General features: G+C 44.5%; 1 protein-coding gene and 2 long non-coding RNA genes across 3 annotated transcripts; 2 read left to right on the top strand and 1 right to left on the bottom strand.

Moving 5' to 3' along the window:
* Positions 1-35,684: 35,684 nt before the first annotated feature.
* On the top strand, positions 35,685-43,139 carry LOC119253528 (E3 ubiquitin-protein ligase TRIM38-like). The gene is made up of 6 exons (XM_037521042.1): positions 35,685-36,086; positions 37,972-38,067; positions 39,951-40,181; positions 41,117-41,139; positions 41,241-41,353; positions 42,555-43,139. The coding sequence occupies exons 1-6, from the start codon at positions 35,685-35,687 to the stop codon at positions 43,079-43,081; spliced, it is 1,392 nt and encodes a 463-aa protein (XP_037376939.1). The 3' UTR covers positions 43,082-43,139.
* Positions 43,140-45,717: 2,578 nt separating this feature from the next.
* Positions 45,718-56,152, bottom strand: LOC119251738 (uncharacterized). Its single transcript, XR_005126590.2, has 4 exons — positions 55,994-56,152; positions 55,375-55,554; positions 53,827-53,974; positions 45,718-46,035 (listed from the first exon to the last, which is right to left on the bottom strand). It is a non-coding gene; the product is annotated as an uncharacterized LOC119251738 (long non-coding RNA).
* A 56-nt stretch (positions 56,153-56,208) lies between these two features.
* Positions 56,209-62,419, top strand: LOC119251739 (uncharacterized). Its single transcript, XR_005126592.2, has 4 exons — positions 56,209-56,363; positions 56,509-56,687; positions 60,644-60,828; positions 61,931-62,419. It is a non-coding gene; the product is annotated as an uncharacterized LOC119251739 (long non-coding RNA).
* The last annotated feature ends 9,670 nt before the right edge of the window (positions 62,420-72,089 follow it).

Here is a 72,089-nt window from a genome sequence, read left to right as displayed (position 1 = left end):
CTTCTCACTGAGTGCCACCTGCTGTTCTCATGACAATTTGCCAGAACTGTTCAGGCATAAAATATCAGGAAACTCTGATACGTGTTACAACATGAATGAGCCAGGGAGACCCTAGAGTCAGAGACCAAAGGACAATAATTTCATGATTGTTTTTAACACAGTCAGCTTAAAAACAGAGTGGAGTTGTGGGCTCCACAGTTTAAAGCTGATGCCAGTAATGACTGTGTGAGATGGGGAGCAGGTACATTTGTGATTTGTTTAATACTCTCCTCTACGCCCCCATCATACACACACAGAAAAGCATGTTCAGCTATGAAGACACTCTTCACAGGAGTCCTGTGAGGTGGAGGAATGTCTGAAGTTTACTGCTTCTGAGTCAATCAGGAGGCAGGCCCTTAGTGTGAGAGAGGCTGTCATAATTCTCTCCATACAGTCACCAGAATAATTTCCTTCTTCTTCGTTAAAGATACAAGAGAACAAAGTACAGATGCTAGATAATTTCATTGTGTACCTAGGGCAAAGGTGAAACACTTGGTAAACCCAACCCACTAAACAAAATCACCTTTGTTCCCCTGCCCACCTGGTACCAACCAGGTACACAGATGTGCAAATCTCCATTTCTGAGGGAGTGTGTGTGTTCATTTTAAGATTTATTTTTTATTTATACAAGAACTGGGACACAGGCCAGCGATGTGGGAGGGGGAAAAGATTCACCAGAGACAGAGAGGGGAGCAAAACAGGCAAACTGACTGAAAGCACTGCTGAGGGGAGCAGCGGGTGTGACAGGAGAGGTCTGCTGTGCCATGTGGGAATCTCCCTGGCTGGCCAGGAATGGAACCCGCACTGCAGAGGCTGCAGACAGCTTCACAGCACTGCACTCAACCTGCTGCACCACCAGGGAGGCCCTGTCAAGGGAAGGCTTTTGATGAATATCACCTGAAAGGCTGGTAGGTGACTCCCCTGTACTCAGAGAGGAGGTCTGGGGAGCAGAATCTGATCATAGTTACCAACAAGAAGCATCTACACAGCCAAAGTCCACTATTCATTCGTGAGTTTACGACCAGAAGAAACCAACCCACCAACATGGGACTTGCTTAAATTAGGCAGAACTGCAGTTTCCATGGCTACACTTTCAGCTCACACAGTGTGGCAGTGACTGAGATATTGTGGTCAAGTTCACTGATCAGAATGAACTGGAACATTTGTGGAGGAGGAGAGAACAGCTTCAACTCTGGCATTGATGTGGTTTCCCTTCATGTCTGTAACAATGGAGGTTCTCCCCGCTACCCAAGACCCTAAAATGAGGGACGTGTGACTGTCCTTTGAGTGTGAACTTTAACACCCACACACAAGGGATTAGTGCAGAGGCTGGAAGACACCCCTGAGAGAGGAGGATGACTAAATAGTCTGGAGCACTAACTGCCAACTGAGGGGTGACCTCAATCTTTTGCTCAAGGCTGGGATCTCTTCCCAGGAGAGGGGCAGGTATGGAAAGTCTCAGAGACCCCCAGTGCACATGAGCTGTGCAGCTCTGTCCTCATCACCAGCCTCAGGACTGGCAGGGACTTGAGCTCACCGGCAGGGACCCTGTTGTCACTGCTCGCAAAAAAATGGCTAGAGGAACATGGTGGAGGCAGTCTGGGGGGCAAATGCGAGCCCTGCATGGTGGTGAACGAACATGTAAAAGTGGTATGTTTGAGGTCTTCAAGTCATGAAGTTATTTAACATTTCAGTCTTGAAACTGAGGTGCTTATAATGTGAAACCCAGTCTAGGATGTTCTATGTGAGAAAGATCAAAATTCTGTCTCTATGGCTGAGGTGCTGGGCATCCTAACCCATCACTATTATAAGGCTTAAAAGACACAGAGAATTTCTCACAGACACTAGGGACAAAAAAATATGGCATATTCTTTGGCTGTCATCTATTTCTCTTGGGCTGGTGAGAGTAAACCATTAAGTACATGCTCTGTCCAACCACGCCCTCAGTGAATGCTCTAGGATGGAAAAGACTCAAGTTCTTACCTCCCATTCTCTTGTTTCCTCTGTTTTTTATATATATAAATTTTATTTTTAATTTCCCCAAACAATTGCAAACCCCTTATTTTGACCCCAATACCTTCCCTCCCTGTCCCCACCCCCCATAGAGTGTCTCTGGTTCATAGTTGTTTGTTGATTTTGATTTTCACTTTCTTATAGTTATTCATTTTCCTGGTTCCTTATTTAAGATTTCTAGATTCCTGATATGAGTGAGACCATCCGGTCTTTTTCTTTTCCTTTCTGGCTTATTTCACTGATGATGATCCCTTCCAGTGCCATCCATGTTGCTGCAAATTGCACATGTTTATCTTTTTTGAATGCTGAGTAATATTCCATGGTGTATATGTACCACATCTTCTTGATCCAGTCATCTATTTTTGGGCATTTGGGTTGTTTCCAAAGCTTAGCTATTGTAAACAGTGCTGCTATAAACATAGGGGTGCAGGTGCTCTTTGGAATTGATGTTTCTGTGTCCTTTGGGTAAATACCTAGGAGTGGAATTGCTGGATCATATGGAAGCTCTATCTTCAGTAGGTCCAGAAATCTCCACACAGCTCTCTATAGTGGTTGGACCAGTTTGCATTCCCACCAACAGTGCAGGAGAGTTCCTTTTTCTCCACACCCTCGCCAAACTTTGTTGTTGTTGCTAGTTTTTTTTTAATATGCACCATTCTCACTGGTCTAAGATGGTATCTCATTGTAGTTTTGATTTCCATTTCCCTGATAACAAGTGATGTTGAACATTTTTTCATATGCCTGTTGGCCATTTGCATATCCTCTTCAGAGAAGTTTCTTTTTAGCTCTTCCGCCCATTTTTTGACTGGATTATTTTCTTTGTTTTTGTTGAGTCTCATCAGCTCTTTGTAGATTTTTGTGATCAGTCCTTTATCATTAGTGTTGTGTGCAAAAATATTCTTCCAGTTGGTGGGGTTTCTCTTTGTTTTTGTTATTGTCTCTTTTGCTGTGCAAAAGCTCTTTAATTTGATGTAGTCCCAGCTGTTGATCTTTGCCTTCACTATCACTGCTTTGGGTGATGTGTCTGTAAAGATGTCTTTGAGGTGCATGTCATGTAGTGTTTCACCTATATTTCCTTCTATGTATTTTATGTTTTCAGGTCTTATGTCTAGATCTTTAATCCATTTTGAGTTGGTTTTTGTGCATGGTGTGAGGTAGAAGTCAAGCTTCATTCTTTTGCATGTAGCGACCCAGTTTTCCCAGCACCATTTATGGAACAAAGTTCTTTGCTCCAATGCATGTTCTTTGCTCCTTTGTCAAAGATTAGTTGACCATAAATCTGTGGGTTTATTTAAGGTCAGCTTCAGACTCTTTTTTAATTTTTAAAATTTTTTATTTATTTTTGCATACAAAAACTGGGGCACAGGCCAGAGTTGCAGGGGGAGGGGCGGTGAGATGATTCACCAGAGACATAGTGGGGAGCAGAGCAGGCAGATCTACTGAAATACATTGCTGTGGGGAGCAGCGGCAAGACAAGAGAGATCTGCCTTGTCATGTGGGTAGCCTACTCTGGCTGGCAGGGGATCGAACTTGTGCTGCAGAGGCTGCAGATAGCTTCATAGTGATGTGCTTAATAGTGCTCCCTAACACCACCAGGGAGGCCCCAACTTCTGACTCTTATACTGGTCTTTCTGTTTCCTCAGTTTTGTCACAGCTTCCTGGAGATTTTTCTCATCAAAATTGGGAGAAGAAAAAAAAACATATTTAAGATGACAGATTCATCAGGTCTCTGAGAGGAATATCTGCCTTCCAAGAGACTAGAATGACATGAAATATTGTTGAATACTTACACTTTCAGTGTAAGTGTCCCGAAGACTGTGTGCAGTGATACAGATGTCCCCTTATTCCCAGGGCACGTGGCAGGATGGCTGCCATCACGTCTGCTCTCCGATGCCCAAGGTCTATGACTATCAGCTTCGTGAGCCTCATCTGCTGACCCTCAGGCGGAGCTATATGGACCTCAACAGCCTCGTCAGGAAACTTTGCACACAGAACAAGACAGTAACCATCTAAAAGAAGACTTTCTCCGCCTCCTATATATGGAAAGTTGTCTTTGTCCATCAGGACTCTCTTCTAGGAAGCTCCCAGGATTCACTCCCAAATTCGCTGGGCCCAAATCCACAGGAAGGAATTCCAGGGAGTTCTCTTTTGCTGGTTGGTTTAGCCTAGCCCACTGCAGGAGAAATTAAATCTGTGCCTATTTGAGAATCTGTCACATGGCCTTGCACATCACGATTTCTCCAGTTTTATACACATGTGAAAATAAAACTGGCCGATGTGCTTTGGAGAAGTGTATTCTACAGCAGGGGGCATCACAGCAAGAGTGAACAGGGACTAGAATCTCACCACCTTATGAAAGTCCATATGGACCATGGAGATATATTTTGGGGAACTACTATGAATTAATTTTCAGAAGAGTGAGGTTGAACGTTTTATTTCCAGATCACAGTCCTGGGAGTCAGCTTAAATAAGCTTAGATCTGGGAGTTCAGCCTAAGAGAAGGTGCAGCTACAGGAGTCCAGGCCCTCACTCACCTCGAGCACAGACACATATCATTGGCAAGGACATGGTTGTGTCCTCTGTCCTGGGGGTCCATGCACAGCAACAACAAATGAGCTGCCCAATGTTCTCACAGAATAGGCGGAGCCTCTCTCCTTGTTTCTCACACAAATTCTGATGGTCTAACCCCTTGCGGGCTGCAATGACTTCTTCTTCTAAATGCTGGGTTCTTGACTCACTCAAAGGACAGTTGGACGGTAATCTCCTCCGACATGGTCTCTTCCTCAGTGATTGTTCCCCTGACGTCCCTAGTTGCTCCTCTGATGGCCCTGGTCTTTCCCTTGATGTCTTGGCTGTGGGGGCTGAGGCCCTGGCTCTTCCTGAAATGTTCCAAATCGTGGTTAGAGGCAGAGATGAAGTAGACACAATTCTTCACAGTGAAGGACACACCTGGGCCTTTTTTGCCTCCACAATTACTGTTTAATTGATTATATTTATTTGTAACAATTGCATACTAAGAAATGTCTTAATAATGAGGGCTTCTAAAAGATAAAATATTCATAGGGGAGACATAAGCTCATTTCAGAAATACACTGAACCATAATGTAAAGTCTTGTGTAAAAGATAACAGTAGATAAATCAACTCTGAAATCTGAACACAAGTTTCATCAATTCCTGCTTTTCCCTTCCACGTGTCTTTATTGGATCAAACCAGAGATACTCTTTTTTAAATTGCTGGTGATATTCACTAGTTGGGACAGGGGAGAGGAATCACTTACAGGTTCATAATCCCTTATCTGAAACCCTTGGGGTCAAATATAAAAATTCAGAATATTGTTGAGGTTAAAATGACAGATGCTCTAAATTATATGCCCACCCCCAGCAGGGTCTTCCATAGCCTTGAATTTATATGTTCATGGTTTAGTACCAAGTAGGACTAATAAAGATGCTAAGTAGAGTCAGATGAGTGCAATTCAGGGGGGACCACAATGGAGGGCAACTCCAAGGTGTTTGCATGATCCCTGCCTCCTCATTTTCCCAAGCGTGTAAAATTCCCTCCATTTGCTATGGGCATAACCTGAGAATTTGCCTTTGAGAAATGGCAAAAATAAGGGGTCATATTTCCTTATGTAGAATCCCATATTACAGTTGACTTAATTTAAACACTATCTCCTCAGCTCAGCTCACTAAAGAAATAACTGGCCTTGTGGAAGGCCCGTGTGCCATGGGATTAGTGGTGGATTCCAGAAGCTCAGCCAGCTCTCAGGTGACAAGAAGCAGGTCCTAAGTCCTAAATTCACAAAAAAAGGAATTCCACCAACAACAGGAAGATTGGGAGATTATTCCCCACATAGTCCCCAGATGATACATAAACCCAGCAAGTCCCATAACTGCTCTTTGTGACCCCACCTGAGCTGTGCCCAGATTTCCAACACAAGATTCTCATAGAAAATGTGTATGTTTAGGGCCTCTCTGAAGATCAAAGGGTTTAAGAAGCAACCACTGCAGCACGAGTTCAATCCCCGGCCAGGGAGATACCCACATGGTACAGCAGACCTCTCCTGGCTCGCCCGCTGCTCCACTCAGCAGTGTACTTTGGTCAATTTGCCTGTTCTGTTCCCCACTCTGTCTCTGGTGAATCTTCTCACCACCCCCCACATCTCTGGCCTGTACCTCCATTCCTGTATATATAAATAAATAATGAAAAAAATTTCTTAAGGAAAAAAATAAGAAAATGTGTGTATTTAGCTTTAAGCCACTAAAGTGTTCTACCACAACATATAAATGAATAAGTCAGCAAATAATATCTGCTTAGGGCTAATTTAGCACAGAAATGAGTGAGGGGGAAACATTGAGCTTTTTAGAGCCTTAGAAATCTATAATCGTGGATGAGAGATTTGAAATGTCAGTTGGGTCAAGGTCCTAAAACTATTTGCATCATATAACTTTCTTGCATTGTTCTCAGACTTCCTGAAATATGAAGAGTAAACTTTATGGCCCAGTTACTGTACTAAGCTCCTTACAAATGCTGTGGCACTTAATTTTATGACAACTGGAAAATGGAAACTGGAATCAAGGAACAATGCCCTTGGGGGCACAGTAAATCAATGGGTGAGTAGGCATCTGAAGAGTCCTCAGAGGTCCCCAGGATCCCGTGTCCCCGAGAAAGCACTGGAGCATCCTGAACCCTCCAATGAAACAAATAAACAAACTGTCTGTCAGCCTTTTCAGGGGTAGGTGGTGAACATGGTTTACACCAAAGTTAACTTCCATGCCCAGCATTGAAGGATTCTTGGATGGCCATACCTTTGTGGTGGGTCTTCAATACCTTCCTCATATCACAGTAGCGCTCAGAAACATTGCAGACAGTGTGAGACTCCAAGACAAGGTTTCTGGGACTTTCAGTTGCTTAGCTGACCACCTAGACTAAGGAGAGGAGGGAGACTTCTTCAGTGGGACATTCCATGAAGCTCTATATACTCAAAACTCTCTCCTCTGAATAGAGATAGTGCTTACCTGGTCCTGGTGTCTTTCGTGTCCTACAGAGACACAAGGACAAAAGGTGAGTTAGGGAATATTCCATGTTTCATGGGAGTGGGCATGAAGGGTGTTTTTTATTAAAACACCATCCAAGAAGTAAAGACTGAACCCCACCTTGACACTGATGGATTCCCAGGTCAGATGAGTCCCTTCCCCTAACCTCAGATCCAGAGCATGGCAGTAAGTTGATCCTGAGAGCCGTACCCTGCACGCTGTCACTGTGATCACAGCAGCATGTGGGCTGCTTGAGGAAGAGGCTGGGAGACCATGTACTTCCCCTGAAAGACTTGCTTTCAGGGACCTATTTCCTTCACCATTGTCTGCATTAGAGATCACTTAGCACACAGATCTTTCCTTAGTAAGGAATCAATGGACAGCTGATGAGACTGAGCCACTGTGGTGGTGGCAGATGTCCCACGCAGTTGAGTAAATCAGGTGACATGGTCAACCTTTAGTGAGACTGAGTTGCAACTAAAATAAACAGCTCCCACAATTAACATTTATTCAATAGCTCACTCATGCAGTGGGAAAAGGTCTGGTAAGATCTCTTGGAGCAAGTGACATATCAAACAAGGGAGGAAGTTCTCATAGATGTGGCTGCCCAGCTTTACCAACCACCAGTCATCTGGCAGAGTCTCTCAGGAGAGAGTTTGACAATCAAGGTTCTGTGCACCTGGGACTGAGGGGAATGGGAGCAAAATATTCCCTAGGGTTCCATTTGGAAAAAGCCACCCCATATATCCTGATGGAGTATTTTTACTCAGACCACATAAATCTCCCCTATAGCCTGGGGAAGGACAAACCAAAGACACTGATATGTGCTGAGAAGAAATGCTCCTTTGAATTCCCCACATAATGTCACACTTTTCAATTAAAATGGCAGCCCTCGCCAAACTTCCCCCATTCCACTGAATTCTCCTGGAATCAAGAAAATATGTTCAAAAGCAGGAAACAGGCCAAAATTCACTTATGGATAAAATGAGAAACAACATGAGGTATGTGTGGACAACGGGAAACTGTTCAACCTTAAAAAAAAAAAAAAAGAGAAAACTCTGATGCGTGTACCAGCATGGACGAGCCAGGAAGACTCTATGGTCAGAGACAAGAGGACAATAATTCCATGACTGTTTTTACCTAGTCAGATTTAAAAAACAGAACGTGGGATTTTGGGTCCCAGGAGGCAGAGAGACAAAGGGGACATTGTGTAGTGAGGGACAGTATATGTCGAAAGGATGAACTATTTGTGCAGATGGAGAGTGGAGACGGGGGCTCCACAGTGTGAGGATGATGCCAATAAAGAGAATGTGTAGGATGGTGAGAATGGTAGAATTTGTGATATGTTTTGTGATACTCCTCACCCCTTTCCCCTCCAAAACACACACACAGAAATGTAAATGCAGCTATGAAGACCCTGACCCAAGAGCCATTTGAGGTGAAGAATGTCCACAGTACACTGCTGCTGAGTCAACTGTGACGCAGGCACTTAGCTGTGGGGAGCCTGTCATAGTTCTCCATAGTCAGCAGAGCAATTTTATTCTTCTTTAGTCAAGATACAGGAGAAAAATTATAGATGCTAGATAATTTCATTATGTAACTGGGGTCAAGGTCAAACACTAGGTAAACTCAGGTTTCATCTGAGATATCATCTCAAATTTACCACTCTCCCATCTACATGTTCACTTTATTGGTATCACCTTCACACTGCGGTGCCCCATCTCTACTCTCCATCTGCATGACTAGCTCATCCTCCCAATCTGAAACTCTCCCCAGGAAACCAATACCCCTATTGTCCTTCCCCCACCTGGGCCCCAACAGGCACAGAGACATGTAAATCTCCGTTTCTCTGGGAGATGTGTGCAGGAAGGCTTTCGATGAACAACACCAGGCAAGGATGGCAGGTGACTCCCATGTCCTCAGAGAGGAGGTCCGGGTGCCAGAATTTGATCATAGTTACCAGCAACAATCATCCCACAGCCAGAGCCCATTTATCATCTGTATGTTTACAACCAAGAGAAACCAAACAACCTACTTGGTGGGACTCATTTTCACGTGGCAGATACAGATTTGCAATTTCTACCGCTGTGCTATCAGCTCACGCAGTGTGGCACTGACTGTGATACTGTGGTCAAGGGTCATGATCAGGATGAAGTAGAACTTTGGTGGGAGAGGACAGCTCGACTCTGGTATTGACATGGTTTCCCTTCATGCTGGTAACAATGGAGGGTCTCCCTACTCCCCAAGAACCTTAAAATGAGGGAACTGTGACTGTCCATTGAGTGTTAAGTAGAACATCCACACATAAAGGATAAGTGCAGAGGCTGGAAGAGGCCCCTGAGAGAGGCAGGATGACTAAACAGTCTGCAGGACTAAATGCCAACTGAGGGGTGACCTCAATCTATCGCTAAAGGCGGGGTCTCACATGGTAGGAGATGGGCAGCTATGGAAAGACTTAGAGACCTCAGTGTGCAGTGTGAGTGTGCATGAGCTGCAGCAGCTCTGTCCTCATCACCAGCCTCATGAGCTGGAGTAACACAAGCTCACCTGGCAGGACTCTGTTCTCATTGCTCACACAGAACAGTTTGTGGAAACTGGGAGAGATGTCGGGGTCAATGCAAACCCTGTACTGTGGTGAGAGTGTGAGGTAATATGTTTGAGGTCTTCAAGTCATGAAGGTATTTAATATTTCAGTTCTTTGAAGTGAGGTATTTGTAATGTGAAACCCAGTCTAGGATGTTCTATGCAAGGAAGATCAAAATTCTGTCTCTACAGGCTGAGGGTTGGGCATCCTAACCAATCACTATTATTTATTTATTTATTTTTAAAGATTTATTTATGCATACAAGAACTGTGGTACAGGCCAGATGTGCAGGAGGGTGAGAGGAGTCACCAGAGACAGAGTGGGGAAAAGACACGCAGACTGACTGAAATCCACTGCTGAGGGGAGCAGCAGGTGCGACAGAAGAGGTCTGCTGCTCCATGTGGGTTGCTCCACGGCCGGCCGGGATCGAACTGGCACTGCAGAGGCTGCCAATAGCTTCACAGCGCTGTGCTCAACTGCCTGCACCACCAGGGAGGCCCCTAACCAATCACTATTATAAGGCTGAAAAGATACAGAAATTCATAGACACCAGGGACATAAAAATAAAGCATGTTGCTTCTTTGGCTGTCACCTATTTCTTACGGGCTAGTGAGAATAAACCATCAAGAACTCTGTGTATGCTCTAGGATGGAAAAGACTCAACTTCTTACTTCCCATTCCCTTGTTTGTTCTCTTGTGCTCAACTTCAGACTCTGGCACTGTTCTCTGTTCCTGCAATCTTGTCACAGCCTCTTGGAACTTTTCCTGATCAAAACTGGGTGAAGAAAGAAAGTGTAGTTAAGATGATGAATTCATCAAATTCCTGAGAAGATTCCCTGCCTTCCAAGAGACTAGAATGACATGAAATATTGTTGAATCCTAACACTTTCAAAAGGAGCGAACTGGAGACTCTGTGCAGTGATACAGGTGACCCCTTAGTCCCAGAGCACGTGGCAGGATGGCTGCCATCATGTCTGCTGTACAATCAGAGGCTGGGGAAGAGGTAGCTAAACTATCCAAGGGCTATGGCTATCAGCTTCTTGAGCCTCATGTGCTGACCCACAGATGACACTATACGGACCTCTACAGCCTTGCCAGGAAATGCTGCACTCAGAACAAGCCAGTAAACATCTAAAAGAAGCCTTTCTCCACCTCCTCTATATGGTAAGTTGCATGTGTCCATCAGGACTCTCTTCTAAAGCCCCCATATTCTTCTCCCAACATAGTGGGGTTCAAACCCACCACCTACATCAAGGAACTCCAGGCAGTTCCTTGCTGATTGGTTTTCCCTAGCAGACTGCAGGAGAATTAAACACTAGTGGTCTCTGCCAGTTTTGAGAAGCTGTCGCAGGGCCTTGCACGATGTGGTTTCTTAGATTTTATACACATGTGAAGATAAAACATGCAGGTGTGGGTTTCAGCCACTGTATTTTACAGCAGGTGTTCATGACAGCAAGAGTGAATAAGGACAATATTATCACCATCCCATGAAAGTCCATGTGACCTGGGGAATGTGTTGTTGTGGACACAACATGAACTGTTTTTCACAACATCAGTTGATAAAAGTTTTATTTCTGGGTCACAATCTTGGTTTTCCCCTAAATAACCTTAGATCTGAAATTTCAGCCTGAGAGCAGGGGCTGCTGCAGGAGCCCAGGGTGGTCACTCAACTTGGAGCCTGGACATGCCTCTTAGACAAGAACACTGTGGTGTCCTCAGTGCTGGGGGGACCATTTGCATTCCCAGCAGTTGGGCTCCCTGGTGGTCTCAGAGAAAAGGTGGAGCTGCTCTCCATGTTCCTCACATTTTCCATTTTCAGAAAATACAACAGCACTATTAAGTCAAGAATGTGAGGTGTTAGTGTAAGGATAGACATACATAGCAATGAAATATGACAGAGTCCAGAATAAATCCACACATTGAGAGTCAATGGATTTTGACAAGGTTTCCAAGACAATCCAATGACTGAAGAGGATTAATGCTATCAAAAGCAGTAAGAACACAAATGTCCATCCATTGGTGAATGGGCACATGCAATGTGTGAAATCCACACAATGGAATATTACTCATCCATGAGAAAGAATAAAATAATGATTCATGCTTCAACATGGAGGAGTATTGAGAACATTACTCTACTTGAAAGAAGGCACATTTTGTATGATCCTTTTTGTTAAATGCTTAAAATGGAGAATCTCAGAGAGAAAGTATCTTAGTCCTTGTCAGAGTTTGACTGATGAGGGCAGAGAATTCCTTGTTTAAGGATATGAGTGTGTGTTTGAGGAGATGAAAATGTTTTGGAATTTAAACAGTGGTAATGACTGTGCAACTTCATGAATAGACTACAACCACTATAGCATTATGAAGCACTGGATTTTATTTGACAAAACATATCCTGACAAAAAAATTTAATTCCTAGGATAGAGTGTCCATTATGAAAGGAAGTAAGAAAGTATGAGATAGGAATCAATCAAAAAAGGCAAGAATCAATCAATCAAAACTGATGAGGGTCAACATATGTGCTAAAAGAAAGATCTACAAATAGTTATTATAAGAGATTTACATATATTCAAAATTGTGTAGACACCTCAATGAGTTTTTTAAAGATCCAAGTTAAACCCCTATTAATGGAAACTAAGGCATAGGAAATAAAGTTACAGGAAGGTAATTAATGACTGATGAGGTTTTACAAAACTATTTCTAATTTTCCCTCTAATTTTTGTTACAGCTTGCAAAGAATTATTAGTCTTTAATTTCCTTATCTGAACGATTATCATTTTTGTTGTTGTTGTTGTTATTTAGAATCTAAATGCTGACGGGAACAGCATTTCCTGTGAGTACTTTATACGTGCCCTGCCCAGAGGATGGAGACCACCCCTAACTGGGAAGGCCACACTTGCCTAAGTGAGGTCGCAGGACCCTAGAGGGGGGATGAGCTCGGGGAGAGTCCGACTGTGTCCAGAGCAGGAAGGTGGGGTCTCTCACTCTCCAGTGCTCTGAGACTCCAGAAGCGGGTCCGGACACTGGGCCTCTGGGAATAACAGAAAACACTGGGATTTCCTGTGTAGCGGAGGCAAGAAAATCTTTTCCTTTACTCATCATAGGCTCTGCAGGGAGAGCCTCATAAGGTCAACAAACAAAAGATAGATGAGGGAGAAAGTGTTTGTTCATGTGCTGTGATGTAAGTGTTCAACAGGCGCACAATAGTCCTTGTGCTAAAGTTACAGATGCAGATGTGTGCAGGGGAAGCTCTCTTCTCTCTGCCCCTGCTCAGATGAGCGCCCTTGGATGACAAGTCCCAGTAGCCCCTGAACCGGACTTCCTAACAAGAGGCACTACAGGGAACGAAGCGTGCTAAGTGGCCTCCGGGTCTATATCACACAGAAGGAGGTGGCCCCTCTCCCTCTTTCTTCTACCCCTTCAACTTGCACCCATGGACTTGGAGGGGAGGTGCCTGGAAGACACATTTGGGTCAGATTCACTACGAAGCTGCTTTTCCTCCTTGGCAGACACAATGGCAGTCGTTATTAGTTTTTTTTTAGATTTATTTATTTATACAGGAGCTGGGGCACAGGCCAGATGTGCAGGAGGTTGAGAGGATTCACCTGAGACAGAGCGGGGGACAGAAAAGACAGACTGAGGAAATACACTGCTGAGGGGAGCAGCGGGTGTGACAGGAGAGGTCTGTTCACTATGTGGGTTGCTCTGAGGCCAGTGGGGATCTAACCAGCCCTGCAGAGGCTGCAGACAGCTTCACAGCATGACACTCAACTGCCTGTGCCACCAGGGAGGCCCCAATCCCTTGATTCTTACTTAGTATTTGTCACTGTCCGTATGTCCACAATTGGAAGATTCACACTCAATATTTTTTAGCAATTCTTTTGGCTGTAAAATCAGAATGAACCTGAATTGTTTCGGTGGCCATCGTCATCCTGCATTGCTCTAAAGATATTTTTCGCTTAAAACAACACATTAGCTCACAGGTTTGTGGTTCAGGTATGTGTGGTTCACATCTGCTAGGTCATCTGCTCAGGCCTTATGGAGTGTAATGAATGTGTGGATGGGCTGTGTTTGCATCTGGAGGCTGGACTACTTGTACAAGTGTCCATTTCTGTGGTCATATGTCTTTAAGTCATCTGAAGGACAGTCTCTAGGCAAGGTAGGGAGCAAGATGGAGTCTTGTGTAATCACAAATAGGCATAGGACTTATAGCTGGTCAGTTTAAACAAATTGGTAAGAGGAAATTTTCAGGTCCTGCCCACACTCAAGTGGAAAGAATTTTATAATAGTGCAAATTCCAGGAGGCAGGGGTCATGCAAGGCCACCCATGATCTGTTTGGTGACAGAGACCAAACCTGAATTGATTGCACTGGTGTGATGCTATTTAAAGTATGTATTTTATCCAACTTTGTTATTTTTTAAAGATTTATTTATTTCTGCATCGAAGAACTGGGGCACAGGCCAGAGGTGCTGCGGGGGAGAGACTGGGGAACAGAACAGGCAGACTGAATGAAATACACTGCTGAGGGGAGCATTGGGCGAGACAGGAGAGGTCTGCTATGCCATGTAGGTTGGCTCCATGGCCAGCCAGGGATGAAACTCATGCTGCAGATGCTGAGGATAGCTTCACAGTGCTGTACTTAACCCCTTGTGCCCTGAGGGAGGTCCAGGAGTCCTTTATTTTCTATTTAAGTTGCTTTTGCAATGACTTTCCCATATCTACTTATTATCATTTATAAGCATTTTGATTATAGAATCTTAGCATTTTTATTGGTTTTTATTATTGTTTTACACTGAATTGCATTCAAATAACCAGTCTGTGTAACATAGATCTACAGATATATGTTCATTTTTTCATTCTGACTAGTTTTATTCAATGACTACATAGTCCATGTAGACAATGTCATGTGAACTGCATTTTCTCTACTTACTAATCGCTGTTTTTTTATTTGTCTATTAAACTGATCTGTTTGAACTGTCCAAGTCTCCCCCACTTTAGTGACCTTTTTGTCCAGCCTCCTCTGTCAGTTATGGAAGGAAGAATGTTGTAACATTTTAGGATGACTGGAGAGTTTCCCTTTTGCCTTGCTTATGGTGATATTTGGCATGGTTTAATTTGAGGTTATATAGTGCATGCATGTTTGGAATTGTGAAATTTTCCTAGTGAAATGTATATTAATTAATTAGGTATCTCTGTTATCCCTTAATAATACTTTAATTTAATACTATTTCATAAATGTAGCTATATAACTATATAATCTATCCTTCATGTCTCAAGTTACAGTTTCACTATAAACAACAGGTAGTTATAAAAGTCCAATGGATCTTTCCCCTTCAGTATAATTTACTTTCCATTTTGATCTGTCCTCTATGGTTATTTTGGATTGTTCATGTAACATGAATTGGAAATCTCACTTCTAGAAGTGAGGAAGATAAGGGCTGATTGAAGAGAATTGCATGAAGGGTTATTTCCAATGGTGACAACAAGAGTGATTAATGGGGACACATCCAAGACTAGGAGTTAGTAGGGCCATGGCCACCCTGGGCCTGTGTGGCAGGTGGAGGGAGCTGTGAGGACGGGCATGCGTGAACAGACAAAAATGATGGAGACTTGACTCTCAGGCAGTGGAAAGGAACCTGGGTCCCATGACTCCTATTTCTGCATCTTCTGCTCCCTGGTCTCCTCCAGTGCTTCCCGTTGACTGAAGCAAACACAAGTCAGTGGGGTGGGAGCATGGTCAGTGGGTCCGCAGTGTTCAGCCCTCAGTTCTCAGCCTTGGGGCGGCTGATAGTGTATAACTCAGTAATATTTTGGAGCTTCACTTGTTGCTACAACATCTGATTATCATTGTTGCTTTGTAATTACACTCCTGACCAGCATCACACTTGAGAAATTACACTCCTGTGGCCTCCCATGTGGCACAAGGGGTTAAGAAGCACCCTATGAAGCTGTCTGCAGCCACTGCAGCAGGAGTTTGATCCTGGCCAGGGAGCAACCCACATGGCACAGCAGACCTCTCCTCTCCAAATTCATTCTTTTGCTTGCAGATATGCTGTTGTGCACTATCAGTTGTTAGAACAATCAGTCTAGCCCACTGCTCCCCTCAGCAGTGTATTTCAGTCAATCTGCGTGTTCTGCTCCCCACTCTGTCTCTGGTGAATTCTCTCATCTCCCAACAACTCTGGCCTGTTCCCCAGTTCTTGTATGCAGAAATAAATATATCTTTTAAAAAAAGAACAAATTACACTCCTGGCCAACATCACACTTAAAAAGATCAGTATATTTTTTATTACTTATGCTAGTCAGATCGTTTGATGTACATTATTCCAGCATAAGTTATATCACTTTTTACTAATCCCTGGGACAATATGGACTATCATCTGCAGAAACATAAAAGACTTCACACCCAAATTCATGGGACTGACAGGTGTTCTGAGGGCTGAATAGAATATTGGAATCTGAAGTAACTGCTTCATTAACAAAACATGGCAGGACCTATGTTATTTTTCTTTCTGAATCAGTGTTGCTGTAGGTGGCACTACCCATGCTGTCTCTTGACAAGGTCCAGGCATTGGGGCAGACTTCCGAGAAGAGGGGACTTCTGCACTTCCCAGAAGATCTGAATAAGGGAGTTTCCACAGCAAGCCCTCTAATGCTCTCCCGTTTGTCCTTGGTTAATGCATAAGTAAGTTAGTTATAAATTGGCTTGTGAAAACCTAATTCGGACCTAAGCATTAATTGGCCTATTTTCTTACGCTTGAATCATTACTAAAGAAAGTAAAATTGCTAGAGGTATAGCTAGGAAAGAAATGTTTTGGCCCTGAGGACTATGGAGAACAAGATGCCTTGAGCCAGCTGTGCTTGGAAACCATAGCCTAACCCAAGAGGTACGTGATTGCAGCAATAGTACATTTTCTGGTATATGCAAAAGGTCAACAGTTCGCAGGCTGTGTGGAGGTTAGGTATTTCTAGTTAAGAGTTAGACCTCAGTAGAATTAAAATAGATTTGATGAGTTACTTTCGGCCACTATGAAGTAACTGATAAATTAGCTAAGTTAATCGAGTGCTAGGGAGATAGGTAGATTTTAGTAACAGGATATACGATAGGACTTTCACGCCCACTCCAAAATTAGGAAAGTTTAATAGGATGATTAATTGTTACCATATTGTGCTGTCTTAGATAATTGATCATGCTGGGAAATGAGTTGCTCCAAGAAAACTAATTATCCCTGATGTTTTTCTTAAGGTGATCAGAGAAGTGCCCTTTTGGTATGAGACCAAGAGGGTCTCTATATGTTCATGAGAAAATATGTAATCATTGTCATGTTTTGCTTCAATGCTTATGATGATATAATCTCACCGCTTGCCTTAATGTAAAAATAAAGACCCGTTGAGACCCCCAGTTGGAGATACTTGCACCAGAGCAAGAGTGTCTGGGTCTGCCTCATCCCCCCTCCCTTCAGCCCTCAGGTTTGCCAATTATGTCTTCTCCTTTCAGGAACTCCTGACACGACATTCTGCTGGAGTGGGTCTCCAGCACAGTGTGAAAGGTTATCAAAAAAAATGGGGATAAACTTTTTTTTTGCTTCAATATTCCATGATTCTTGGTGGCCCTACATAGGGGATAAGCGTTGGGGAGAAGACAGCAACCACTCTGGTTAGTCAGGCCCTTGCCTTCTCTGAGGGACTGAGTTGGTGATGGTGACAGTGATGGAGAGGATATTACTTCCCCTTATTGCTTACTTACCAAATAACAGGAATTTCTCCAAGAGTAGGGTGCATGAGCTCCTTCAATCCTCCCCACCATTACTGTGGCAGGTGTGATGATTTCCTACTATATGCAGACTCTCAGAAAGTGACTCACAGAGCTAGAAGGATTAGGCAGCACCTGAATCCAGGAGGCTGTACTTGAATTGTACTGTCTTCTCAGCAAATAAAATGTGTCTTTCTCTCTTATCAGTCAGCGTGACTCTGGACCCAGACACAGCTCTTCATGAACTAATTCTGTCTGAGGATCAGAGACATGTGACCCATGGAGGCAGCCAGAAAGAGTATTTCAGTTCTACGAGATTCTGTTTCTTACCCTGTGTCCTGGGCTGTGAGGGCTTCACCTCAGGAAGACATTACTTTGAAGTGGACATGGGAGAAGGATCTGAGTGGGACTTAGGAGTTTGTCTGGAAAATGTGCAGAGAGACAGGGACCTGACCCCAGAGCCTCAGTCTGGATTCTGGGCCATTAGACTCTGCCAGGAAAATGGCTACATGGCCCTTACCTCTCCCCCAAATCCCCTTCCATTGAGGAAGCAGCCCCTGCTGGTGGGAGTTCTTCTGGACTGTGAGGCTGGACTTGTGTCCTTTTACAATATGAACACTGGCTCCCACATCTTCACCTTCCCAAGGGCCTCCTTCTCTGATACTCTTCAACCTTATTTCCCGGTTAATCATTCTTCTCCTTTGTTCCTCCCTCCAACACTGGAGTCAATCTGAAATAGTGTTATTTAACAATGGTAGAAATATAACGTCAGTCCTAATAGGACAGGACTTGGTCAGTTTTGTCATTTGCTGTTTCCCTTTACCTGGACCGGTGCTAAGTTCTCAGTGGACACTCAATGAGTGTGCAATGACTGCTGGACACAGCCACTGTGCAGACAGCACAGATCAGCCTGACCTGTGGGGAAGCGAGAGAACAGCAGGATCATCCCTAATGCTCTCCCCACCATCACTGGGTCAGATCTCTGACCTGCCAGAGTCCTGGTGTGACGCTGGGTATCTGGCTTCTTCCATTTCATGTCAAGTTTTCATGCCTCATCAATGTTATAGTTCGGGTCAGTATTTGCTTCTGTTTATGGACAAACCATCCCACTGTATGGATGTCACGCATTGTGTGTGCCCTTTCATCAAAGGATGGAAATTGGTTGTTTCCACTTTGGGGCCACTGTTTTGCCACTGTGAACAGTGTTGTACAAGATTTTGTGTGATTATTGTCAAATTTGGAGGTTTGTGCTTAGAGGTAGAATTGCCACTTCCTGTGGTAACTTGTTCAACTTTTTAAGGAACTGTCTGTTTTCCAAAGAAGCTACAACATTGTAAATGCTCACAAGCCACATGTGCTATTGCAGTTTCTTCACCTTGTATTGTGGCTATTTGTAAATGTGACTATGCTAGTGGATGGTAAGTGCTCTATCCTTGAGATTTTGTTTTCTTCTGGCTTTTGCATTTTCCTAATGACTGGTGATGGTGACAGCTTCATGTTTTTATTGGCTATTTGTGAGTCTTTTGGGAATAATCTCTATTCACATGCTTTGCCCATTTTAATTGGGTTATTTGTATTTTGGTTTGTAAAAACATTTTTTAAAAGATTTATTTATGCATACAGGAACTGGGACTGGCCAGTGGTGCAGGAGGTGAGAGGATTCACCAGAGACAGAGTGGGGGACAGAACAGGCAGACTGACAAAATATACTGCTGAGGGGAACAGGGGGCAAGACAGGAGAGGTCTGCTGCGCTGTATCGGTAGCTCCCTGGCCAGCTGGGGTTGGAACTCCAGCTGCAGTCACTGAGGACAGCTTCATAGCACTGTGCTTAACCCTTGCACCACCAGGGAGGCCCTGTAAAAACTTTTACATGCTAATTACAGTTCTAGGTATGTCCCTTATCACCTCTGTAATTCAGAACCTTTCTGTCATTCTCTGTGCTGTCTTTTTACATTCTGGATGGAGTCCAGTGAAGCTCAAGAACCTTCAGTATTGTTGCTATTCATCTCAGGTATTTCTACTTTTATTCCTTGTGTTTTGCTGCCATGCAAATAATTGCTGCCTTTGTGAGCCCAATGTAACAAGAGTTTTTCCCTGTGCTTCCTCTCAAAAGGTGTTAACCAGTTCTGTTACTACATTTAGATCTGTGGTTCATTTTGAGTGCTGTATATGATGTGATGCAAGTCTCCACATTCATTCTTTCACTTGCAGATGTGCTGTTGTGCCACTCTCAGTAGTTAGAACAGTCAGTACTTTCTCTCTACTGTATTGTAATTGGTTATTGCAGCTAAAAGATTTCTTGAACTTGTTAGTACTTTGAAAAGAACCTTTGTTGACATTGATTTTCTGTTTTTCATGAACCCCCATCTCATGGCCATTGGTGTCCTTCTGCTGGCTTTGGTTTTCATTTGCTCTTTCTGCTCTTGAACAAGAAGGCTGAGTTAGTGACTTAAGAGCTTTCAATTATTATGGTGGCTTTTACCTCTGTCGCCTTCTAGGCCCTGCTGTGACGGCAGCCCCTAAGTTTTGGTGTGTTGACTTTCACCTTCACTCATGTCAAAGCCTCCATATTTCTAACTTTCCTTGTCATATTCTCTTTCATCCATTGATAATTTAGAGTGTGCTGTTTATTTTTCACCCTGTGCCCTTCTTGCGTGAGTGTCATTCTAGGTAAAAAGTTATATTTGATGGTATCCCACATGTCTCTGCAGCGCTATTCCTTTCTCTTTACATTTCCTTCATTCTTTTCCTCAGACTGGGAGGACCATACTCTTCTGCCTTCTCAAATTAGCTTTTGAGACCTGTAGAAATTTTTTATTCATATTATCATGTTTTAAACTCCAGAAATTGTATTAAGGAGGATTATATAAACACAGGGGGTGCATGGGGCTAGGGCCTGGCACATAGTTGGTGTTCAATAAATTCCCAGCTGTTCCAGGGCCAGTGAGGGAAAATTACCACGTGTCAGCCTCATCGCACGTCAGAGCAAGCTCAGCTGAAAGGGTCATCTATGCTGAGAGACAGAGAGAGAAAGAATGAACTGTTACAAAGGATGCTAAGATTTCTACTGAGGAAGTCCTTTGTGATACCATCATTCTGAATTATCAGACTCCTCCCAACCTACATTGTTTACACCCATCATCCTGTGCTCTCTCTTCCTGCCTCTAATTCTTGCCTTTTTCTTCCCTGTAGTAATCACTAGTTTGCCATCACTTTTGTTTTTGTTTTTTTTTTTTTGCTTGTTTGTTTTAATTTTATATCGTATATCTTTACATCATTCTTCATTATTGTAAAATGTATGCATTTTCATCTTGGTATCGTCCCCATAAAATTCCCAACACCCTTGATTTGATCCTACTCTCTTCTCCCCAGTGTCATCACGTTTGTAATATGATCTCGTCAAACCTCCTCAAGGCTACTTTCCCACTTCCAGTTCTTTTTACCAATTTTATTTTTTGAGAGGGTAAGAAACAGCTCTTGGGAAATCTGTCCCTTCCAGGGATTCTGGTAATTTCTGGAACCACTTCAAGTCTAATCAGGGGGAACACAACACAAACACACACAACAAACACAGCCACTCAGCACACCACAGAGAATCCATCACACTGCTACAAAACCCCTTTTAACATAGCCCCCAAAACCCAGAACATCTAAAACACAGACAAACATGGATTTTGCTTGGTAGCAATGGTACATACCACATGACATCACACACACAAGCTGTATCACATACACGCAACACTCACCATCACACACCTCAATTGTCCCCAACCACAACACATCCCCCAGTCCTCATGAACGCCATCAATACTGCTGAGTGCAGCGTAGAAAATCTTTTATTTCACAGCTCTGTGCTGAAGCTACTAGATACTGGGAATTCATCAGTGAAAGATGCCAGCACAAACCCATGATCTTGTGGGACTTGCATGCTCATGAGGAAGGCAGAAAGCAGTAAGATAAATCAATATTCAGTGATCAGTGTAATGGAAACAAAATAGTCTGGGAGAAGGTTTGCGCCTGGGAAGGGGACGCCATTAAACAGGAGGTCACGGTTGAGGGGAGTGCGAAGGACTTGAGGAAAAACACCTTAGGGATGTGGGGTGATGGTTCCCTGCAAAGTTATCACTAGGACTACAGAACCTATTAAGGGACTCCAGTGATCACTTCCACACCAATTCTTTGAGATCTGACAACCTAGACTCCCCATAAAGAGGTAAGCACCCCCAGGTGCTGCTCCCACTGCTCGCCTAGTTGTCTCACCACATCACACACATCACCTGAAACACTGGACTCTCCCCACTTAGGATACATGTCTCTGAAGGCTCTTCTGCATCCCACGTCCTCTCAGCCCTGAGCGCTGCATGATCCCCTCCTTCACATAGCAGGTGCCTGGGGGCAGTTGTCACGGGATAGACCCTGCCATGAGCTTGTATTTCCCTGGCTCTTCTGTGTGTGGGTGGTTGATTCCCTGTGGTGTCCTTAAACTCCTTTCCTGGACCATTGACAAGACAACTTTAGATGAGCTGTGCCTTGTGTAGAGTCTCATCCACGACAGTGATGGTGAAGGCAGATGCCAGGAGTCATCATGGGAACAGGGACCTCTGTCTGCGAATCTAATGCCTTAAGAAGGGCCTCTCTCTTCCCCATGTGGTGCCTGCCTCACATCCTCTGTCAGGTCATGATCACATTTTAATTTGTCCCCTCTTTTGTTGCTCTGAAGGAAGGGTGTTTTCCTACCAGGTCCTCCAGTCAGGATTCCTGAGTATAAAATTTCTGGCATTTTTAAACAGCTGGGACTACATCAAATTAAAGAGCTTCTGTACAGCAAAAGAGACAATAACAAAAACAAAGACAAACCCCACCAACTGGGATAACATTTTTGCACACAACACTAATGATAAAGGACTGATCACAAAAATCTGCAGAGCTGATGAGACTCAACAACAACAAAGAAAATAATCCCGTCAAAAAATGGGCAGAAGAGCTAAAAAGAAACTTCTCTGAAGAGGATATGCAAATGGCCAACAGGCATATGAAAAAATGTTCAACATCATTTGTCATCAGGGAAATGCAAATCAAAACTACCATGAGATACCATCTCCACCAGTGAGAATGGCACATACTAAAAAAAACTAGCAACAACAAGTGTTGGCGAGGGTGTGGAGAAAAAGGAACTCTCCTGCACTGTTGGTGGGAGTGCAAACTGGTCCAACCACTATGGAGAGCTGTGTGGAGATTTCTGGACCTACTAAACATAGAGCTGCCATATGATCCAGCCATTCCACTCCTAGGTATTTACCCAAAGGACACAGAAACATCAATTCCAAAGAACACCTGCACCCCTATGTTTATAGCAGCACTATCTACAATAGCTAAGCTTTGGAAACAGCCCAAATGCCCAAAAATAGATGACTGGATCAAGAAGATGTGGTACATATATACCATGGAATATTACTCAGCATTCAAAAAAGATAAACACATGCAATTTGCAGCAACATGGATGGCGCTGGAAGGGATCATGCTCAGCGAAATAAGCCAGAAAGAAAAAGAAAAATACCAGATGGTCTCAATCATAGCAGGAATCTAGAAAACTTAAATAAGGGACCAGAAAAATTAATAACTATAAGAAAGTGAAAATCAAAATCAACAAAAAACTATGAACCAGAGACACTTTATGGGGGGGTGGGTGGCGGGAGGGGAGGGATTGGGGTCAGAATGGGGGGGTTGCAATTGTATGGGGAATATAAAAATAAAATTTATTATTTAAAAAAAATATAAATAAATAAATAAATCTTCTGCATTTTGAGAAGTCTCCTCTCTCATCTATCTGGACCTGCCCCCACATCAGTTTCATTTCTGAGTTGACTCTAGTCAGAGGAACTTACATTCCAGGAATTTGGACATGGAGGTGCATAGAGACTAGCAGCCATTTTTGTGACTGACTGCCGTATGTGAAGAAATGCAAAAGTCCAGGCCAAGGTTTGCTCTGGGGTGGACTATGATTTTTTTTTTGTGTGTGTGTGTGTGCACATGCGTGTATGTGTTGGGTGGCAATAAGGAGCACGCCCAACTGTGAAAATAATCAGGACTCTGCTTTCTATCTCTCTCTCCCTCTGCTTTCTCTTTGGAGACTCCATGCCATATCAGAGATCAGGGTGTGAGGGGAGCAAAGGGCAGGCACTTGGGCTTCAGAGGAAGGGCATCCCCAGGAGCACAACCCCAGACATAAGCAAGGCTGGTGCATGCCCTGGGAGAAATCACCTCCGTGGGAAAGCAGTCTGAAGAGACATTCTCTGTCTCTGAGGGCTAGTCCTGAAAATAGGGGGAAATAATCTATCCAGTTCTTTGGGTTGGATCTGCTTTTAGTCCAGGCCCTGTGAGTGTGAAGGAAAGGTCTATACTTCCTCCCTCAGCACCTCCCTACACACTCCCAGCAAGGGGAGGGCAGCAGGGCTGGGAGCCTGAGCAGCTGCAGCTGTGGGGAAGGACAGACCCTCTGCTCTGGGCCCTTCTCTGTCTCCAGCACTCAGTCCTCACTAGTGGACACTGGTGGGTCCAGCACAAGGAGCTCACAATGGTCAAGTCTTGCCCTCTGCTTCCTGCTTCCCCACATCCTGGTTCTGCAAATTCCCTCTGCCTCAGGCACCCTGACCTTGTCCTGGGAGACCTGTCCTCCCCTGGAGGGAGACAGTCACCTCCCTTGTGCCCAGGGTCTCTGCTCCCAGCACCAACACCTTCTCTACCACTCTCTCCAGCAATCCTGCTCCAGTGTGGTCTCAATGAAAACTGGATTAAGCTTTCTTTGAGCTTTGTGGGGTCCAGGGAACCGACATGGGGGTGTGAGGATAATCAACAGTAACTGACCCCATGCACTCTGCTCCCAAGCCATTCCCCTCTGTGACTACCAGGACAAAGAAGTAACTCAGAACTGGGGCTGACTCCTCTGAAGTTCATTTTACACAGAGAGACTATCACTGTCCCTCCCTGACTTCTCTTGTCTCCTACAACTTTTCCTAGCAAACCCATCTGCTTCTGTATTTCTACTAGTACCTGATAAGAACGCTTTCTGCCATGAGGGAATGTTCTTTACTTGGATATTCTGGGACCATTGGCAGGTATGAAGCATTGAATTGTGGCTGGTGGGACTCCAACACTGAATTTAAATGTTATTATTGAATTTTAATCTAAACTGAATGGAGCAACCGTGTCAGGGATCACCCTATTCTAGCACACAAGGATGTGTGAGGCATCTTTCAAATTGTAATCCATTATATCTCCAGAAAGAAGACTTCAACACCTGTGCAGGCTCAGAGGCTCAGGTGAGGCTTAATCCTTCACTCAGAAAATCCTGTCTGATTCATCTCTGCCTACAGATACTCAGTAGAACTTTCAGGAAGAGCCATGGCATCAGTCCCAGCAATTGGGAAGATGGGAGGAAGCCACATGCTCCACCTGCCAGCAGCTGATGACAAAGCCTGTGAGCATCTACTGTGGGCACAGCTTTTGCTTCAGGTGCATAACCAGCAACTTGTGCATTAATTGTGATGATGCGTTCCTGTCCCTTGGGTGGAACATCATTTCAAAGGCAGAGTCTCTGCCCAACAGGCCTCTGGAAAACCTCATTGAGAGCATCAAGCAGCTGGATAATGAGAGGGTGTGTAAAGAACACAGGGAGCAAAACATTTTTGCACACAACACTAATGATAAAGGATTGATCACAAAAATCTGCAAAGAGCTGATGAGACTCAACAACAACAAAGAAAATAATCCAGTCAAAAAATGGGCAGAAGAGCTAAAAAGAAACTTCTCTGAAGAGGGAATGCAAATGGCCAACAGGCATATGAAAAAATGTTCAACATCACTTGTCATCAGGGAAATGCAAATCAAAACTACCATGAGATACCATCTTACACCAGTGAGAATGGCACATATTAAAAAAACTAGCAACAACAAATGTTGGCGAGGGTGTGGAGAAAAAGGAACTCTCCTGCACTGTTGGTGGGAGTGCAAACTGGTCCAACCACTATGGAGAGCTGTGTGGAGATTTCTGGACCTACTAAACATAGAGCTGCCATATGATCCAGCAATTCCACTCCTAGGTATTTACCCAAAGGACACAGAAACATCAATTCCAAAGAACACCTGCACCCCTATGTTTATAGCGGCACTATTTACAATAGCTAAGCTTTGGAAACAGCCCAAATGCTCAAAAATAGATGACTGGATCAAGAAGATGTGGTACATATATACCGTGGAATATTACTCAGCATTCAAAAAAGATAAACACATGCAATTTGCAGCAACATGGATGGCGCTGGAAGGGATCATGCTCAGCGAAATAAGCCAGAAAGAAAAAGAAAAATACCAGATGGTCTCACTCATAGCAGGAATCTAGAAAACTTAAATAAGGGACCAGGAAAATGAATAACTATAAGAAAGTGAAAATCAAAATCAACAAAAATCTATGAACCAGAGACACTTTTGGGGGGGTGGGTGGAGGGAGGGGAGGGATTGGGGTCAAAATGGGGGGGTTGAAATTGTATGGGCATATAAAAACAAAATTTATTATAAAAAAAATAATACACACACACACACAAAAAAAAAAAAAAGAACACAGGGAGCAGCTCCACCTGTTCTGTGAGGAAAATGGGCAGCTCATCTGCTGGTGCTGTGAGCGCTCGCCCCAGCACAGAGGACACAGCACGGCTTTAGTGGAGGATGTATGTCCAGGCTACAAGGTGAGTGAGTGGGCACACCTTTTAGCAAGTACTTCCTCTTATGTTGCACATTTTGATTCTAATTAGCTAGTCTGGAGTCCTGGTTCTCAGGAGAGTGCACCTTTCTCCAAATCGCCACATTAAAATAGGGACCTTTCTTCAGTAAAGACTTCTTGAAACCGGCAGAAGGCTCCCAGAGGAGTCAGAGGTGAGCTGGGAAGTTTGCCCAAGCCAGGCCCCTCCTGGCCAGCAGTCAGTACCCAGAGCGGGAGCAGGCACCCATGGCCGGGGCAGATAGGGCATGCAGAAGAGTGTGCCTGTCTCCAAAGCACCAATTTAGAACAGGGAACTTTCTCCAATAAAACTGCTTGAAATTGGCAGAAAGCTCCCCGTGGATCCAGAGGGAGAAGGTTCCCTGCACAGTCAGAGGTGAGCCTAAGGCCCCCACAAGCCTGGTCCCACCTGGCAGGAAGTCAGAGCCCAGAGGAGGATCTAGAGATTTGGAACCCAGAGTGCAATCCAGCTGCTCCACCTCCAAGGAAGTCTGTGGGACTTCAAGACACACCTTTGTAATTAAACACAGGAGGAGATATTCTGCGACAGTGACCATTAACATACTCAAAGTACCACTGCCTCACTAGACTTCTGGCATAACAGTATTTGACTCGTTTGGATCGCCAGTTTCTGAAACTCCCGAAAGAACACACCAAAAAGCTGCCAGCCAGTACCAGCGGCACAGTGTCCCAACGCATAAGGCAAATTAGAAGATAGGCAGCAGGGAAAAGAAAAACTACAAGCAATGTAGCAATTCCTCAGAAAAAAGACACACCATAAAAAGAAAACTACCTACCAGCTTGCAACAACTGTGACTTGGATGAACTTCTGAGCTTTCCAGAAAAAGAATTTAAAATTGCCGTGGTGAAAAAACTGATGGAAGTCATTAAAGAAAACAACGCTCAGAAGAATGAAATTGAGTCCCTGAAGAAGGAAATGCAGGAACTGCAGGAGATCAAAGGATTAACAGAAGAGCTAAAGAATGCTGGGAAATGGAAGAACGAATAAGTACTCTCGAAGGCACAGAAATAAAAAGAACCAAAACAGAAAAGGAAAGAGAAGTATGAATGAAAAAGGCTGAAGAAAGACTTCGGGAACTATCTGACTCCATGAGGAAAGGAAATATAAGAGTTATAGGAATCCCAGAAGGGAGGAGAGAGATGTAGGAACAGAGAAAATATTCAAGGAAATAATTGAAGAGAACTTCCCAAACGTGAAGAAGGAGCTGAAAATTGATATACAAGAAGCAGGAAGAACACCAAACTTCCAAGATGAAAGGAAAAATACAGCAAGACACATAATAGTAAAGCTCCCATGATTCCAAGACAAGGAAAAAATAATGAAGCTGACAAGAGAGAAGAAACAGATAACATTCAAAGGGAAATCAATCAGACTGACATCAGACTACTCCGAAGAGACACTACGGAAAAGGAGAGAGTGGAGGGACATAGGCAACAGACTCCAAGACAACAAATGCCAACCAAGAATACTCTATCCCGCAAAGCTCTCCTTCCTCTATGAAGAAAGAATAAGGACCTTCCCAGACAAACAGAAACTCTGGAAATTCATTACAACTAAACCCCCACTCCAAAAAATACTACAAGGTGTCCTAAAGCCAGAACCTCAGAGGGACGAAGAACAACAGAATAGGGCAAAAAAAATAGTTATTAAAAGAATAAATAAATAAAATCAAAGGAAAGACAAACACAATGGCAAATGCAGATGCTAACATATCAATATTAACTCTAAATGTAAATGGATTACACTCTTCAATAAAAGACACAGAGTCGCAGGCTGGATTAAGAAACAAAACCCAGGGCCTCCCAGGTGGCGCAGCGGTTGAACTCTGAGTTGTGAAGCTGCCCACAGCCTCTGCAGCACCAGTTCGATCCCTAGCTGCTCCCCGGCCACCAGAGGAGGGTACCACATGACGTGCAGATATCTCCTGCCGCTCGCTGCTCCCCTCACCAGTGTACCTCGGTCCTTCTGCCTGCTCTGCTCCCCACTCTGGATCTGGTGAATTCTCTCACCCTTCCACGCTTCTGACTGTACCCAGTGCTTGTATAAATGAATAAATAAATAGACAGATAGATAGATAAATAGATAAAGCAATACCAAGCTTAGTGTTTAACAACAATAACAAAAACAAAAAAAAAAAAAAACAAAGAAAAAGAAACAAAACTCAACCTTTTGCTGTCTCCAGGAAACACATTTAACTACAAAAGATAAAAATAGACTCAAAGTTAAAGGATGGAAAACAATCCTACAAGCAAATGGACCAAAAAAGAAAGCAGGAATAGCTACACTTATATCAGATAAAACAGACTTCAAACTCAAAAATGTAAAAAGAGACTCCTGCGGTCACTGCATTACGATCAAGGGGACAATCTTCAAGAAGAAATAACACTCATTAACATATACTCACCAAACGAAGGAGCACCAAAATATATCAGACAACTGATGTCATCTCTGAAAACAGACATCAGAGAAAACACATACATAGTGGGAGACTTCAACACACCACTATCAACAATGGATAGATCAATGAGACAAAAATAAGTAAAGACACTAAGCTCTAAATAAGGATCTAGAGCGCTTGGGCTTAACAGACATCTATAGAACTAAACCCAAAAAATACTGAGTACACATTTTTCTCAAGTGCACATGGATCATTCTCCAGAATCGATCACATACTGGGACAAAAGAAAAACATTAACAGATACACCAAGACTGAAATCATACCAACCATTTTCTCTGACCATGAAGGCATCAATTGAGTAATAAACCATAAAATAAGACAAGGAACTCTCCTACCTCATGTAGATTGAAACCCACACTACTGGAAGACCATTGGACCAATGAGGCAATCAAAGAAGAAATTAAAAAACTCTTTGAAGTGAATGACAAACAAGACACCAATTTCCTAAATGTATGGGATGCAGCAAAAGCAGTAATAAAGGAAAATATATAGCAATAGAGGCTCACATCAAGAAACAAGAAAGAACTCTAAGAAACAACCAATCTTGAAGCTCAAAGAACTGGAAAAAGAACAACAACAACAACAACAACAACAACAACAAAACAGAAGAATAGAAATAATAAAAAAACAAAGCAGAAAAAAATGAAATCAAAAATAAAAAACAATCCAAAAAATTAATGAAACCAAGAGCTGGTTTTTTGAACAAATAAATAAATTAGAAAAACCCCTAGCCAGGCTCACAAAGGAAAAAAGGGAGAAAACACAAATAAACAGGATCACAGAGAAAGAGGAGAAATCACAACGGAAACAGCAGAAATCAAAAGAATAATCAGAATCTACTATGAACAGTTATATGGAAACAAGTTCAACAATCTAGAGGAGATGGACAAATTCCTACAACTGTACAATGACCCAAAGCTAGATAAAGAAGAAATAGAACACCTAAACAGACCAATTACAAGCAGCGAAATTGAAATGGTAATCAAAAACCTCCCCAAAAACAAAAGCCAAGGACCTGATGGATTTACAAATGAATTCTAAAAAACATTCAGAAACGAATTAGTGCCTATCCTTCATAAACTTTTCCAAAAAACTGAGAAGGAAGGGATAATACCAAACACATTCTATGAAGCCAACATTACACTAATACCAAAACTGAACAAGGACAACAACAACAACAATGAAAAAACTACAGGCCAATCTCCCTAATGAACACTGATCCAAAAATCCTCAATAAAATTTTAGCTATCACAATCCAACAATGTATCCATGAGATAATTCACCACGACCAAGTAGTATTCATGCCAGGGACACAAGGAAGGTTCAACATCAGAAAATCAATCAACATTATCCAACACATCAACAAAAAGAAACATAAAAACCATATGATAATATCAATAGATGCCAAGAAAGCTTTTGACAAAGTGCAACACCCATTCATGATAAAAGCCCTTGAAATTCCTGGAATAAAGGAACATACCTCAACATCATAAAGGCCATATATGACAAGCCAAGAGGCAGTATCATTCTCAATGGCAAAAAGCTGAAAGCATTTTCATTAAGATCTGGAACAAGACAAGGATGTCCACTCTCACCACTGCTTTTCAACATAATACTGGAAGTCCTAGCCAGAGCAATAAGACTAGAGAAAGACAAACAAGGAATCCAAATAGGGAAAGAAGAAGTAAAACTATCACTATTTGCAGATGATATGATAATATACATAGAGAACCGCAAAAACTCCACAGAAAAACTAATTCAACTAATCAATCAGTTCAGTAAAGTGGAAGGATATAAAATCAACGCACAAAAATCAGTAGCCTTCCTATACACAAACAATAAATCTGAAAGAAGAAATAAAAAAAATCCCTTTTATTATGAAAACAAAAAAAATCAAATACTTGGGAATAAATCAAAAAAAGAGGTAAAGGACCTATACAAAGAAAACTATAAAACACTGTTAAAAGAAATAGAAGACACAAAGAAATGAAAAGACATCCCCTGCTCATGGATTGGAAGAATAAATATTATTAAAATGGCTATCCTATCAAAAGCAATATACAGATTCAATGCTATTCCAATAAAAATTTCAATGACATTCTTCAAAGAAATAGAACAATTATTGATGAAATTCATATGGAATCACGAAAAACCCTGAATAGCCAAAGCTCTCATGAAAAAAAAAAAAAAAAAAAAGAAGGTATGGAAGTATCACACTCCCAGACTTCCAACTATAATACAAAGCCATAATCATCAACACTGCATGATACTGGAACAAGAACAGACACACAGACCAATGGAACCCAATGGAAAATCTAGAAATAAACCCACAGATTTATGTCCAACTAATCTTTGACATGGAGCAAAGAATATGCATTGGAGCAAAGAAAGTTTGTTCAATAAATGGAGTTGGAAAAACTGGGTTGCTACATGCAACAGAATGAAGATTGACCACTACCTCACACCATACACAAAAACCAACTCAAAATGGATTAAAGATCTAGACATAAGACCTGAAACCATAAAACACATAGAAGGAAATATAGGCGAAATTCTACACGATATGCACATCAAAGACATCTTTACAGACACATCACCCAAAGCAGTGATAGTGAAGGCAAAGATAAACAGCTGGGACTACATCAAATGAAAGAGCTTCTGCACAGCAAAAGAGACAATAACAAAAACAAAGAGAAACCCCACCGACTGGGAGAATATTTTTGCACACAACACTAATGATAAAGGACTGATCACAAAAATCTACAAAGAACTGATGAGACTCAACAAAAACAAAGAAAATAATCCAGTCAAAAAATGGGCAGAAGAGCTAAAAAGAAACTTCTCCAAAGAGGAAATGCAAATGGCCAACAGGCATATGAAAAAATGTTTCAACGTCACTTGTAATCAGGGAAATGCAAATCAAAACTACCATGAGATACCATCTCACACCAGTGAGAATGGCACATATTAAAAAAAAAACTAGCAACAACAAATGTTGGCGAGGTTGTGGAGAAAAAGCAACTCTCCTGCACTGTTGGTGGGAGTGCAAACTGGTCCAACCACTATGGAGAGCTATGTGGAGATTTCTTGACTTACTAAACATAGAGCTTCCATATGATCCAGCAATTCCACTCCTAGGTATTTACCCAAAGGACACAGAAACATCAATTCCAAAGAACACCTGCACCCCTATGTTTATAGCAGCACTATCTACAATAGCTAAGCTTTGGAAACAACCCAAATGACCAAAAACAGATGACTGGATCAAGAAGATGTGGTACATATACAACATGGAATATTACTCAGCATTCAAAAAAGACAAACACATGCAATTTGCAGCAACATGGATGGCGCTGGAAGGGATCATGCTCAGCGAAATAAGCCAGAAAGAAAAAGAAAAATACCGGATGGTCTCACTCATAGCAGGAATCTAGAAAACTTAAATAAGGGACCAGGAAAATGAGTAACTATAAGAAAGTGAAAATCAGAATCAACAAAAAACTATGAAACAGAGACACTTTGGGGGTGGGGGGGGGGAGGGGAGAGATTAGGGTCAGAATGGGGGGGTTGCAATTGTATGGGGAATATAAAAATAAAATTTATTATTTAAAAAATATCAACAAACAACTATGAACTAGAGACACTCTATGGGGGTGGGGGGCAGGGAAAGGAGGGATTGTGTTCAAAATAAGGGGGTTGCAATTGTATGGTAAATATAAAAATAAAAAATATTTTAAAAAAAGACAAAAAAATTAGTCTGAACACCAGGATTGTGACCCTAGAAATGTTTCCATAATGCTATTTTCTGAATAGTAGTTTATTATAATCCCAGTGAGTCAAGTCCTGATGATCTATGCCAAACTTGAAGGTTGGTCAGAACCCATTCCAGTAGGAACTTCCTGTAATGAACTTCTCCTGGACAATACATTGTGCTGTTTGCCAACCTGCTTCATTCATGGCCTCCCCTCGAATACATAATTGGAGACACCACAACATGCAAGTATATAGGACATCATGTGAAATCCCAGAAGTCAGAACCACCCACTGTTAGAGAGCCTACAGTCTACAAGGAGTAAGAAAAGGAACACAGGATGCCTCATGTCCCTTCGTGTGGGAGGTGAGGGTACGCACCAAGAGGCGTGAATGGGTGTAGGGGGAGAGTGCCCAGAAGTGAGTCCTGACAGGAAAATGTAAATAACCATGTGTGCTGAAAAAACAGGATTCCACTAAGGCTGACCACCTGTCACAGCAGCTTGCCTGACATTCCAGTACCTTGTCGGGGTTATATAATGGGAAAGGCAGGTGAGGGCATGAGAAAGGAAATCAAGGAAAGAACTTGAGTCTCACCCTGAGTCTACTGGTCCATAGTTGGGATTTATTTGTGGTGGGAAAGATCAGGCTGACATTAAAAGAACATTCTGCGTGCACAAAATAAACATCAAGGAGTAAAATCAGAGTTAGTCCTCTTAGAAAAGGAGATGGAAACAGGCTTCAGCAATGATTATGAAGGAGAGTTGTAAGATTTAGAAAGAATTGGTGAGTGATGAATCCTTGAGAGAGGTTCAGGCACCTCCAAAGTTTCTCACTCAGTAGCTCTGAGTAAGGCTGCCCTGTGCTGTGGGGGAATGAGGAAGTGGGATTCCTTCCTCCTCTGCCCTGTTGACATTTGAAGGAAACATCCCCAGTGTGGGGCTCTGTGTTCCCTCATCCTTGAGGTGCCTGTGTCTTGTATGAAGGTTCTGGATCCCGTGTCAGGGTGTGTCAGTCAGTCCTGAGCACCATCAGCGCACTCCCCTCCCCCTGTAACCTCATGAGCAGCTCATCACTGTAATGGGGCAGATCCCGTAACTTTCGTACCCAGTAGTAAAAAATAAAACAACACAAGGTGATGGACGTAGCCTCAGGAGTCAGACTGTGGTGGTCAAAATTTAGTGAGTTTCACATGAAGCACTGGGCTCTCCCCTCATTGGGGACATGTCTCTGGAGGCTCTACTGTGACCCCACCCCTCTCAGCCCTGGGATTTGCATGATCCCCTCCTTCACATAGCAGATGTCAAGGGGCAGTGGTCACATGAGCTTGTCTTTGTCAGGCTGGTGCTTGTGTGGGGTGGTGGATCTTCCATGGGGTCCCTCGTCTCCTTTCCTTGTTCTTTGACAAGGCAACTGGGGATGAGCTGTGCCCAGTGCAGCGTCACATCCACAACAGTGACGGTGGAGGGAGAGGCAGGGAGTCATCATGGGATAAGGGACCCAGGGGCGCATTCTCCCTGTCTGTGAGCTGGATGTCTCAGGAGGGGTGTCCTGTCCTATGAGGGGTCTGCTCCCCTGACTGTCCCAGGCTACGTCACCATGAGATTTTAAATAGTCCCCTCTTGCTGCTCTGAGAGAAGTGTACTGTTCCTACCAAGCTCCTCCCTGTCAGGATATCTGACTGTGCAACCTTTGGTATATTGACAGGTTTCTGCCCTCATCTACCTGGACCAGCCCCACATCAGTTTCATTTCTGAGTTCACTCTAGTCAGAGGAACTTCCCTTCCAGGTATCTGAAAATGGAGCTGCAGAGTGACTGACAGCGATATTGTGACTGACTGCCCTGTGAGGAGGAGTGAAAAAGTCCAGGCCAAGGTTTGCTCTGGGGTGGACTGTGATGTCTGTGGTGGGAGCAATAAGAGGAGCTCAGTCAAGTCAAATTGGTCGGGACTTGCTTTCTAGCTCTCTCTCCCTCTGCTTTCTCTTTCAAGACTCCATTTCCCATCTCAGATCAGGGTAGGAGGTGAGCGAAGGGCAGGCACTTGGGGTTCAGAGGAAGGGCATCCCTAGGAGCACAACCCCAGGCATAAGGAAGGCTAGTGCAGCCCCTGGGAGAAATCCCCTCCGTGGGAGAGCAGTCTGCAGAGACGTGCTCTGGCTCCAAGGGCTGGTCCTGAAAATAGGGGGAAATAATCTATCCAGTTCCTTGGGCTGGATCTGCTTTTAGTCCAGGCCCTGTGAGTGCAAGGTAAGATCTCTCACTTCCTCCCTCAGCACCTCCCCACACACTCCCAGCAAGGGGAAGGCAGCAGGGTCAGGAGCCTGAGCAGCTGCCGCTGTGGGGAAGGGCAGACCCACTGCTCTGGTCCCTGCTCCTCTGTCTCCAGCTCTCAGTCCTCACTGGTGGACACTGGGGGGTCCAGGACAGGAGCCCACAATGGACAGGCCTTGCCCTCTGCTTCCTGCCTCCCCACATCCTGGTTCTGCAAATTCCCTCTGCCTCAGGCACCCTGACCTTGTCCTGGGAGACCTGTCCTCCCCTGGAGGGAGACAGTCACCTCCCTTGTGCCCAGGGCCTCTGCTCCCAGCACCAACACCTTCTCTACCACTCTCTCCAGCTCTCCTGCCTCAGTGTGGGCTCCATGGAAATGTGAATAACCTGGAGCCCCTTTTACTTTGTGGGTCCAGAGAACCAGACATGGGTGTGTGAGGAGAGTCAAGGGTGATTGTTTGCATGGACTCTGCTCCCCAACATTTACCTCAGTGTTGCTAGCAGGACAAGGAAGTAAATCAGGGCTGACTCCTCCCGAAGCTCATTAGACATGGAGAGAGTTTAACTCTCCCTCCCTGGTTCTTGTCTCTCCTGCAACTTTTGGGAGCCCCCTCTTTCCTTTTCTAGCTCTGTTAGTACCGGAGCACTGTCACTGTCTCCCATGATGTAATATTCTGTACTTGGATATCCTGGGACCATTCTCAGATGTGAAGCATTTAATTATGGCTGGTGAGACAGAAACACTGAATTTAAATGTGACTGAATTTAAATCTAAAGTGAAGTGGGCAAATATGACTGTGATCACCCTATTCTGCCACAGAGGAACAGGCGAGGCATCTTTCAAATTGCATCCATTTCTCTCTCCAGAGAGAAGACTTCAACACCTGTGCAGGCACAGAAGCTCAGGTGAGGCTTCTGTCCTTCACTCTGGAAAATCCTGTCTACTTCATCTCTGCCTCTACCTGATATTGGAGATTTTCAGGAAGGGCCATGGCCTCAGCCCCCAAGAGGATGAGGGAGGAAGCCATGTGCTCCATCTGCTTGGAGCTGATGACAGAGCCCGTGAGCATCCAGTGTGGGCACAGCTTCTGCCGCCGGTGCATAGAGGGCATCCTTGAGAAACCACAAGGCACATCATCCCTGAGCGAGCCTCAATGTCCCTGTTGCCGGGCACCATTTCAAAGGGAGAGTCTCCGATCCATCAAGCAACTGGAAAACCTCATTCAGACTCTCAAGGAGACAGACAGTGAGAGGCTGTGTGAGGAACATGGGGAACGGCTCCACCTGTTTTGTGAGGATGACGGGCAGCTCATCTGCTTGCACTGTGAGCGCTCCCCCCAGCACAGAGGACACCGCATGCTTGTAGTGGAGGACGTGTATCCAGGCTACAAGGTGAGTTGCCAGAGTCTTTCGCAAGGACTGCCTCTTAGGTTGCACATTTTCACTCCAATCAGTTGTAGTGAAAACCATTATCCTGACCCTAAAATAAATTTGTACCATATTATTTCCCTGAAATAGTTTATTACACGTCCATGTTGAATTTATTACATGTCCACCCCGTGTCCATCTTGACCTTCAAGGCTGAGCAGAATCCTTTCCTGTAAGAACTTCCTGTAATGAACTTCTCCTGGACAACAGATTTGCTCTTTGCCACACGGGCCTCATTCATGGCCTCACCTCGAATATTTAATTGGAGACACCACAGCTTGCAAGAGCACAGGAAAGAATCTGAAACCCCAGGGGTCAGAATTCAGTTTTTTAGATAGCCGCAGTATAAGTGAGGAAGGAACACAGGACACCTGACGTCCCTTGGTGTGGGTAGTGAGGGGCCACACAGGGTCAGGAATGAGTGTAGGGGGAGACTGCCCAGAAGTGAGTCCAGAAGGACACACACAAAATAACCATGTGTGGAGAAGAGTGAGGATTCCAACTCAGGGGGACCACGTGTCACAAGAGCTTACCTGACTATCTAGTACATGGTCCGGGGGTGTGTGATCGCAAAGACAGGTGAGGCCATGGGACAGGAAATTAAGAAGGAATGTTGGTATTTCTCAGAGTCTAAATCCTGGTTCAAAGTTGGGATTTTATTTGTGGAGAGAAAGATTAGGTTGGCATTTAAAAGAACATTCTGTGTGCAAAAAAATTAACATCAAAGAGTAGTATCGAAGTTAGTCCTCTATGAAAAGGGGATGGAAACAGGTTTTAGCAAGGATATAGAAGGACAGTTAAAGGATTTAGAAAGAATTGGTGAGTGATGAAGCCTTGAAAGGTTCAGGCACCTCCCACGTTTCTCATACAACAGCTGCTAAGGTGAGGCTCCCTGTGCTGTGCAGGAATGAGGAAGCGGGATTCCTTCCTCCTCTGCCCTGGTGACACTTGAAGGAAACATCCCCAGTGTGGGGTTCTGTGTCCCTTCACCCCTGAGGTGCCTGTGTCTTGTGTGAGGTTCTGGATCCTGTGTCAGGGCGTGTCAGTCCTGAGCACCACTCAGTGCACTCACCTCCCCCTGTAACCTCATGAGCAGCTCATCACTGTAATGGGGCAGATCCCATAACTTGCCCACCAAGTAGTTAAAAAAAAGGAACAAACGGTGATGGACGTGGCCGCAGGATACAAACTGCTGAGGTTGAAATATCCTAAGAGTTTCAGTTCTTACTAGATGGAAGCTGTGCGCGACTTAGTTTTTGCCTTCATGACCTGGTTTCCCCATCTCTCAATAGAGACTGAAAATGTGAGAAACTGTGTGACAAGTAACCCTAGAGATAGGTATGGAAACTAATCACTCTAAGTTGACATCATGGCAGTTCTTCAGGTGACAGCAGAGCTCCCCCTCGCCCATGAACTTGTTCTGTAACTTCAGCTGCCATCCTGGGACTCCTGCCTGACTCACCATAATGTGTAAAAAGTTCCACGTGTTTCAAACACTCTGTATTATGATTGGTCCAGCACTTTATTCTATAAAATGTACTTTTAGATGATTATAATCTTGTAGCATGTCCCTGGCAAACTGCAGTAATGTAAATAGCTTAGTCTATGGTCCACAAATGAGCTGGGAATCACAGATCGCCTACAGCACAGAAAGATGTTAAAATCCTGCCACTGCCCAGGGCCACTGAGGGCATGAGTTACATTAATGCCCTTATGTTGCTTCTTCTCAAAGCAAAAGGACTCAAAAATATATTCAATGTTATTGTACATCTTGGAGGCTGGGATTCTTCTAGGACCAAATGAGGGTTGTGAATTGGACAAGCCATAACTCACCCAATTTTTCCTTCAGGAAAAGCTCCAGGGGATGGTGACAAAACTGAAGGCAGAGCAAGACCGCTGTAAGAGACTGAAGTTGGAAAAGAAAGATGAAATAAGACAATGGGAGGTAAGAATTTGATTTTCTGGATCTCAAACTATTTTCCAGTGTAGAGTTTAGGTGTATGGTGATTGGGAAAAGTACTCATTGATGACTTGTTCGCATTAAATCAGACCAAACTGTGGAAACCCAAAAAATAGGCCTTTTTCTTTAATATTTGCCATTAGTTGTCTGCATCTAGGAGAATTTTCCTCTGTTTTCTTTTTTTTTTATGAATAGTAATTGGCTAGGTGTCCTAATACCCCAGTCAAGAGAATCAAAAAAGTTGTGCTCCTTACTTTTCAAATTTTCAATGACTGAAATTACCTCCTGTCTGAAGATCATGAACTCACCAGGGCACTTTTACCACAGCACGGGTCTGACCCTCTACATTCCTGGTTCCAATTTCTACTTTAGTGAATAAAATAAGAGGACCAGCTCAGGAGACAATCCCATAACTCAAGCTTGTGAGACTGTTGATGAGGATAGAGCTTTGCAAGAACTTGCACACTTGCACTGCAGACTGTGGGTCTCTAAGACAGTGCCTATGGCTGACCAGCCCCTGCAGGATCAGACACATTCTGTTATGGGAATATGGATGTAATCCATCCCTTAGTAATCAAATTTATGAGTCATTTTCCTCTTTCAGGGTTTCTTCCCACATTTGTCCTATTCTTTGCAGATGTGCACATGTGAAATTTAAACTCCTCCTATCCTCATGTTAAAATCCTCATTAAGTGTGGAGGGCCTTGCTAGGAACTGGCAAGTTGAGATCCCTGTCACTGTAGCATTGCAACCGCCTCTGTCTCCTCCCTTCTGCAATCTCGGGTAGTGGGAGAACTTCTATTGCTACACATCATATAGGAAACCATGTCAGTGCCACAACATCTACCACAACACCACATTCACTGAGCACTATGTGACTTGAGAAAGCACCCATGGAAATTACACTCTGTTCTCTCCAGAGAAATCCAAGTCTCTCAGTGTTTTTCTTAGTCTCATCCATAAGGATGATAACTGAATCCTGGCTTAAGGCAATAATATTTCTGGTAACTATCCAGACCTCCCCTGTTGAGAATCATAGATTCCTACCAGTTTGATGTCTTAAATTTTGAATCATTTATATTCGTTACAAGCCTTAATTTTAAGAAATTCCCCCCTCCACCCACACAAAAATAGATAGCTTCTTACATCCCCAATAACGCTTGTTTTTATCTTACAAATGATAAGTTCTTTAGTCTTGGCAAATTCCATGATTCTGCGACTCCTGCCCTCTCCTTTTATCTCTGGGATGAGATGAAGGAAAGTGAGCAGGTGCCAACAGAGCTAGGACCAGCTTTCCCACATCTGAGTGTCTGCCTCTTGGGCTGGTCTCTGCAGAGGGAGATGGACGCTTTTTGAGCTCCAGTGCCCAGGGAAAATGACCCACAGAAATTACTCAAACTTTTCTGGGGTGTTTGTGCTAAATACACATTACCTGACATTACCATTTTACTTATTTCTAACTGAACAGCCCAGTGCATTGTGTTCTGTTGTTTCCCAGCTGTCGGTTGCCACTCTCCATTTGCAGAACTTTTTTGGCATTCGAACCAGAAACTCTATGTCCATTAACAATAAAATCCATTGCTCCCTCCTCCCAGCTCCTAGCGGCCAACATTCTTCTTCTTTTGTTCTACATTGGACTAGGGACGTCATATGAAAAGACTCATACGGTCTTCCATTTTTGCTTTTTGGCTCATGTCCCTCAGCATGAATCTTCATGAAACAGACAGTTTTGGGCACCTGTCACAGTTTTCTTTCCTCTGTGGGTGAGCAGATTTGCACTGTGTCTCGATCCCACCTGTGTTTACTGACTCACCATAGATGTATGTTCAGTTTGTTTCCCCCTTTTCTGGCTACTTTCTCGATTCTAGGAGAACATTGAACTTCAGAGACAAAAAATCAATTCTGACTTTTGGACTCTCCGCAACTTCCTCGATGAGGAGGAGAAGGCTTATCTGTGGAGACTGCAGAATGAGAAAGAGAAGGGGCTGGAGAGACTGCAGGAAGGTGAAGCCAGTCTGGAAAAGCAGAGCTTTCAACTTGAGTGCCTCACACTGAAATTAGAGAAGATGAGTCAAGAATCACCCCAGAATTTGCTGCAGGTAAGAGAGGCTGAGAACTTCTAGGAAAGAAAGGAAGTTTCATCTGTTCCTGACTATTGAGTGGAGAATGATGAGGGAGCCTGGGGAGATTCCTGAGACCTGTCTACTTCACTTAATTGTGGCACTGAAATTAAAGCAACATTCTTTAAAATCTATATCCATGTCTGCTGGTGGCCTTGAAGGTCCAGGGGTCAGCATGTGAATCAGAAATTTAAACTTTCTCTGGGTAGATGTGGAGGTTGCCTGTTTTTATGGACCCACAGCAAACCTTCCTGCCATTTATTTGCCCTTGTCAACTGTTCATGGGACCCTTTCTAGTCATCTCTTGGATAGAGTGAGACAGCTGAAATAAATGATAACCTTCTCCTGATTCACTTATTGTCGTGGGCCATAAGCTCTTATGGGACCTGCTTTCAGCTGCCTAAAGGTTCCAGCAGGTGAATATAAATGCTTGGACTCCAGTAGCTATTGCAGGACTGGTAGTTACACATGAGGGTGAGGACGTAGCTTGACAGCGCCCTCAGCAGGTGACACCAGCTGCCTCCACCTGAGTGGCCCAGAGCCAGGGTCTGGGCATGGATTCACCACTGAGGACCTTTGTCATCAGTGATCTCTGATATGGGCTCCTCAGACAGAAATTAGGTCACTTATAGCAAAGGGTAACATGATCAAGTCCCTGAGCTCACAGGGTAATGTGAATGCAGACCCCATGACTCCACACAAGCCTGAGCAAGTGTGATCACACACTCACACACACTGGCAGCGACTGTCCTAGGGGACTGGGATGGGAATTGTTCTACCTGGGTATGCGTGGGTGTCAGGCTGGGTCACTCTACTTCCTGGGGTGGAGTGTTCATAATAAGTAATCCCATGTGTCAAGTGACGTGACATACTAATTTTCCCACACTCACCTTCTGTCTTTGTTTTCACTGTAGGGTATGAAGGATACACTAAAAAGGTAAGTCTGTCTTAATACATGATTAAGGGGAAGTGAGGATACGTTGGGGTCCAGAGCCGAATGGAACATCCACTGCAGAGGTCATTGTCTGTTTATTCTAGGCATTCAGATGTGGAGCTGAAAGTACCAGAGGCTGTGTCTTTGGCCCCTCAAACTGTGTGCAATGTTTCTGAGCTTTACTGTGATGTGAGGAAATTAATAAAGCGCTACCAAGGTATGTGAAGGAAATAACTGCCTTAGTGCTTCACAGAAAAGGCCCCTTAAGTGGTAGCCAAGCTTCCTAACTGTCCTGCTCAGACTTATAGGCAGAGAGGTTGCTGAGCTGTTTTCAGTGGGTCAGGAACAAGCTCCCTTGGGTGAAGAAAGGGAAGTGGCAAACTGTTCTCTCTTCAGGCTCTTCCAATTCCTCTTCTCCCATTGATTGGCTAATCAGCCAGGCCAACCACTACCTCATTTTCCCATTCTGAAAAATACAAATATGAACAGACCTTAATTCAGTGAGTTTTCATGAAAATTAAATGCAACAGCATATGTAAAGTGTTTAGAATAATCCTCAACATGATGTTTATTGTTAATATTTCATAAACATTCAGTGACATTTAGGAAAGATAGATCAGTATTCAGGACTAAGGAGAAAATGGATTATGACGCCATAAATAGTTGAATCTTAATGAAAGCCAGTATTACCAAATCCAAAACCTTGATTCTTATTTAGTATTTGCCATGTTCCACATGTCCACAATTAGAAAATTCAAACTAAATTATTTTAATAATTCCTTTGACTGGAAAATCTGAATGAAGATGAAATGATTCTCTATGGCTATAATAATATTCCGTCGCTTAAAACAACACACACATTTCTCACAGGTTTGTGGTTCAAATATGTGTGGCTCACATCTGGTAGGACTTGTGCTTAGGGCCTTACAGAGTGCAATGAATGTGTTGGCTGGGCTGGGCTCCCAGTCTGGAGTCTAGACTGTGGAATAATCCACTTCCAAGCTGCCTCTGATAGTGGGCAGCGCTCGCCTCTTATGATTATAGAACTTATGACCCTGGCTTCCTTCTGATTATTGAATAGATTCTGTCCTCATCTTCTAGAACACTGTCAGCTCTAGAAGGCACCGCTTAGTGATTAGACGGTAAGGCCACTAAGTCTTCAAATAAGCTCAAGGATATGACTTCCACTTATTGGTCACTTAACAAATACCAGGAATGTCTCCAACCACTAGGTTTCCATTAGCTCCTTCAATCCTCCCCACCATTACTGTTCAGGTGTGATGATTTCCTACTATAGTATGCAGTCTCAGAAAGTGACTCACAGAGCTAAAAGAACTAGGCTGCACTTGAATCCAGGAGGTTGTACTTGAAGTGTTCTGTCTTCTCCGCAAATAAAATGTGTCTTTCTCTTTTATCAGTTGGCGTGACTCTGGATCCAGACACAGCTCATCGTGAACTAATTCTGTCTGCGGATCGGAGACGTGTGACCCGTGGCAGCCCCCAGAAGAAGCATTTCAGTATTAAGAGATTCCATGCTTTACCCTGTGTCCTGGGCCGTGAGGGCTTCACCTCAGGAAGACGTTACTTTGAAGTGGATGTGGGAGAAGGATCTGGGTGGCACATAGGAGTTTGTCTGGAAAATGTGCAGAGGGACAAGGACATGATCCCAGAGCCTCAGTCTGGCTTCTGGGCCATCAGACTCTGCCAGGAGAATGGCTACATGGCCCTTACCTCTCCCCCTACTCTCCTTCCATTGAAGGAGCGGCCCCTGCTGGTGGGGGTTCTTCTGGACTATAAGACTGGACTTGTGTCCTTTTACAACATGAACACTGGCTCCCACATCTTCACCTTCCCAAGGGCCTCCTTCTCTGAGACTCTTCGGCCTTATTTCCAGGTTAATCATTCTTCTCCTTTGTACCTCCCTCCACCATTGGAGTTATCATAAGAACAGTCTCTTTCGTATAACCATTGCAGAAATATAATGTGAGTTCTCTTGGCAAAGAAATTTGGTCTGTGTTCCTTGCTGCTCTTTTTAACCTGGAACGGGGCTGAGTTCTAAGTGGCCACTCAATGAGTGTGCAATGAATGAGTGGATACAGCCACTGCACAGACACCACAGAAGATCAGTCTGACCTTCGGAGAAGCGAGAGCACAGCAGTGATCATGCATCACCCTCTCCATCGCGGGGTTCAGATCTCTGATTTCCAAGGGTCCTGGTCTGACCAGCAGGGTGACCAGACATCTGGAAAGCTGAGTGCTCCCATTGTGTTTGATACCAGCAGAGTCTCCCATGGAGATGAGGGAAGCCACATTGTATCTGTCAGCTACATAGAAGAGCAGGACAAAAAAAATAGTATTTCTTTTCACAACTGACATGATGGTTACATTAACTGAGAGAATTATTATTATGAAGTAAATTTACTTTTAGTAGAACAGAAATTTTACGAAGAGATTATTTAGTCAAACTGAGGACTGGGCTCAGGAGACCAGCCTCAGATTTCTGTGAGTGACTGACTGGTCACTCACCTGAAGTTTTGGGCCCAGGTTTATACATGGAAATTACATGCACAGAAAGAGAATACACTGTTTTTTCTTACTAAAACAGAAAAGACATCTACTGAATTTCCAGCTCACTAAAGGCGGTTGGTTCCTGTCAACCTCAGTTAACTGATAAAGGAGAAATACTGTTCCCATTTCACAACAACCACTTTATTCCACACAGCTTGTGGAGCAGCAGTGCTGTGTGGTTGGGAAGATGTGAGGACAGAGGTTAGTGAATATCTCATCCTGAAAGGAGCACGCCCTGTTATCCCACTTTGGCATAAAAATTACTTGGGGCCAAAGGCAGTTGTGTAAAAAAATGTACAACAGAGTCTCTTGGTCCTCCCCTTGTTTGCCAAAGAGGAAGAAGTGAATTACCAGAGACACAGCTAGACCCTGAGGCAGCACTACAGGCATCCCCGTAACGAGCAGGTAACACTAGCCCTTGTCTTCCATCACTTGCCCCATATCTTTGTCTTCCCATCATTCCCCACCTAGAAATTCATCTCTCTTTACCTGTCACTTCTCTAAGAATCTACTGCCCATTAGTTAGCTTCTCCAGGAGCTTCAGTTCTAAACACCACCTGTGCTCCTAGTCTCTGAGTTCCTGTGAGTAATAGGGGTGCACGTGCATCCAGGAAAACTTCCTGCTTCTCCTTCCACTTTACTGCTACCCCATTCACACCATGTCTCTTCACTCTGCTCTCCTGATGTGTGTGTTTTCTCCATCGACCTGAGTGACTCACAATCCCATTCAAATCTGATGTAATGGAGTTCCAACAGAGCCCCCGACCACCAGGTTATGGGCTCAGTGCCACAGTCTCCAACCCCACCCCCGACTCACACCTGTCACAAGCCCACATTGTCACCTGTGCTTCTGACTAATTGGCTATGAATCAAAGGTGCTCTTGATTTCCTCTTCTGGTTCCATCATTTGCTAGAAAAGTTCACAGAACTGAGGGAGATACTGGGTTGTCAGAAAAGTCATGACACATTTTTGCAGCAGATGGCCCTAGAAAATATGTCATGACTTTTTCAACACCCCAATACTTTCCTAACTAGCTTCCTGTTCCAGGCAGTGGTGACTATGGGAGCACTTTCCTGTTCAGATTCTGAGAGGATTCATCAGAGCTTCTGGGGCCTCCCATTCCACCTCGAATCTTCTCCCCACTCCCAGTTGCCAGGTCTGTCAGAGTATCAATTCCAACGTTACTCGCTCTCTCTTCTTTGCCCCACAAGAGGCTCCACACTTCAGATTCTGGAGAACTGATTCTCACATCTGCCATTCCTAGCCTAGACCAGACCCTCAGGCCCCTGGCATCACCAACCTGAAGAGGAGTCTGTGTGCTGGTTTTCTGGGACTTCCAAGGTGGGAAGGAATGATCAGACCCTGAAACGGGACGTGCAGAAAACCTGCAGTACCTTCACCCTGGAAAGTCCCTTCACCAGGAACAAAGAGACAAAGAGATGACTGTTTAGGAAAATGTGTGGTGTGTTGGTGAGCATGTGGTTAAGGGAATATGCTAAAGTCTTTGAGTTTATCCTGAGTTTCTTATGACAAGGACACTGAGCCAATGTGTGTCCAATTCTCGGAAGCGGGTGTTTCCTCGTTACTCCAGGCCCCAGGCAAGGGCTGAAGGCTGCAGACTGCTCCATCCCGCTGACTTGTATCTCAGCTGTCCTCCCACTTTGTCTCTGCCCTCCCTGACCTGGACTCTCTGAGCATGATGGAAATGTGTGGAGTTGGCTGTTTTTACGTGTTGCTACCACTCTGAGAGCCTGTTTTAGTGAGATGGACACGCTGGGTCTGATGAAGACACTACATGGAGATTAAAATAAGTTTTCCACCTTCCAACGCAGAGCCTGACTTATATCCAATTTCTGATTTTACTTCTAAGAGGACAAGTGACAGCACCCATCTGGGCCTCAGTTGCTAAAGTGTAACATTGGGGCTGTGTTCTCAGGCGGTTGTGAGAAGTGCTCAGACACAAAGCTCGAGCCATAAAACAAGACATGGGCCTTTGGCGGGGGTTAATTCTTTTTTTGTTGTTTTTAAGATTTATTTATTCACTTATACAAGAACTGGGGTACAGGCCAAAGGCATGGGAGAGTGAGAGGATTCACTAGAGACAGAGTGGGGAACAGAACAGCAGACTGACAAAATACACTGCTGAGGGGAGCAGCGGGCACCTCAGGAGTGGTCTGCTTGCCATGTGGGACCCTCGCCTGTGGGCTGGAATCGAACCAGTGCTGCAGAGGCTGGGACAGCTTACAGCACAGCACTCAACCGCCTGTGCCACCAGAGGAGGCCCCTCGATGAGTTTTTAAAGTTCCAAGTTAAACTCCTATCAGTGGAACCTAAGGCACAGGAAATAAAGGTACAGGAATGGAATTAATGACTGATGAGACATTGCAAAACAATTTCTAATTTTCCCTCTATTTTTCATTATAGTGGCAAAGATTTATTAGTTTTTAATTCCCTTATCAGAATGATTATCAATTTTTGTTGTTGTTATTCAGAATCTAAATGCTGATGGAAACATCATTTCCTGTGAGCACTTTATACTTGGCCTGCCTGGAGGAAGGAGACCATCCCTAACTAAGTCAGGCCTGCAGGACACTAGAGGGGCGATGAGCTCGGGGAGAGTCCGAGAGCATCCAGAGCAGGAAGGTGGGGTCTCTAGCTCTCCAGTGCTCTGAGACTCCAGAAGTGGGTCCGGACACTGGGCCTCCGGGAACAACAAACAACACTGGGGTTTCCTGTGTAGCGGAGGCAAGAAAGTCTTTTCCTTTACTCATCATAGGCTCTGCAGGGAGGGCCTTACATGGTCAACTAATAAAAGATACATGAGGGAGAAAGCGTTTGTACATGTGCTGTGATGTAAGTGTTCAACATGTGAACAATAGTCTTTTGTGCTAAAGTTACAGATGCTCGTGTGTGCAGGGGAAGCTCTCTTCTCCCTGGCCCTGCTCAGATGAGCCCCCTTGGATGACAAGTCCCAGTAGCCCCCGAACCGGACTTCCTAACAAGAGGCACTGCTGGGAACGAGGGGTGCTGAGTGGCCCCCTGGGTCTATATCACACAGAAGCAAGCGGCCCCTGTCCCTCTTTCTTCTACCTCTTAAACTTGCCCCATGGGCTTGGAGGGGAGGTGCCTGGAAGACACATCTGGTGACAGATTCACTGTGAGGCTGCGCCTCCTCCTTGCTGGACACAATGGTAGTCGCCATCTAGATGTGCTAGATTTTGCATCTTCCCCCCACCCCTTCTATTCCAGTTCTCTGGGAACTGCCTAGCACCTTTCTATGGTTCCTCCACAGAAGAAAACATCCAGCAGGTTTTTGGGTCAATCCTGTTTGGCTGGGCATTTGCTGTAAAGACATGGGGTACACTCTCTTTAAAAAAAAAAATATGTGGGCCTCCCCGGCGGTGCAGCGGTTGAGTGCCATGCAGTGAAGCTGTCCACAGCCTCTGTATCGCCGGTTCGATTCCCCGCCTGCCAGGGAGAACCCCACCTGGTGCAGCAGACCTCTCCTGCCTCGCCTGCTGCTCCCCTCAGCAGTGTCTTTGGTCCGTCTGCCTGTTCTGCTCCCCACTCTGGCCCTAATGAATTCTCTCACCCTCCCATGCTTCTGACTGAACCCCAGTTCTTGTATAAAATAAATAAATAAATCTTAAAAAAAAGATTTATTTACTTATGCATACAAGAACTGGGATACAGGCCAGAGGTGTGGAGGGTGAGAGCATTCACCCGAGATGGAGTGGGGAACAGAAAAGGCAGACTGACAGAAATACACTGCTGAGGGGAGCAGTGAGCGAGACAAGAGAGATCTGCTAAGCATGTGGATATCTCCCTGGCCCGGGTGGAACTCGTGCTGCAGTGGCAGCTTCCTAGGTTGCCTCTTAACCCCTTGCACCACCAGGGAGGCCACATGCGGTATACTCTTAAGAATATCCTTTCTCTTTTTTCTCTATGCACACTAATTCTATTAAATATTTTCCACACTGATGCTTTCTTTGCTTTTGTGCAACATACAACAGCACCCCATTTAAAGCATGCATTTCCAAATAGGTTGGGGCCAATGGGTGTCCTCAGTCACACATAAACACCACAAGTCACCAAACTAAGACTTACTGTGTATATTTACTGGTTTTATTCCCTCCAGGAACTTAACCTGACTCAGTCAGTCTGTTATATCCAAAACAGGGACCTGCCTGGACAACACCTCCCCTGCCCCGGGAAAGATCACCTTGCCTGAAACAAGCCACTTTCCTCATCCTCCCCTCCTGTCTACACAGCTTCCATTTTGTACAGCTGCTGGGCGCTCTCTGCCAGTTCATGGGATGTTGCCCAACACATGATTCCTTCATAGATCAACTAGGTGCTTCATTTTACTAGGTTGCATTTTTTTTAAAGATATTACTGGCACAGAGCTCCAAAAAGACCTTTAATTTCCCATGTGAGGAGAGCACTAGAAGCAGCTTTTCTATTTTAATACTTAGTCTTTGACCATGGTTCCTGACAAAGCTGCTGAATCCCTAGAATTTCCTTGCTGATGCAGGATTTTCTGTTCTAATGAAGTGACTTGATGGACTCTCAGATATTCAGGATGGAGGCTGCTCTCCGCAAATGTAAAGAGAGAAGAACCTTGGAACTTTCAACCTCAGACACCCCCACACTCCAGGAGAGACGAGTACTAGAAGCTGAGTTAATGATCAAGCATTTAGAATGACGTCTATGGAAACAGCCATAACATGGGGGCTTACAGAGCTTCGGGGTCTGCGAACACACCCACACACTGGGGAGGAGAACCTGATTCTCCTGGGACAGCAGCTCCATGCAGGAAACACTGCGGAGCCCTTTCTTTCCTGTGGGTGTTCTGTCCATTCTCACACCTTTTACTCTGTCATACTTGAGTCATCCAAGGGTTTCCTTGAGTGCTTTGAGGTGTGAGAGCAAATGATCAGACCCAAAGAGGGAGCCTGGCCACCTGCTTATGGCCTGTCCTGCAGGAGCACAGGGGACACCACACGTGACTGGTGTTTGGGGGGAACAGCCTTGCTGGACTGAACCCTTTCCCTGTGGGGTCTGCTCCAACCTCTGTTCTTTCAGTTCAACTGCAGGACCCCCGAACTGATGGGGAAGACCACACACGTCTGGTGTAAGACAGGAATAGTGTGTGGTGGCGAGAGCAGAGACGGAGCTTTTCCTAAACACAGGTGCCTCCTGCATCCACGGGGAGTCCTGGGGTGATACAGCAAGTCCAAGGGGTGACACAGCATGGGCTGAGAGAGGATCTTGACTACAGAACAGTTAGAGGTTTTTGGTGTTTTTTTTTTAATAGTTAACAAGACAAAGAAAAATGACTTTGTAAGTGGGAAATTATAGGAAGGCAAATATATGGTGATATGTAGTAAACAAGACTGTTACAGGTTGGTAATGTGGATCCTTTTAGTGTGGCCTCTGGGTTGATAAAGTTCTAGACTTCTCTGGTGATAACTTCAGTGTTCTCTCAGAGAGATTAGGAACGTAATACAAACTTATGTTCACTGTTTGACAGTGGGGAGGAGCAGAGCTTTTATTTATGACTTTTCCCAACTACCTGCTGCTCGGCATAATTTATCGGCCAAAGTGGTAAAACCGGGTCCATTGCAACCCTTCACTTGCTTACAACCCAGGCTCATTAGCATGACTGGGAGACTTTTTGTTGCTGGGGGTGCAGCTGATAGTAGGAATTATTCTATTTTCCTGGGTGGTTGCACCTGCTATCTCTACGTCATGAACCACTTCGTGGTAAGAGGAAGCAGAAGACTTCAATGACAGTTAACACCGACTTTCTATATGAACTGCACATTATCATAACTTTTAACAATTTGGTGACTTTTTGGTCATCATTAATGCTGCTTGGGATTAGGGTGCTGTGCTTGGGCAACTCACGTTGGATAATTTAGGTGAGAAAGGAAATGGACCTATTTATTTTAATATTTTGTATAATTCTTACATCATTTTTCATTTTTGCACAATGTATGCATTTTTTTTATAGAGGCATGTTTTTATTTATTTATTTGTTTGTTTGTTTGTTTTGTTTATACATGCACTGGGTACAGTCAGAAGCGCGGGAGGGTGAGAGAATTCACCAGAGCCAGAGCGGGGAGCAGAGCAGGCAGAAGGGCCGAAGTACACTACTGAGGGGAGCAGCGGGCGGCAGGAGAGGTCTGCGCGCCATGTGGGACCCTCCTCCTGTGGCCGGGGAGCAGCTGGGGATTGAACCGGTGCCGCAGAGGCCACGGGCAGCTTCGCAACCCAGCGCTCAACCGCTGCGCCACCGCCAATACAACTGCATCCCCCACCCTTATTTTGACCCTAGTCCTTCCTCTCCCCCGACCCCATAGTGTGTCTCAGGTTTATAGTTGGTTGTTGATTTTGATTTTTAGTATGTATTAATTAGTCTTTTTCCTGGTCCCCTGTTTAGGTTTTCTAAATTCCTGCAATGAGTGAGACCATCCGGTATTTTTCTCTTTCTTTCTGACTTATTTTGCTGACTTATTTGCTGACTTATTTGGGCATTTGGGTTGTTTCCAAAGCTTAGCTATTGTAAATTGTGCTGCTATAAACATAGGGGCACAGGTGCTCTTTGGAATTACTGTTTCTGTGTCCTTTGGATAAATACCTAGGAGTGGAATTGCTGGATCATATGGAAGCTCTATTTTTAGGAGGTTGAGGAATCTCCACACAGCTCTCCATAGTGGTTGGACCAGTTTGCACTCTCACCAACAGTGCAGGAGAGTTCCTTTTCTCCACAACCTTGCCAACATTCGTTGTTGCTAGTTTTTTTTTTTTTAAATATGTGCCATTCTCACTGGTGTAAGATGGTATCTCATTGCAGTTTTGATTTGCATTTCCCTGATTACAAGTGATGCTGAACATTTTTTTATATATGCCTGTTGGCCATTTGCATTTCCTCTTTGGAGAAGTTTCTTTTTAACTCTTCCGCCCAGGAAATGCACCTATTTAAAGTTCTATTTGAACTATCCTGCAGCAATAAGTATTTTTTGATATTATAAAATATCTTAAGATGACTGGCACTAGCAGTCTGGGGTATATCAAGTTTATAATACTGAGACCCCCAATAAAGTGCATTTTTATTCATCATCTCATCACCATTTGAAGCCTCTCACTCTAACCATTGTAAACCGTCTCTCTTTCCTAGGTTATCACCCGATGCACTCACTGGACCGGTGGTTGTTGCACTAGCGATGCTATCCAGGGCAACAGGCCAAATTCATACTCTGGTCTCCTCAGATCACATAAATCTTCCACCTTTTTACAGGTCAAATTAACTTTTTTTTTTTTTTTTTGGAAAGTGGCAATCATCTTTTATTATTTATTTATTTTTTTTAAATAAATTTTATTTTTATATTCCCCATAGAATTGCAGCACCCTTATTTTGACCCTAATTCCTCCCCTCCCCGCCCCCCCATACTCTATAGAGTGTCTCTGGTTCATAGTTTTTTGTTGATTTTGATTTTCACAGTCTTATAGTTATTCTTTTTCCTGGTCCCTTATTTAAGTTTTCTAGATTCCTGCTATGAGGGAGACCATCCAGTATTTTTCTTTTTCTTTCTGGCTTATTTCACTGAGCATGATCCCTTCCAGCGCCATCCATGTTGCTGCAAATTGCATGTGTTTATCTTTTTTGAATGCTGAGTAATATTCCATGGTGTATATGTACCACATCTTCTTGATCCAGTCATCTATTTTTGGGCATTTGAGTTGTTTCCAAAGCTTAGCTATTGTAAACAGTGCTGCAATAAACATAGGGGTGCAGGTGCTCTTTGGAATTGATGTTTCTGTGTCCTTTGGGTAAAAACCTAGGAGTGGAATTGCTGGATCATATGGAAACTCTATGTTTAGTAGGTCCAGAAATCTCCACACAGCTCGCCATAGTGGTTCATAAGACCTGAAACCATAAAATACATAGAAGGAAATATAGGCCAAACACTACGTGATATGCACATCAAGACATCTTTACAGACACATCACCCAAAGCAGTGATAGTGAAGACAAAGATAAACAGCTGGGACTACATCAAATTAAAGAGCTTCTGCACAGCAAAAGAGACTATAACAAAAACAAAGAGAATATTTTTCTCCCGACTGGGAGAATATTTTTGCACACAATACTAATGATAAAGGACTGATCACAAAAATCTGCAAAGAGCTAATGAGACTCAACAACAACAAAGAAAATAATCCAGTCAAAAAATGGGCAGAAGAGCTAAAAAGAAACTTCTCCGAAGAGGAAATGCAAATGGCCAACAGGCATATGAAAAAATGTTCAACATCACTCAGTCTAGAATTTAGGTGTATGGTGATTGGGAAAAGTATTCACTGATGATTTATTCTCATTAAAAAAGACCAAACTGTGGAAACCCAAAGAGTAGGCATTTTTCTTTAATATTTGCCATTAGTTGTCTTTATCTGGGAGAATTTTCCTTTGCTTTGTATTTCTATGAATAGTGATTTATTAGGTGTCCTAAAACCTCAGTTAGGAGAATCAGAAAAGTTGTGCTCCTTACTTTTAAGTTTTCAATGACTGAAATTACCTCCTGTGTGAAGATCATGAACTCACCTGGGCACATTTACCAGAGTACAGGGTCTGACCCTCTACATTCCTGGTTCCAATATCAACTTTAGTGAATACAAATAAGAGGACCAGTGCAGGAGACAATCCCATAACTCAAGCTTGTAAGACTGTTGATGAGGATAGAGCTCTGCAAGAACTTACACACTTGCACTGCAGCCTGTGGGTCTCTAAGACAATGTTCATGGCTGACCAGCCCCTGCAGGATCAGAGACACATTCTTTTATGGAAATATGGATGTAATCCATCCCTTAATAATCAAATTTATGGGTCTTTTCCTTTTTCAGGGTTTCTTCCCACATTTGTTCTATTCTTTATAGTTGTGCATATGTGAAATTTAAACTCCTCCTATCCTCATGTTAAAATCCTCGGAAGTTTGGAGAGCCTTGCTAGGAACTGGCAAGTGGAGATCCCTGTCACTGTAGCATTGCAACTGCCTCTGTCTACCCCCTTCTGGAATCTCGGGTAGTGGGGAGAACTTCTATTACTACCCACCATATAGGAAAACCTGCCAGTGCCACAACATCTCCCACAACACCATAGTCACTGAAGCACTGTGTGACTTGAGAAAGCACCCATGGAATTACACTCTGTCCTCCCCAGAGAAAATTGAGTGTTTTTCTCTCACTGTTTTTCTTAGTCTCATCCATAAGGATGATAACTGAATCCTGGCTCAAGGCAATAATATCTCTGGTAACTATCCAGACCTCCCCTGTTGAGAATCATTGATCCCTACCAGTCTGATGTCTTCAATTCAGAATCACATATATTCACTACAAGCCTTTATTTGAAGAAATCCTCCCCACCACCGCCCCGGCACACACACATAGATAGCGTCTTACATCCCCACTAACACTTGGTTTTCTCTTACAAATGGTAAGTTCTTTGATCTTGGCAAATTTCATGATTCTGCGACTCCTATCCTCTCCTTCCTTTATCTCTGGGATGAGATGAAGGAAAGTGAGCAGGTGCCAACAGAGCTAGGACCAGCTTTCCCTCATCTGAGTGTCTGCCTCTTGGGCTGGACTCTGCAGGGGGAGCTGGACACTGTTTGACCTCCAGTGCCCAGGGGAAAATGACCCACAGAAGCTCAGCAAACTTTTCTGGGTTGTTTGTGCGAAATACACATTACCTGACATTGCCATTTTCCTCATTTCTAACTGAAGAGCCCAGTGCATTGTGTTGTTTTTTTTTCAGCCGTTGGCACTCTCTATCTGCAGTACTTTTTCAGCTTTCGAACCAGAAACTCTAGGTCTGTTAACAATAAACTCTATTGCTCCCTCCTCCCCGCTCTTGGCAGCCAACATTCTACTACTTGTTTCTCAAATTGACTAGGGACCTCAATGAGAAGACTCATTCACTCTTTCCTTTTTGCTCTTTGGCTCATGTCCCTCTCCATGAATCTTCATGATACATCCAGTTGGGCACATGTCACAGCTTTGTTTCCTCCTGTCGGTGAGCAGATTTGCACTGTGTCTTGATCCCACCTGTGTTTACTGACTCACCATAGACGTATGTTTGGTTTGTTTCCCCCTTTTCTGCCCACTTCCTTGATTCTAGAAGAACATAGAGCTTCGGAGACAAGAAATCCAGTCTGAGTTTAGGAATCTCCACAACTTCCTCGATGAGGAGGAGAGGGCTTATCTATGGAGACTGGAGAAAGAGAAAGAGAAGCTGCTGAGGAGATTGCAGGGAGATGAAGCCATTGTGGTAAAGAAGAGCTCTGAACTTAAGAGCCTCATCCTGAAATTAGAGAAGAAATGTGAAGAATCAGCCCAGAATTTGTTGCAGGTAAGAGAGGGTGAGAAATTCTAGGAAAGAAAGGAGGTGTCATCTGTTCCTGACTATTGAGTGGAGAATGATGAGAGAGCCTGGGGAGATTTCTGAGACCTGTCTACTTCACTTAATTGTGGCACTGAAATTAAATAAACATTCTTTAAAATCTATATACATGTCTGCTGGCAGCCTTGCAGGTCCAGGGGTTGCATGTGAATCAGAAATTTAAACTATCTCTGGGTAGATGTGGAGGCTTCCTGTTTTATGGACCCTACCTAACCCTCTGGCCATTTATTTGTCCTTGTCAACTGTACATGGAACCCTTTCTAACCATCTCTTGAAAATGACTGGTGGTATAGAGTGGGGCAGCTGAAATAAATGATAACTTTTTCCTGATTCACTTATTGCCTTGGGTCATTAGCTCTTACAGGACCTGCTTTTAGCTGCCTGAAGATTCCAGCAGGTGAACATAAATGTCTGGACTCAAGCTGCTACTGCAGGACTGGTAGTTACACTTTGAGGGTGAGGATATAACATGACAGCACCCTCAGCAGGTGACACCTGCTGCCTCTCCCTCATTGGCCCAGTGGCAGGTTCTGGGCATAGATTCCCCACTGAGGACCTTTGTCATCAGTGATCTTTGATATGGGCTCCTCAGAAAGAAATTAGGTCACTTAGAGCAAAAGGTAACATGATCAAGTCCCTTAGGTCACAGGCTACTGTGAATGCAGTCTCCATGACTCCCCATGAGCCTGAGCAAGTGCGACCACACACTCACACACACTGGCAGGGACTATCCTAGGGGACTGGGATGGGAATCATTCTACCTGGGTATGTGTGGGTGTGTAAGTCTGGGTCACTCTACTTCCTGGGGTGCAGTGTTCACAGCATGTAATCCCACGTGTCGAGTGACATGACATACTGATTTTCCCACACTCACCTTCTGTCTTTGTTTTCACTGTAGGGTGTGAAAGACACATTGAAAAGGTAAGTCTGTCTGAACACATGGTTGAGGGGAAGTGAGGATTTGTGGGGTCCAGAGCTGAATGGAATGTCCACTGCAGAAGGTCTGTTGTCTGTTTATTCTAGGCATTCAGATGTGAAGCTGGAAATACCAAAGACCCCCTCTCTGGACCTTCAAACTGTGTGCAATGTTTCTGAACTTTACTTTGATTTGATTTGAAGAAAATGCTGAAGAGCTACCAAGGTATGTGAAGGAAATAACTGCCTTAATGCTTCACAGGAAAGGCCCCTTCAGTGGTAGCCAATCTTCCTACCTGTCTTGCTCAGACTCCTAGGTGGAGAGGTAGCTGAGCTGTTTCCAGTGGGTCAGAAACACGCTCCCTTGGGTGTAGACAGGGAAGTGGCAAACTGTTACCTCTACAGGCTCTTCAAATTCCTCCTCTCCCATTGATTTGCTGTATCAACCAGGCCAACCACTACCTCATTTTCCCATCCTGAAAAATAAACAAATATGAACAGATCTTGATTCAGTGAGTTTTCATGAAAATTAAATGCAACCGCAGGTGTAAAGTGTTTAGAACAATCTGCACCATAATGTTCATTATTAACATGTCATTAAACATTCAGTGAAATTTAAGAAAGATAGCTCAGTATTCAGGACTAAGGAGAAAATGGATTACGATGCCATAAATATTTGAATCTTAATGAAAGCCAGTATTCCCAGTTCCAAAACCATGATTCTTATTTAGTACTTGCCATGTTCCACATGTCCACAATTAGAAAATTCAAACTAAATTGTTTTAATAATTATTTTGGCTGTAAAATCTGAATGAAGTTGAACTCATTCTCTATGGTTATAAGAATATTCAGTCGCTTAAAATAACACATATTATCTCACAGTTTTTTGGTTCAGATATGTATGGCTCACATTACCTAGGACTTATGGTTAGGACCTTACAGAGCGCAATGAATGTGTTGGCTGGGCTGTGCTCCCATCTGGAGGCTAGACTGGGGAATAATCCACTTCCAAGCTGCCTCTGATAGTGGGCAGCATTCACCTCTTATGATTATAGAACTTATGACCCTGGCTTCTTTCTGACTATTGAAGAGATGCTGTCATCATCTTCTAGAACACTAACAGCCCTAGAAGGCACCCCCTAGTGATTGTATGGCAAGACCATTATGTCTTCAAATAAACTCAAGGATATGACTTCCACTTATTGGTTATTTACCAAATACCAGGAATTTCTCCAAGCAAGAGGCGTCCATTAGCTCCTTCAGTCCTCCCCACCATATTGTTCAGGTATGATGATTTCCTACTGTAGTATGCAGAGTCTCAGAAAGTGACTCACAGAGATAAAAGAACTAGGCTGCACTTGAATCCAGGATGGTTATACTGAAGTGAACTGTCTTCTCAGCAAATAAAATGTATTTTTCTCTTTTATTAGCCAGTGTGACTCTGGACCCAGACACAGCTCATCGTGAACTAATTCTGTCTGAGGATCGGAGACATGTGACCCGTGGCAGCCCCCAGGAGAAGCATCTCAGTTTTAGGAGATTCCATGCCTTACCCAGTGTCCTAGGCTGTGAGGGCTTCACCTCAGGAAGACATTACTTTGAAGTGGATGTGAGAAAAGGATCTGGGTGGGCCTTAGGAGTTTGTCTCTTAGGAAAATGTGCAGAGGGACAGGGACATGACCCCAGAGCCTCAGTCTGGATTCTGGGCCATCAGACTCTGCCAGGAGAATGGCTACATGGCCCTTACCTCTCCCCCAACTTCTCTTACATTGAAGGAGCAGCCCCGGCTGGTGGGTGTTCTTCTGGACTGTGAGGCTGGGCTTGTGTCCTTTTACAACATGAACACGGGCTCCCATATCTTCACCTTCCCAAGGGACTCCTTCTCTGGTACTGTTCAGCCTTATTTCCAGGTTAATCATTCTTCTCCTTTATTCCTCCCTCCACCGCTGGAGTAATTTTAAGAACAGTCTCTTTTGTTTAACCATTATAGAAATATAATGTGAGTTCTACCAGCAAAGAATTTTTGTCTTTTTCCCTTTCTGCTCTTTCCCCTAACCAAGAACGGTGCTGAGTTCTCAGACGACACTTAATGAGTGTGCAATGAATGAGTGGATACAGCCACTGTATAGACACCACAGAAGATCAGCCTGACCTGCGGGGAAGCGAGAGCACAGCCGTGATCATGCATCACCCTCTCCATCGCGGGGTTCAGATCTCTGATTTCCAAGGGTCCTGGTCTGACCAGCAGGGTGACCAGACATCTGGAGGGCTGAGTGCTCCCATTGTGTTTGATACCAGCAGAGTCTCCCGTGGAGATGAGGGGAAGCTGCATTGTATCTGTCAGCTGCATAGAAGAGCAGGACAGCAAAAATAATATTTCTTTTCACAACTGACATGATGGTGACATTAACTGAGAGAATCATTATTATGAAGCAAATTTACTTTTAGTAGAAGTGAAATTTTATGAAGAGATTATTTAGTCAAACTGAGGACTAGGCTCAGGAGACCAGCCTCAGATTTCTTGAATGACTGACTGGTCACTCACCTGAAGTTTCGGGCCCAGGTTTATACATGGAAATTACATGCTCAGAAAGAGAACATACTGTTTTTTCTTACTGAAGCAGAAAAGAGATCTACTGAATTTCCAACAATGATATTAACTAATGAGGTTTGTTCCTATCAACCTCTATTAACTGAGAAAGGAGAAATACTGTTCCCACTTCACATCAACCACTTTATTCCACACAGCTCATAGAGAGGCAGCTCTGTGTGTTGGAAAGATGTGAGGACAGAGGTTACTGAATATCTCATCCTGAAAGGAGCACGCCCTGTTATCCCACTTTGGCATAAAAATTATTTGGATCCAAAGGCATTTGTATAAAAAAATGTACAAGAGAAGCCCTTCGTCCTCCCCTTGTTTGCCAAAGAGGAAATAGATAGAAATTAATTAGCAGAGACACATCTGGACACTGAGGCAGCACTACAGGCATCCATATAACGAGCAGGTAACACTAGCCCTTGTCTTCCATCACTTGCCCCATATCTTTGCCTTCCCATCATTCCCCACCTAGAAATTCATCTCTCTTTACCTGTCACTTCTCTAAGAATCTACTGCTCATTAGTTAGCTTCTCCGTGAGCTTTAGTTCTAAACACCACCTGTGCTCCTAGTCTCTGAGTTCCTGTGAGTAATAGGGGTGCACGTGCATCCAGGAAAACTTTCTGCTTCTCGTTCCTCTTCCGCTGCTACCCCATTCACACCACGTCTCTTCACTCTGCTCTCCTGATGTGTGCGATTTGTCCATCGACCTGAGTGTCTCACAATCCAATTCAAATCTGATATAACGGAGTTCCAACAGAGCCCCCGACCCCCAGGATATGGGCTCAGTGCCACACAGTCTCCAACCCCACCCTGACCTCACTCCTGTCACAAGCCCACATTGTCACCTGTGCTTCTGACTAACTGGCTATGAATCAAAGGTGACTTTGACTTCCTCCTCCGGTTCATTCATTTGCTAGAAAAGTTCACAGAACTGAAGGAGATACTGGGTTGTTGGAAATGTCATAATGCGTTTTTGCTGCAGATGGCCCTAGGAAATATGTCATGACTTTTCTAACACCCCAGTACTTTCCTAACTACCTTACTGTTCCACGTGGTGGTGACTATGGGAGCACCTTCTTGTTCAAACTCTGAGAAGATTCATGAGAGCTCCTGGGAGTGTGAGACGGGGCCTCCCATTCCCCTTAGAACCTTCTCCCCACACCCAGTTGCCAGGTCTATCAGAGTCACAATTCCATTGTTACTCGCTCTCTCTTCTTTGCCCCACTAGAGGCTCCACACCTCAGATTCTGGAGAACTGATTCTCACATCCACCATTCCTAGCCTAGACTAGACCCTCGGGCCCCTGGCATCACCAACCAGAAAAGGAGTCTGTGCACTAGCTTTCGGGGACTTCCAAAATGGGAAGGAATTATCAGACCCCGGAATTGGACATGCAGAAAACACTGCAGGTCCTTCTCCTGAGAAAGTCCCTTCACCAGGCACAAAGAGACAAAGAGATGACTTTTCAGGAAAAGAGATGATGTGTTGGTGAACATGTGGTTAAGGGAATATGCTAAGGCCTTTGAGTTTATTCTGAGTTGCTTATGACAAGGACACTGAGCCAATGTGTCCAATTCTCAGAAGTGGGTGTCGCCCCGTCAACTCCAGGCCCCAGGCATGGGCTCGAGGCTGCAGACTGCTCCTTCCCGCTGACATGTATCTCAGCTGTCCTCCCCCTTTGTCTCTGCCCTCCCAGATCTGGACTCTCTAAGCATGATGGAAATGTATGGGGTTGGCTGTTTTCTCATGTTGCCACCACGCTGAGTGCCTGTTTTAGTGAGATGCACATGCTTGTTCTGATGAAGACACTACATGGAGATTAAAATTAGTTTTCCATCTTCCAACGCAGAGCCTGACTTATATCCAATTTCTGATTTTACTTCTAAGAGGACAAGGAACATCACCCATCTGGGCCTCAGTTTGCTAAAGTGTGATATTGGGGCTGTGTTCTCAGGTGGTTGTGAGAAGTGCTCAGACACAAAGCTCGAGTCATAAAACAAGACATGGTCCTCTGCAGGGGGTTAATTCTTATAAAGACTGAAAAGCACATCCACTTGTGTCACCTGCTAAGGAGGAATTCTTGGGCCACTGTTATTTAATCTCTGTGAAAATCTCAGGTAATTTTCTCCCTTCTTTCAGCCTCCATTTCTCCAAAAAAGATGGAACTTCAGTTCAGAAGTGACAGAGAAAAACATTCCTTACTGGGTTGGACTGAGTCCAGATTGGAGGGTCTGGACTCTTGAGTCTACTCTGACCATCTGGGATGCTGTCTGATAACGCAGTGACACTCAGCCTGGGCCACACATATTAAAAATGATGTGAAGGGGCACCAGGCAGAGGACTGCCATCCAGTGGTGCTTCCACAGGGACATAAGAGTCTCTTTTCTCCTGAAGGGTGACCACGGTCACATCTTTCTCTTTATCCAGGATCACATGAGCATCCCAGAGAGTTGTAGGGATGACCTGAGTACGCCCCTTTCACTGAGCACCCCCTTCACTCCTATGCTTGGTCCTAGAGCATTCAGGGTTCCACCCCTACTCTGGCCTCTCCCCTGTACCCCTTGTAGTGAGGAGGTGCCTATACCATGAATGTGGGTGGGTGGCATGAGATGGTGGACTGTTGTCCAACTGTGGGGAGCCCCTCTTCCATATTCGATATCTCTTGGTCCCGGAATGAAGTCCAGCTTCCATGAGATCCATGAACTGGCAAGGGCTGTTACCTATGAGGATGCAGGGGATTGAGGTTATGGACTGACCCTATCGTTGTCAGCAATGTAGTGCTGGAAAAAGACTAAAGTTTTAAAAGGACATGGTCACAAATTTGTCTATCTCTGATAAAGATGCTTGGCTTATTTGCTCATCTCTAAGATCAATTATTAATCAGATGTGCACAGATGAGAAGCAAGGGCACAGGGACAGGGGCTGGTGCCCTTTCACCTGACTGGTACTCACCCTTCTTCACTAGAGCCACTGAGGACAGCACGCTGAGGACTGAGCCTGCAGGGTGTTCAAAGATGCTTTCTTCATCCTGCTAAATGAGAGGTCTCTTGAGAAAGGGGCTGATCCTGTGGAATTTCGTCACGAAAATGGAGACTCCTTTCTGCCTTGTCGGGAGAATGAAGAGGTGAAGGAAAAGAAGTGAATCCCTTGGTAAGACAGGAGACAGGTCTGCCCTGAAAATAGAGGGGGACACAGAATTTGGGGATCCTTGGAGCCAGCTAAGCCAGAGAATCCCCCACCCCTCCAGCCTGTAGCTGTGGTCTGCAGTTACTGGGCTCCCCTGTGGAAGCCTTCTAATGGAAAACACAAAAGTAATGTAATGTAAATCTGCATGTTCAAACCCCAGAACAAAAGTGTTATTTTGTTATATTTGGTTCAGATTTTTTTGCTAAATAAAGTGGATGTTGGCAGGTTGATGTAGGTGCGAGAATACGGGTGGAGAAGGAGTTGGTTAAAGGTTGTGCGGGATATTTCCTGAATGCGAGCCTGTATGAATTTTAGGAAGCAAGGAGCAAAAAGAAAAAATAAGGTTATCATTAGTATCATCCCCAAGAGTGGGAGGAGCCATGAGATTGTGGGATTGGAGTTGGAGCCCCCTCTTTCCCGTTGTAGTCTTTGCGTAATTTGTTTAAGGCTTCCACATTTTGATCTACAATGCCTGATTCATTAATGCAGTAACATGCATTTGGGCAATATCCCGCACCACCTTTAACCAGCTACTTCTCCACCCATATTCTTGCACCTACATAGACCTTTCAATTAGGATTCTCACATTCAAGGTGGTCAAGCCCTTAAAACCATTTTTTTAAAGATGCATTTATTCATTTTATGTAAGAACCAGGGTACAGGCTAGATGTGCAGGAGGGTGAGAGGAATCATCAGAGACAGAGCAGGAAACAGAACAGGCAGACAATGAAATACATTGCTGAGGGGAGCAGCGGGTGAGACAGGAGAGGTCTGCTGCCATCAGGTGGGACCCCATGCCAGGCAGCCAGGATCGAACCAGCACTGCAGAGGCTGTTGACATCTTCAAAGGGAGGCGCTCAACTGTCTGCACCACTAGGGGAGGCCCCCTTAAAACCATTTTCATCACAGTCTAGAATATTGATCTATCTTTCTTGCACTGCTGAGAGTTTAATGAAATGTTAATAAACATTAGGTTGTAGACACTGTTCTAAACACTACATATATTGATGTTGTTAAATGTCATGATATGTGAGGGAAGTGAAATCTTTTATGCTGTCATTTTCAGATTGGGAGAATGTGCAGGTGATCAGCCTGGGAGAGGTGGAATTTGAAGAGCCCAAATTGTTTACCAGGAAGCTACATCTCTGCCTACCCAGGAGGGAGAGAGCTCCAGCTCCACTGAGAACAGCTAAACAGTGTCTCTGTCTCTGAGTCTACCGAGAGACAGCTGCTGAGTTGGTGACCACCAAAGTGGCATTTTACATGAAGCATGAAGGGAACTGTTGACTTCACACACCTTGGAAGCACCTTAACATTTACTTCACATCAAAGTAAAGCTCAGGAACATGGCACACATTTGAGGCTCCAAAGAGAAGGTCTCTGGCAATTCCAGTTCACATCTGAATTCCTACAAGAAACGGGGAACATTCCATTCAGCGCTGGGTAGCCACACAACCGCCTACATCCTCACACTCCCACATTTTACAGACTCAGCTGTTTAATGTGTCTTTCACATGATACAGTGAAAACAAAGACAAATGTGAGTGTGGCAAAATATGTATTTCATCTCAATTTACACAAGGGGTTACTTGCTTTGTACACTCTACCCAAGGAAGCAGAGTGACCCAGCCTGAGACACCCACGCATACCTAGGTAGAACAATTCCCATCCCTGTCCCCTAGGATAGTCCCTGCCAGTGTGTGTGAGTGTGTGATCGCACTTGCTCACGCTTGTGGGGAGTCGTGGAGTTTGTATTCACATTAGCCCATGACCTTAGGGAAGAGGCCAGGAGCAAGATTGTGTGACCTTCTGTTACTAATGATGCAATTTCCTTCTCAGGAGCCAGTATTAGCCCATATTACCTTTGTCACTTATGACAAAGGTCCTCAGTGGGGAATCAATGACCAGGCCCTGGCTCTGGGCCACTGAGACACAGGCAGCAGGTGTCACCTGTTGAGGGCGCTGTCACACTACATCCTCACCCTCACAGTACAACCACCAGTCCTGCAATAGCTACTGGAGTCCAGGCATTGATGTTCACCCTCTGGAAGTTCCAGGCAGCTGAAATGAGGTTCCCTAAGAGCACATGGACCAAGACAGTTGATTCAGGAGAAGGTTATCATTCAGTTTGGCTGCCCCACTCTATACCACCAGTCATTTTCAAGAGATGGTGAGAAGGTTCCATGAACACTGACAAGGGTGAATAAATGGGATGAAGGTTATTCTGAGGTTCTATATGGCCAAAAAACATACATTTGACCCAGAGAAGCTAGTTTCTGATTCACATACTGTCACTGTGATACCTGCACAGTCCAGCAGATGACATTGATATGGATCTTTTCTTTGGTTCCCAAAAGGGGAGGTTTACAATAAAAAGGGAGAGAAGAATAAAGGGCACTTGCATCGAAAGAAATGGGCAAAAGAGCTTGCTGGAGACCCGCTCCAGCTAAATGTCATGTCAGGAGTCCCCAAAAGGAGAGGACGGTGTCAGCGAAAATTTGGGGGGGCCGAGGGGAAGTGGAGTGAGGTAGATGAGGTAGTGAGGAGACACTGACACTCTCTCTGGTACAAATATCTCCTGCTGAGGGCTTCAGCAGGCACTTTATTTATACCTTAAGGCGAGCAGTGAGATTACATCAACATAAGCATCAAAGCAAAACAGAGACAATCACTACAGATTTTCTCATGAACATACAGAGACCCTCTTCATCTCATACTACATAAAGACTCTTCTTTAATCTGATTAAGAAAAACAACAGGGACAATTACTCTCCTCGGTACAACTCATTTTCTAGCAAAATCAGTTGTCTAAGACAGTACAATGTTCAGCAACAATCAATCATCCTGTCAAGCTTTCCTAATGTCGGAGTGGACATGAAAGTCCATTGCTATGCTTTATTACTAAAATCACCCCATTCCCTAGCACTCAATTAATCTAGCCTATTTATTAATTACTTCAAAGAGATCTAAAGTAACTCATCAATACTGTTTAATTCTACAACAGTCTAACTTTTAACCAGAAATACCTAACCTCCACACAACCTACAAACTGTTATTCCTTTCACATACACCAGGACATGTACTGTTGCCACAAACACATACCCACCAGGTAAGGCTATGGTTTCCAAGCATAGTTGGTTCAGGGCAGCTTGTTCTCCCTAGTTCTCAGGGCCAGAACATTTCTATTCTAACTATATCTTTAACAATTTTTACTTCTTTTGTGATAGTTTATGCGCAAGAACAATAAGCCAATTGTCACCTGGGTCTGAATTAGGTTTTCACAAGCCAATTTATAACTAACTTACTTATGTATTAACCAAGAACAAACAGGAGAGCATTAGGAGGTATTGCCATGGAGACTTCCTAGTTCAGATTTTCTGGGAAGTGCAGGACTCCCCTCTTCTCGGGAGTCTCCCCCAATGCCCAGACCTTGTCAAGAGACAGCATGGGTAGCACAGCCTACAGCATTTCCCCCTTTTTTGTTTTTGGCCAACAAGAGATGCTGCTGCTATAGTCTTAAACATTTATTTCTTTAAATACTGACTGAGGCAGAGAGGACTTGCCAATCTTCTCAGGCTCCCTCAAGAGAACTTCTCCTCTCAAGAGACCAGAAACCCATACCTTTCTTTCCTCCAAGTTCATATACTCCCTCATCTGCAGCAAATTCTGGGCCGAGCCCTGACATTTCTTCCCTAGTTCCAGGAGGAGGCTCTCCAGTTCATGGCTCTTGTAGTCCAGACTGGCTTCACTGTCCTGCAGTCTCCCCAGCAGCTGCTCTTTCTCTTTCTCCAGTCTCCATAGATAAGTCCTCTCCTCTTCATCGAGGAAGTTATGGAGATTCCTAAACTCAAACTGGATTACTTTTCTCCGAAGATCTATGTTCTCCTAGAACCAAAAAAGTAGGCAGAAAAGGGGGAACAAACAAAACCTACTTCTATAGTGAGTCAGTAAACACAGGTGGGACCGAGACATAGTGCAAATCTGCTCACCCACAGGAGGAAAGCAAACTGTGACACGTGTCCAAGTGGACATACACTGATGATTCATGCAGAAGGACATAAGCCAAAGAGCAAAAGAGAAAGACCCTATGAGTCTTCTCATATGTGGGCCCTCGTCAAATTGAGAAACAAGAAGTAGAATGGTGGCCCCCAAGCTGGAAGGATGGAAAATGGAGTTATTGTTCATGGACATAGAGTTTCCATTTCAAATGCTGAAAAAGTTCTGCAGATGGAGGGTGGTGATGGCTGCAAAGCAACTAAATGCATTTCATGCCACTGGACTGAATGCTTAGAAATGACCTAAAGGCTGGCAATCTGATGTGGAAAGGTCATCACAAAGCAACAGCCATATGGTCTACTTCCTTCTTCTTCAGCCACAATGCAGAAGAAGAAGGTCACAGAATGCTAAATAGGAGAATAATGGAATTTGGCCAACCCAAGTAACTTATCATTTATGAAGATATAACCAAGCACTGTGGGTAAGTAACACACTATATATATGTTCTGAGGGAATTTCTTCAACAAAAGGCTTATAGTGAATATAACCAATACTGAATTTAAGTCATCAAGCTTATAGGAGAGTCTATAATACTAAATATGGGGAAGCCTGAGGAGTTACCAGATATATTATAGCACTTACCCAGGATACATTTTTCATTTCTATGTGTAACACTTACAAAAATTGGGAGACTCAGTTTTCATTTGTGGCATATGGAATTGCAATTTGCATTGGTGCTTTCTCAATTCCCACAGTGCTTTAGTGACAGTGATATTGTGGCAGATGGAGCATTAATTAGGATGCAGTGAAACTTTTTTTAAAAGATTTATTTATTTATGCATACAAGAACTGGGGTACAGGCCAGAGGCGGAGGGTGAGAGGAATCACCAGAGACAGAGTGGGGAGCAGAACAGGCAGAGTGACTTAAATACTCAGCAGAAGAGAGCATCGGGTGCACTGTGTGTCACCTCCCTGGCCAGGGATAGAACTCATGCTGCAGTGGCTGTGAATAGCTTTATCATCTGAGACTTATATCCTTGTACCTCCAGGGAAGCCCTGAAGTGGAACTTTTTGTAGGATACATGGGACAGCTGGACTCTGGCATTGACATGGTTTCCTTATGTGGTTTGTAGCAATAGAAGTTCTCCCTATGACCTAGTATTCCAGAAATGAGGAGACAGAGGCAGTTGTAAACCTACAGTGTAGGGAATCTTTATGTGTCATTTCCAAATACGGTCCTGCAACTTCCAAGGATCTCAAAATGAGGGATGGAAGAGTCAAGTTTCACATCCACTCACAAAGGAGCAGGGTCAAGTTGGGAAGAGACTCTGAAAGAGGCAAAATGGCTCACACATCTGGGGAATTTGGTTACTAAATCATGAATTACATCCATATCCATAAAAGAATGTGTCTCTGATCCTGCAGATGCTGGATAGTCACGGACACTGTCTTAGAGACCCACAATCTGCAGTGCATGCATGTGTAAGTTTTGCAGAGCTCTATCCTCATCACAACCTCACAAGCTTGAGTTATGGGAAGGTCTTCTGCACTGGTCCTGTTATTTGTATTCCCTAACACAAATACCCTTCCAGTATTGGAACCGGAAGGTAGGGTGCCTGACCCTGTACTCTGGTAAATGTGCACAGGTGCTTTCATGATCTTCAGACAGGAGGTAATTTAAAATGTGAAGCCCATTGAAGATAAGGGGCACAACAGGTTGTTTCTTCTGACTAAGGTAATGGAACACCTACAAAGTTACTACTGCAAGGCTGAAGAAATTAAAAGGAAATTCTCCTACATTAGACGACTAATTATTATTAAAAAATTGACATATTCTTTGGGGTTCAGCAGTTTGTACTGGTTTAATGAGAATAAATAAAATCAATGAATATTATGCCCAGTCATGTTCTATACATGAATTCAGGATGAAAAACAGTTGTGATCACTAAACCCAAATTCTTACCTCCCATTCAATTATTTTCTCTTCTGTGAACAACTTCGCAGAGGTCTTACACTCCCTTCAGTTTTGTCACAATGTCTTGGAGCTTTTCCTGCAGGAAAAATTGTGTGAGATCTGGCTATTCCATTTCAAAATCTTCATATGTTACTTATGGGGAATCCCAGCCTCCAAACATACAATAACATTGAGTATATTTTTGAGACTTTACACTTTGAGAGGAAGCAACATGAGGGCAGTAGGATAAGTCATTCCCTAGGAGTCCCTGAGCAGTGGTTAGGGTTGTAATATCTTTCTGTGCTGTGAATGTGGAGGCTTAGGAAAGGAGCAGTAACCTGTCCAAGGGGCCCTCACTGGAAGGTGTAGAAGATGTAATTCCCAGTTCCCAGTTCCCAGTGTTGAACTTTAGACTGTAAATTTGTTGTAATAATTGCTAGATTGAAATTCACCGTGTTAAAAAGGAGGGCGTGGATATACGTTGTCAAGATGTCTCCTGTGTGGTAGTGACATTCTGTGATTGACAGCTGACAAATTCCTTTAGAGTGAAATACTTTAAGCCAAAAAAAAAAAAATTCCCCCTTTAAAAAAGGGGGGTTTAAATGTTTTGGGCATTCTGATGGCTCCAATGCCCCTGGGAAAAATTCTCTGAGGGAATTTTTCATTTTTTCCTCTTCCTTTTTCCTATTTGAGTCTTAGCAAACAGTGTCTTAGGGTTATGGTGCTTCTGACCTGTATGGTGTGCAGGCCTGCCCAGAATAAGACTCATGTGGAAATACCACAAAAGTGTGTCAGGGAGTGTTGTAATGTCACAGTCTTTCCTGTTGCCTGTGGCGTCTCTGCTGAAATGAGTCAGGATTTGAGCTCTGGGATGAGATGAAAATGAAAGCAAGCGTTTGCCAGAACACTGGAGTTAGACTGATGTGGGACAAGTTAATTTGGACACAGGAACTTCATTGTGTTCCGTTCTTTGCTTTTTCTTTTTGTGAAGAAAATTCACTACCCCCAGGAAGTCTCTTTCAGTTATATAAAATTATGTTTGATGAAATGTCATGGCTCCATTCTTAATTTTGTCTTCTCCCCATAGGTATATGCGACTTACAGAGCTCTTGCATTTGGAAAGCTTGAAAGGGCCCAGACTTTGAACTCCTGTCTTATTTCACTGTTGTTTGTGTTTTTCAAACTCCAGCTACCCAAAGCCATGTATTAAACAAATAATTTTCTAAATTTAAAAATGAACAAAAAAGGTAAAATGTGTTACTTGGGTTTGAAAACTAGCAGGAGCATGGTTCAGGCTAGAAGCCCAAACCCTGTCACTAAAATCAACGAGGTGACCTTGGCATTAACACTCCAAATGCTGCTGCTCTGCCCGCGCCTGCTTGACCAGCAGGAACCCATATTTCCACCCTGAAATGTTTTTCTATAACCGCATTGGAATTCTGAAGACTTACAAAAAAAATCACCAGTTACTGCTCTCCTGCCACGGAGCAGGGAGGCAATTTCAGCAATGATGTTTTTTCATTAGCTTCAGTTTACTGGTTCTAATAATAAAAGGGAGTGTGCACATTATAGAAATTTTGAAAAGTAATATAATGAACAATATTGTCAACTATGATTTTTCCATCAAAACATGCATACTGTTATGAGTTAGCTTACTCGCTTCCTGGTATTTTCCAATATTGTTCATTGTGTGTAAGGACGGGTAGTAATGATGCAGAGTTTGAGAATTACAAAATGAACTCCCTGCAGCTGATCAGGTCAAGAAATATAAAATCACAACACATCATAATCTTCTTCTTTCATTATCTTCTTCCTCCTTCATCTAAATTATATCACCTAAGAATGTATCATGCAATGTATAATTAAAACGATTTTAATTTTGTGTAGTATTTAACATTAAAGTAAATCACATTATGTTTATTTTCTTAGCTTGGCACTTTCAACAATATGTAGGCAAGATTAACCCATATAGGATGCAGCTAGAGCCTAATTTCATTGCTTATAATATTCCACCTGATGCAAAGTAATAATTTTTCCGTTCTAGTCTTCACACACATAAGGATTGTTCCATTTTTTTCTTCTATGATGGAATTATAAATGTCTCCGGGGTTTTATATTCTACTTTCATCATTTAACATTGTAAGTATTCTCCTGCGACATTAAAAAACTTAATAAGTATTGTAGCTAATTGCTACATTTCATTTATGCATATGCTGTAATTAACCATTCTTTGGAGCTTTCGTTTAGATTTTTTCCAATCATTTATTACTGTAAAGAAAGTGCTGGTGAACATTTTTACATGGAACATTTTTACAAGTATTTTTATCTGTTTTTCAAAGCATTTCCTAGGTCATTTCCAAAATACAGAATGCCTATTTCTATTTAAAATAAAAATATGTTAAATTCAAAATTCTCTGCAGAACGGAGGTGTGAAGGTGTCTTCTCAGGAGGGGACAGGCGCACAGTTCCCAGCCCTTCCTCACTGACTCTCCTTCCCCCCAAGCGGCCTCTGAAAGGTTCTGACACCAGCCGCTGCTCCCTCCCTCCCGCCCACGCGCCGCCCCTGGCCCGCCTCAAACTGGCGTCTTCAGCCCGTCCCAACGGGTTGCTGCTCCTCGCCGCCAGGCTGCGCCCTCTGCCGTTTCTCCACGCTGTCACCTCATGGCGCTTTCCGTTCCCTCTCGGGCCTCAGTCACTCTCCGCATTTCATTCACGAGCAGCCCCGCCCTCATTATTCTGCGCACAGCCCCTCTCCCTCCCTCGCCTCCCTGTGCCTCGCGCCCAGCTGTCACTGCATCCAGGGGCTCGGCCTTCATTATTCTGCGTTCTTCCTGCAGTACCGCTCCGGCCCACAAGACGGCGCTCTCCGTTTCTACCTACGCTGTTTTACCGCAGGAGCCTCTCCTTCCTCCTGCCGCTTGAGTTTCTTTCCCACGTTACCACCCCGCTCCACAAGACGGCGCTCTCCGTTTATAGGCACCTCCTTTTGCCCCTGGAGCTTCTCCTTCCTCCCGCCACTTCCGTGTCAGCTGACGCCCTGTCCCACAAGACCCCGCGACACCAATGTGGTGGGAGGAAGGAGAGGCTCCTTGACCAAAGCAAGGGCGGGTGGATCGGAGAGCGCCGTCTCGTGTACTGGGGTGGTAACGTGGGAAAATCGCTGCCTGACAACGGAAGTGGCGGGAGGAAGGAGAGGCTCTTGCGGCAAAACAAGGCCGGCAGAAGCGGAGTGCGCCGTCTTGTGGGCTGGAGAGGTAGTGCAGGAAGAATGCGGGATAGCAATGACTGTGCCGATGGGCGTGGTAAAGGGCGGGGCCGAGGGGGAGGGGAAAGGGGCGGAGCACGTAATAGTGACGGGCGGGGCCGCTGGTGAGGGAAACGCGGGGAGTGACAGGCGCGAAGGGGACGGGCAGCGCCTCCAGGGCGGAAGTGCCGAGCAACGACAGAGGGCGCCGCCTCGTGGCGAGTAGGAGCAACGCGCCAAAGCGCCGGGACAGGGAAGGGCCCAGGATGGCGGAGCCCGCGCTGACTTGGGGAGGGGAGGGGGGAGGGAGGGGTGGGAGCAGAAGGGAGGGAATGTGGGTCGGGGGAGGGGCCGAAGGGGTGGGCAGGGACGGAGCGGGGCGCCGGCGTGGAGAGCAGTGAAGGGGCCCGCGGGGATGAGGCCGTCAGGCCCCCGCAGACGGGCCGGGCGGGCCCCGGCCTGGAGGAGGCGCGGGGCAGGGGTGGGGGGGGAGTTTGGGGCCAAAGCCTGGAGACGGGCGGGGGAAGGAAACGCGGGCGAGGACGAGGTGAAACACGTCCCGTCTCCGTTCCTGAGAAGACGCGTCACCCCGCCCTTCAGGATTTCAAAGACTTTTATTGTGCTTCAGAGGAAACAGCGGTTCTGGTTTGGGGAAGTGACCCGAGGAAACGCGCCGAGACACGCAGGGAAGCTGGTGTGAGGAAGCCTCGCCCGCCCCTTCTCACAGCAGCGCGCGGCTGGGAACAACCCAGATGAACACCCCAGGGCGGGGTCCAGTAGACTGCGGTGTGGACACGACTGAAATGTGGCCGCTACAGGGATCATCCTTTCCCAGGCATCACAGGGGGAGACAGAAAGGAAGACGGGCTTGAGGGGCATGAACGTTGTCTGCTCCCCTCCGAGGCCCGAAGACGAAGGCAGATGCTTTCCCGGAGGGGCTGAGGAACAGCTCAGGGTTTCTGGACGCCGGCGCCGCCACTTAGATGGGCCGCAAGTGCCTTTTGTTCGTGGCTTGTCCTGTAACGGAGAAAACAGGGAACAAGTTGGGGAGACCACAGTGGGGTCAAGAATGTTCGTCTCTTGCGCCCACAGACGCCCACGGACACAGGCCACGGACATTCACAGTAACAGGATGCGGCCTTTCCTCATCAACACAGTGTGTTCACCTGTGAAACGGAGAATCAGGGAATGGCATTGTTTGTATTTCCTAAACACGCCAAGGGGATGAACACAGACATCAACTAAATCAGAGGGGCTGCTGCTCACTCTTTGGTTGCCTTGAGGTTTTTTTAACATGTGCTGAGATAGTTATATTTTTTTCAGAAGGAAGAAAGGGCATGTGTGTGAAATGCCTGGGGTACAGCATATAAGGGAAGTTTGCAAGACAGGCCTGATCATTTCACTTGCAAAAGCCACCGTCGCCAAAGGGAGACCGTCCTCGGCCAGATCAAAGAAGAAACAGAATCTAAAGGGAGTTTTCAGATGAAACGTGCCGGCTTGTGTTCATCACTTGGGGACTCCCCACCCCCTACTAGTGAGAACCAGAAGGTCATTCGCTGGGCCGTGCAGGGAACGGGCTGGCGTCAATGGAAAGGGACAGGCGGGCGCCGGGCGCCTGACAGACAGACGGACAGTGACGCCTGGGGCGGTGTTGGAAAATGAGAAATCCTCATCCAGACCTCCGCAGGGAAAGCCGTCAGGATTACGCAACTGTTGATGGCCATGTCTCCTGCCATCTCGCACTTCAATCTCTAATAACCCATCTAACTGGTGAGCCTTGAGCCGTCCACCCGCGTCTCTGTCCCACTTTCTCTTTCAGCGTTTCTGGAGTTGCCCTGGGCCCCGGACGCGTCCTGCTGCCCGTGCATCTGAGTCCTGCGCCTCCCGGAACCCTAAAAGCTGCATGTCCCCTCCTCGCTCTCCCCGGCGCCCTCCCCGCCCCAGTGGGGGTCTCCCCGCCAGCCGCCAGCCCGCGGGCCTCTGTCCTCAGGGAGTGTTTTGGGGTGAAGGTCCCGGATTCCGGTGAGGCGT

This window comes from Talpa occidentalis, unplaced genomic scaffold (genome assembly GCF_014898055.3).
Source record: "Talpa occidentalis isolate TD23 unplaced genomic scaffold, MPIMG_talOcc4v2.1 talOcc4.2, whole genome shotgun sequence".
Taxonomy (NCBI): Eukaryota; Metazoa; Chordata; class Mammalia; order Eulipotyphla; family Talpidae; genus Talpa; species Talpa occidentalis.
Note: the sequence above shows the minus strand (reverse complement) of the source record. Positions and strands in the feature narration are given on the sequence as shown.

Excerpts from the sequence above, each read along its gene's own strand:
- LOC119253528 (XM_037521042.1), top strand. The coding sequence starts at position 35,685 with ATGGCCTCAGCCCCCAAGAGGATGAGGGAGGAAGCCATGTGCTCCATC. Across the intron at positions 40,182-41,116 it reads CACCCCAGAATTTGCTGCAG|GGTATGAAGGATACACTAAA; the intron begins GTAAGAGAGGCT and ends TTTTCACTGTAG. Across the intron at positions 41,140-41,240 it reads ATGAAGGATACACTAAAAAG|GCATTCAGATGTGGAGCTGA; the intron begins GTAAGTCTGTCT and ends TGTTTATTCTAG.